This window comes from Capricornis sumatraensis, chromosome 3 (genome assembly GCF_032405125.1).
Source record: "Capricornis sumatraensis isolate serow.1 chromosome 3, serow.2, whole genome shotgun sequence".
Classification (NCBI taxonomy): Eukaryota; Metazoa; Chordata; class Mammalia; order Artiodactyla; family Bovidae; genus Capricornis; species Capricornis sumatraensis.
This window is the reverse complement of record NC_091071.1, coordinates 98,898,586-98,970,674: the sequence shown is the minus strand read 5'-3', so window position 1 is coordinate 98,970,674 and position 72,089 is coordinate 98,898,586. Positions and strand designations below refer to the sequence as shown.

General features: G+C 35.8%; 1 pseudogene; it reads right to left on the bottom strand.

The window, feature by feature from the left end:
• Positions 1 to 36,973: 36,973 nt before the first annotated feature.
• On the bottom strand, positions 36,974 to 37,279 carry LOC138075372 (non-histone chromosomal protein HMG-14 pseudogene; annotated as a pseudogene).
• Between the last annotated feature and the right edge of the window lie 34,810 nt (positions 37,280 to 72,089).

Below are 72,089 nucleotides of genomic sequence, written 5' to 3'. Positions count from 1 at the left end.
GTTGGCGATGGACAGGGAGGCCTGGCGTGCTGCAGTCCATGGGGTCACAAAGAGTCGGACATGACTGAGCGACTGAACTGAACTGAACCTCTCCCTCAAGGATTACATCCTGCTTTCTCATCTTATAAGCTTTCCCTGAAATCCCAGGTTTGTTTTGTACATCTCTTATATGTTCCTAAACTCTTCTTTTTCTCTTGTTATCTGTATTGTAAACATCTGTTCATTGTCTGTCTATCTCTATGGACAGAAGTTCCATGATGAGGAATGCTATGTTTTGTTCTTAATTATATGTCCAGGGACAATTATACAGTAACTGATTAGCATAATAAGAGATAAATGGAATAAATGAATGATTAACTACATTTTTAATGATAAGAAATCAAAAAAAGAATATGTTAGATAATAAAACATCATTAAGTATTTCTAGAAGAAGCCATCTTCAAACTACCTTTTCTCCTAGCTGATAGAATAAAAGATCATATAGATGAATTAATAAACAGGAACTGTTTAGTGACTATTGAACTCCATATAGAATTTATAAATATATTTCAAGCCTTTTGTGGATCAAAATTTATTGTTTCACACCATGACTTTTTCATTTAAAAACTCATGTTGTTTTGAGAACCATCTTCATTATTTTTCCTTTTTTGATTTCTCAATAGTTGTTTGAATTTGTCTATGCACTGTTGAATAGAAGTATGTGGTCAGCCTACAAATACAAAGGAATTCTCCTAGAATCAAAAATAATATGAAAAAGAAATGGAAAAGATTCACAAAGAAGTGGAGAATTCAGAATTGTGTAGTGCCATGACTCAATTAAAATGTTTTATGTCAGAACCAAAAAATCTCACATTGATATATTTTTTCATTTTGTAGTATAATTATTTGAACATCATCAGAGTATATAAAGCAGTGAAGGCTCTTCATTTGTTAAGTAATTATAGGTTAAGAATGACAAAGTAGATATGTACTAATAAAAGCTTATTTAAATACCAATGAAGTCAATTAAATGCTGCTTTGCTTTTTAAATTTTATTTTAAAAGTTAATCCTAGTAACTTCCTTTCAGGGTCTCTGAATTTTCTTTCTATGAAAAAAATGTCCAAGTATAAAATGAAGATTATAGATTCCCCTTGTTTGCTACACAGAAAGTTTTGTATATATGTACATATATACACTCATATAAAAAGTCTTTACTGTTTAATTTCAAGGAATACACTACTTACTTTACTCCAACTTGGGAAATATTTATAACATATCTTCCTTTCTATAGTCTGGAAATATTTGAAAACAAGTATTCCGTATTCCACTTTGCTTTCTACTCAGGTCTTCCTTTTTGTTTTCAACTAATTTTCTCCTCATCCCTGAAAGCAACAGTGCTAAGCATGAGTGGATTATAAATCAAGAGAATGCATATATGTGGATAGAAAAGTGCTTGTTATCTATATATTTATGATTAGCTGACTAAAAATGTTACCATTCATTGGTTAAACCTTAAAATAGAAGAAAGGAATTCATTGGTATAGAAAAGCTCTCAGATGATCCGTATTTTCTCACTATCTCATTTAATGTTTTAGGATGAAATGGCAATGATAATAGTAGAAGGGAAAAAATGTAGTCTAGGGTGACAGGATAATCAGTATGCTGTACATCAGGAAGTCTGCTTCAGAGAATAACTTTCATAATGTTGAGGAAGGCATACATAATTAGAGTCATGTGAACATCTAAAAATACCAAACCCACGACAATAGGCACACATTAAGTCTATCCAGATATCCGTAGAATTAGTAGACAGGAGAAAATAGTACTGATTTAGTTAGTTTAGTCAGAGAAAAGCAATCGCACCCCACTCCAGTACTCTTGCCTGGAAAATCCCACGGACAGACAAGCCTGGTAGGCTGCAGTCCATGGGGTCGCTAAGAGTCGGACACGACTGAGCGACTTCACTTTCACTTTTCACTTTCATACGTTGGAGAAGGTAATGGCAACCCATTCCAGTGTTCTTGCCTGGAGACTCCCAGGGACAGGGGAGCCTGGTGGGCTGCCGTCTATGGGGTTGCACAGAGTCGGACATGACTGAAGTGACTTAGCAGCAGCAGTTAATTTAATCTCTTATTATCCCTTAGAGAATTTTTTCATATATTGAAATGGTAAAATGCAGATTTAGATAATTATTTTCTAGAACCACAGATAAATCATCATGTTCCATACACCTGTGGTACAGGAATGTACCATAGCATGGGAGGATTGGAGGAATGACTGGTTAGAGAGGCTTCAGAGGGAACAAAAATGGTGCTCTGGCAAGCAAAGGAAAAGACAATGAAACCGATGGTAAAGATAAAAATAAGAAAGCAAATAAAAAAGTAATTCACAAAATAGAAAATAAATATTTGCATGCAATTAGGGGGTAAGGGTTTTTCTTAGTAGCATGTAACTGATGTTTTAGAATAACCTAAGAAACCAAGCACATGGCTAAGAGTGTGATAAGATTATCCTCCACAGACACAGCCAACTCCTAGAAAGGTAATCCAGACAGTCAAATCTCTCACACTCCAAAGGAAATAAGTGAATACTATACCATGTATTTGCATGAAGGTGGCAATTTAAGCATAATTTCCTGTTAATTAACATTATACTTAGATTTTGTTTTGATCAAAGGAGGGTTTGTCCATATTTTATGAAATGACATGCATACTGGAAAAGACTGTTTTAGGGCAAAATATCCAGTTCTTTTCTGGGTGATATCTATAATTAACCCTGTTGATCATAGAAGATAGTGTATTTCTCAAAACAGCATGATCTGGAAAAAGTAGTTGGAAGAAGATTCCAAGAAATTTTAGTTTGCTTTAGACAATCTAGTTGATGATGGTCAGGGAAGCCTGGTGTGCAGTTGATTGGTTCGCAAAGAGTTTGGACACGACTCAACAACTGAACTGAACTGATAGGCAATATATCATGACTTGAGAGAACCCATTAGATGAGTTCTCTGTTTATGTTTTACCTTCTGGGCAGGAGCCAGAGTTTATGCTACACTGACTCCATACCATGTAGGGCATTTATTAATCTCTGTAGTGATTAATTTGAATCCTTCACTTACCAGACTTGAGTTGAAGCAGATACTGCACATCCCTCTCCCTTGATAGAAGAGTTGATGGGGATTGCAACAGAGATTTCTCCAAAAATACCTTCTTGCATTATCTCTTTCCCCTTTCACTTGAATTGTCTTGAAAGTGAAAGTGAAAGCATTAGTCGCTTAGCTGTGTCTGAGTCTTTGTGACTCCATGGACTGTACCCCACCAGGTCCTCTGTCCATGGGATTCTCCAGGCAAGAATGCTGGAGTGGGTAGGCATTTCCTTCTTTGGGTGATCTTCCTGACTCAGGGATCAAACCCAGGCTTCCCACATTGCAGGCAGATTCTTTACCCTCTGAGCCACCAGGGAAGGCAACAGGGGTTCACCAACTGTGGAACTAATTTTTTTCATTTCCTTGGTAAGCAACATTTCTTTTGAATTTAATGAGATTTCCATAAAAATTTGCAATTAAACAGTTTGGCTGTGTATAGAATTACCAGATTTAAAATAATAATCATTGAGAATTAATATCCTCCATATATTCTTGAGAATTAATAATTCTTGAGAAAGTTAAAGCAATTGTTTTCTTTTCTTTTTATCAAACATCCAGTCTTACCATTAGTCCCTTCACACATTCCAGGGCTAGTGGAATTGTTATTTTTTATTTACCTTTTATTTATCATCCTATAAGCTTATAAACTTACAGCTCCATAGTTTTTTTAACTAAATATTTTGTTTTTTGGTATGTGTAATGTTTCTCTTTTTACTTTAAATTTTGGGAATTTAATTATGAAACTTTATTTATCACTTTCTGCTTTACATTTACTTTTCTTTTTGGAAAAACTACTAATTTAATGTTAAGACTTAAAAATCAATGCTCTAATTTTCTATTTTCCATGTTCTTGTCTTTTGTTTCAATTTCTAGATTACATCTTCAAACTTATCTTCACATCTTTTAAGCTTTAAATGTTTGTTTTTTTTTATTTCAAAATACTTTGGTTTCTGAATATTCTTCTTTTTTAAAAATGGATTCACATTGCTTTTCTTCACAAATATTTCTTTGACATTTTCATCCTCTGCACTTTTTGTCTGCTAACTTTTTTTTTTTTATTAGTTCTGAGTATTGTTTTTCACATTAAAAACTTTTCTCAACTCTTAGGCCACTATTGGATATTAATTCATATTTGAGAGGGAGACACAAAATTTTCTTTAGAAATCCCATCCTTTTGGTGGAGTTTATATGTTAGTCTTTTCCCCTGTAGGATGACAGAATTTTTTGAAGAAAATTCAAATCTTAATATCTGAAATATCTAAAATTCTACCGGAGGGCCAGAATGGAATATGCCCAACTAATTATCTAGGAGCCAAGACGATAAAAAGTGCTAGACTCTTACTACTCAAGAGTATAGATTTTTCATGTAATTTTCCTCCTTTTAGCGTTATTCCTAAATATCCTTTGTATCTAATTCTTGGGCATCTTCTGGTCACTTTCTTCAGAGTAATCCTCTCATGTCTTGTCTGTCTGTGCCAGGTGGAAGAAGGGATCTAGACCAGGAAGTGGATTAGGGATAATTTGTGTTCTCAAAACACCATATGTATCTAGGAGAATGCATCTGTATTAGATTTCCTGGGCTGTCATAAGAGAACATCACAGAGTGGGTGGCATAAGCAACATAAATTTATTTCCTCATAGTCGAGAAGGGTAGATGTCCAAGACTAAAGTGTCGTTAGGTTGGTTTCTTCCCAGGCATCATTCCTTGACTTGCAAAAGACTATCTTCCCTCCCTGTGTTTTCACATGGTCTTTCCTTTGTGTGTGTCTGTGACCTAATATTCTCTTCTTTTAATCATTTATATTTGATTAGGGCCAATCTTAATGGCATCATTTCACCTTAATCCCTTTTAAAGATCCTGTCTCCAAACACATTCACCTTCTGAGGGGTTAGGGGCTAGGACTTCAATCTGTGAATTTTGGGGAACAAAATTCAGCCAACAACACCATCTGTTGGAATTAAGGATGATCCAAAAACTGAAGTCAAGAGACTATTACCAGAATATGAATGACCTTTGGCAGCAGGACCAATACACAAAAGGGAATAGAGAGGTCAATACAGTCAGGTTGGACAGAGCTGCAGAAAAAATATGACCCACGGGGACAGGTTGTTTATAAATAATCTTATGTATGTTTAAGTCATGCCACTAAAAATTCTTCAGAACAAAAAATTAGCCAGAGAGATCTGATAGCCAAGGACCATAAACAAAAATGTGGTTTTTCACTACCAATAGATGTGGATAAAGAATGCCCCAAAGTATTCATTTACAGATGTATAAATGAGGATCACTATCTGTACTGAAGAACAAAGAGCAAGAGGACTTCATTTTGTCATGGAGGATTTGTATTATAGCTGCTTACATTTTCAACAACCAACAAAACTGAGTCTATAAGAGATTTTTTTAGAGACTATAAAGTTTAGAAGGGCATGGAAGAATATAAGTTATCCTAAGTAGATGATGTTATAAAATACTAATTATATTAGGCTTGCATTGGTGGCTCTCTATATAAATTTAGTTTAAGGGGTAACATATTGAATCTTCTTAACTATACTATGCTACTGCAGCCCTAACTTTTTTTGGAATATTTTTTCTGTCTCTTGGCTTCTCTCCAATTGATGAATCATATCACTGTTTATCCCAGGAGAACAAATGTTCCATGTCTGCGGTAAGTCATAATCTATTTCTGTAGCACCATCAGCTCTATATGCCTTGCAGTCATTAAAATGATGCTTAGCCAATAAAGTCTAAACTGTAATTCCATTATTCTATTTTTCTAACACGAGGACTAACAATACAGAATACACACTTTATATTTGCTACCATCTGCATTCTCTTACCTCATGTTAGGGGGGAAAAAGAAAGGCTTAGTGAAATGGACTAAAGAATCTAATAGCAGTGAAACACTTATGTGAATATCAGAGTTGACAAGTAAGTGTAGTAAAAGGAGCCAAAATTCAGAGTTACAATTACTTATGAAAAATTTGATTGTTTGGCTATGAATAAACCTGGAAAAATGTACAAAGTGCGTTAGGAGACATAGTTCTGGCCCTTCCATTAATCAGAAGATTGCCCAGGTTTAAATATTGACTGGTGATTTGCTTTCCTCTCTTGGAGGATCTCAGAGGAATGGCTCTATAAAGAAAGCAATCCAGATTCACAAAATCTGGATCTTGGAGTAAACATGAAATAAGAAAGCAATCCTTACTGAGTACTAAAAATCCATCCTTGTGCTAAAAGTGAAATATCTGTCTCCTATATTAGAAAAACAAGACACAGATTTAGCTTTTCACACATTTACCATTAATTACACTTTTAAGTGATATATATGCTCTGAAATCCTCAAATTTAGAATTTGAGTGAAATAAGTCAGAAAGAAAAACACCAATACAATATATTAACGCATATGTATGGAATTTAGAAAGATGGTAACGATGACCCTATATGTGAGACAATAAAATAGACAGATGTAAAGAATAGTCTTTTGGACTCTGTGGGAGAAGGCAAGGGCTGGATAATTTGAGAGAATAGCATTGAAACATGTATATTATCATATGTGAAATAGATCACCAGTCCAGGTTCATTGCATGAGATAAGAGTGCTCAGCGCTGGTGCACTGGGATGACCCTGAGGGATGGGATGGGGAGGGAGGTGGGGGGGGAGCGGTTGAGGATGGGGAACACATTTACACCCATGGCTGATTCATGTCAATGTATGGCAAAACCACTACAATATTGTGAAGTAATTAGCCTCCAATTAAAATAAATCAATTAATTAAAAAATAAATTGGTACTTATCAAGATTAAATCAATTCTGGTGATATTTTTCCATAAATATGTTTGTGCATATTCCATAACTTTAAACTATATAAATACTTTTCTTAGGTATCCTCAAGTAATATTCCAAATGAAAATATATTTGAAGGGTTTAACTCTTCTGTGCACATAAAAATTTATATAATAAATTATAAACACTTACCAAATATGTATTAATTGGAAAATCTACCATTTGGTAGATTTCAGTAGTGAACTATTCACACTTTTCATTCAAAACTTAAAGTGTTATTGAAAAGTTGTATTCCTTTTAACTTTTTTAATACATCTTTTTCTCAAGCACAATATCATTTTCTTTTCTTATTAAATATTCATTGATATTTCTGGAATAGGTTATACAACTTGCTGTGCATTGTCAATCAAATCTCTTAGATATTATCAAATGTCTTACATATTATTGCTCTAAAGTGTTTATTGATATTAAATGAATTTTACTCTTATTTTGCTTATTTCACTCATATCTATTTTACAAATAAATACTCTTTTATATAAAAGTGGATGAAAGTAAGATATTTTAAATAAGATATCTTAAGTGAGGTTTTGAATTTAAAACTATTTCAGGCTATTAGAATAGCCTGAGAAAATTCATCTAGAAAGCACTTTTAAACTAGGAGCAAAAGGACAGGGAGGCACCCTATCTTATCCATTCTCACATGTAAGCAAAATTTTAAAATTTGTTTCTTTTTTTTTTAATATGTATTTTTCTTTGAAGGATAATTATTTTATAGAATTTTGTTGCGTTCTATCAAACCTCAACATGAATCAGCAATATGTATACATATATCCCCTCCTTTTTGAACCTCTCATCTCCCTCCCCATCCCACCCCTGTAGGTTGATACAGAGCCCATGTTTGAGTTTCCTGAGCCATACAGCAAATTACCATTGGCTATCTCTTTTTAATAAGGTAATGTAAGTTTCCAAGGAGTAAGCGTCTTTTAATTTTATGGCTGCTGGTACCATCTGCAGTGATTTGGAACCCCAGAAAATAAAGTCTGACACTGTGTTTACTGTTTCCCCATCTGTTTCCCATGAAATGATGGGACCAGATGCCATGATCTTCATTTTCTGAATGTTGAGCTTTAAGCCAACTTTTTCACTCTTCACTTTCACTTTCATCAAGAGGCTTTTAGTTCCTCCTCATTTTCTGCCATAAGGGTGATGTCATCTGCATTTCTGAGGTTACTGATATTTCTCTTGGCAATCTTGATTCCAGCTTGTGTTCTTCCAGCCCAGCGTTTCTCATGATGTACTCTGCATATAAGTTAAATAAGCAGGGTGACAATATACAGCCTTGACGTACTCCTTTTCCTATTTGGAACCAGTCTGTTGTTCAAAGTCCAGTTCTAACTGTTACTGCAGCCATGAAATTAAAAGATTTATGCAGTAAGGTATAACAATGATGGCCACATTTTGTCCGCATCTCCATTATGAGAAGCAGAATTCAGTAATCAGAAAACAGATCCCAATATTTGGAGGACAGAATCTTTTTGATTCACCCTGGCTCTCTAAAGTTATGTGCAAACTGCTCTTGGAATGCACACCAGCTGAAATGTGTGCCATGGGACTCTCAGTAGCAGTTGGGTAGCTGCTCCTGTGCTGAGATCTGAAATTGGATGAAATTAACTACTGTTTAACATATGATCCTTTCTTGGAAAGTAGCAAACCTTCAATAGACTTCAGAGTCCCAAAGCAGTTATGTCAAGATAGATTCTACCAGTGCAAATGTTGTCTAGATGGAAGACAGATTACTGGTACTTTCTACTGTGCCCTCTTCCCTGTTGCACATATTTTTAAGTTCATTTTTATTTCAATTAGATCAAGCCCTATTGTAACATTTGTGAATAACCCACTTTACATGTCCTATAAAAAATTGTTACAATTTATTTATTCACATATTGTTACCCAGGAAAACTGTTACCTTCTTCATTGTTGTGACCTTAGCTAATATGTCTTTATAATACCAGCATCTCTCATGAAGTAGGTGCCAGACAAAAGGATGTTTATCTGAATTTAATGGAAATGAAGAGACAATGTGTATCATTTACTGCATGACCAACTCCTCGCATTCTAAAATCATATTCTTAAGAAAAAATACCTGTGAACTGATGAACAAAACGATTTTAAGTAGAAAAAAAGGACAGATTTTTTAGACTAATTAATTTGGCCAATCTAATTGATCTGCTTTATCTAAATAGCTTATGTGCACTTTCAATTTCCTGAATCATTCTTTGAGCTCAACTCTCATTCTCCATCATTTAGACTATCTTTTCAATGCACTTATGCAGATTAGTAAATACATTCTCTATAGGGAAAAGAAAGATGAAGGTAAATTACACCAAAATCAAATAAATAAAACGATGCACAAAAATGCTGCAAAAATTTAAGGCAAAGGTGCAGAGTCATACTAACATATCTCAGTCTGTTCAGAAATGTGGACTAATAAACAGATAATCCAACTATCAGATACAACGAGAATCTATTCCTGGAGTCAGACCAAATGTGCCACATTTGAGGCATCCACCCAAGCATACAAGCGCATACAATTCTTTACTCTGGTGCTACTGCCATTAAATCCACTATGACATCCAGCCTGTGCTAGTAGTTGACCTCAATACTGGCAATCATTCTGCCCCTGTTTTGAAAGCAAAACACAGATAATCTCTGTTATACTATGTGGAAGAGAGGCTAAGAAACCTAAATTACAGTTATGTGTGTGCTTGGTCACTTTAGTTCTGTCCAACACTTTGCAACCCTATAGCCTGCCAGGCACCTCTGTTCATGGGATTTTTCCCTGCCAAAAATATTGGAGTGGGTTGCCATTTCCTCCTCCAGGAGATCCTCCCAACCCAGGGATCAGACCTGCATCTCCTGCATTTCAGGAGGGTTCTTATTGTAGACCACCTGAGGAGTCCAAATTACAGTTGATTTACTCTAATTTGAGAAATTTATACAATGTTAGTAACTTCAGTTCAGTTCAGTTCAGTTCAGTCAGTTCAGTTCAGTCTCTCAGTCATGTCCAACTCTTTGTGACCCCATGAATCGCAGCACGCCAGGCCTCCCTGTCCATCACCAACTCCTGGAGTCCACTCAGACTCACGTCCATTGAGTCCGTGATGCCATCCGGCCATCTTATCCTGGGTCGTCCCCTTCTCCTCCTGCCCCCAGTCTCTCCCAGCATCAGAGTCTTTTCCAATGAGTCAACTTTTCTCATGAGGTGGCCAAAGTACTGGAGCTTCAGCTTTAGCATCATTCCTTCCAAAGAAATCCCAGGGCTGATCTCCTTCAGAATGGACTGGTTGGATCTCCTTGCAGTCCAAGGGACCCTCAAGAGTCTTTTCCAACTCCACAGTTCAAACGCATCAATTCTTCGGTGCTCAGCCTTCTTCACAGTCCAACTCTCACATCCATACAGGACCACAGGAAAAACCATAGCCTTGACTAGACGGACCTTAGTTGGCAAAGTAATGTCTCTGCTTTTGAATATGATATCTAGGTTGGTCATAGCTTTTCTTCCAAGGAGTAAGCGTCTTTTAATTTCATGGCTTCAGTCACCATCTACAGTGATTTTGGAGCCCCAAAAATAAAGTCTGACACTGTTTCTACTGTTTCCCCATCTATTTCCCATGAAGTGATGGGACCAGATGCCATGATCTTCGTTTTCTGAATGTTGAGCTTTAAGCCAACTTTTTCACTCTCCTCTTTCACTTTCATCAAGAGGCTTTTTAGCTCCTCTTCACTTTCTGCCATAAGGGTCGTGTCATCTGCATATCTGAGGTTATTGATATTTCTCCCGGCAGTCTTGATTCCAGCTTGTGTTTCTTCCATTCCAGCGTTTCTCATGATGTTACAAAATCTAATTATTAATATATCTGGAGGAATGGGATGGGAAGGGAGGTGGAAGGGAGGTTCAGGATGGTGGAGACATGAACACCTGTAGCTGTTTCATGTCAATGTAAGGTAAAAACCACCACAATATTGTAAAGTAATTAGCCTCCAATTAAAATAAATTAATTAATTTAAAAATATATATATATATATATATATTTCAAAAATATTTGCAGAGGAAATGGGAATAGGAATTGTAATCGGAAAAGGGGCTTAAATTTGTTGAAACCAAATAAGAAAATAGATATTAGAACTTTAAAAAAGTTTGCCAAGACTTGTCTGGACTCTAGGATACTACCTTGCTGGGTTTACTATTCAAACTGAAGAACCCATGCTTGAGCTAAGTGCTTATTCATCTGCTGCACCTCAATTGGCTTTTCTCTTAATTGAGTTCAGCATGAGGTAAGACTATACAAGCAATGTGTATACTGCCCTTTTTTAACTTTGACTTTTATAATACCTATTCCCCTGGAATCATTTTCCTGACCCTAGTTGTTGAGCAGGAATCAAAGAATTAAATAAACCAGTGCTCTAGGAAAACAAACAGAAAACAAACAATAAAGAACTTCTTAAGTGAACATTTCTTCCTTTCTTAGCTTGCTAGGTTGCAATATACTGAAAAGGTGGCAAACTTCAGTGGATAGTGCTTCCGATTATAATTAAAAAGGAGCAAGGTCACTTTTATTGGGGAGCAGTTACTCCTTCAAATTTCTAAAAAATAAATAAATAAACAAACAAACAAACAAAAATACTAGTATTCATATTGGTACAACCCGAGACAGTCCTGAAAGGAACACACTTTCTGCTTTGACTGTATTTTAAGGTGAACCATTTTAACAGAGTTTGAACAAAGTTTGAACTGAGTGCCAGTTCTTACTCTGTTACAATTACAGTTCTATTGAGCTAGAACTGTGATTTAGGGGAAAAAGGCTTTTCTCTTATGGCTAATACAATTATAAATAAATGCTAATATAGTTTTAAAATCTAAGCCCCCTTCTCTTTCATTTAACTTGCGTTTGTTTCCTACACCTGGGAAGCTTATTGTCAAAATCCTCAGTTAAAATTCTCTCAATTTCTGAAAAGCTAATCCAACCCTATGAGTTATTTAAAGATACCTGACATATCTTTTAGTATGAAGACAGTTGGTAAGAATTTTAAAATAATTAACTTTTAATCATTCATTATAATGTGACTTTTTAAAATCAATGTGATAGAAAAAATGTGGATTTCACATATCTTAGAGAACTGGTAGAAGTATTGAGAAATCTCTTGTGCTATTCGATTCAGAAATCAATAAATGCTAAGAGCAGCTCTGAGAAAAATAGGATTTTAATATGTAAATATGGTTAAATCTGAAAGTATGAGAAAATCTTCATGATATATGTTATTTTCCTTCACATGGATAATCAAGAGTGATATTACAACTTATTATTACATTCATTACAGTTTTTAAAGAGGTACTTAAATGAACCCTTCATTTGTGAAATGAAATTAGATGAGGTGTAACTGTTCAGCCTGTCTTTTCAATTGGTAGATTCACATACACATGAACGGTGACTTTTTTAACACAAAATTATATGACTGACTTTTTCTGACCACTTCATTATTCAGTGATGCTAGCCCTAGCTTTAGAACTAAAATCAACCCATTTAATGAAATGCTTACTTAAATAGCAGAACCATTATTACATATGGAACAGTTTGGAAATACTACATTACTCTTGGAAAATGCCCAGCACCAGTGAATCAATTTTCTATCTGCTTTGTAAAAACAACTTCTGCTTTATTGCTTTTTGGAAACAGAATTGAAGCAATACTTCACAAAAACCATTAAACAGAACTTGTGACACAAATATAAGACATCTAACCAAGCTACATAATTTCTCAATTTCTTTTGAACACCTAATGGCATAATGAAAACTGAGTAGACTATTCATGTGTTCACATTTTTCGCTATGATGTATGATAGCCTCAAATTAAAAAGTTGATTTGTAAGATGAAACCGTGGTACAACTGAACAATCAACCTTATAAACAGTCTTTTGCTGAATAATTCAAAAATTTAATTTAGCACTAGAAAATATAGAAAATTATCTATAATTAGGATCATTAACTCTGATGCTGGGAAAGATTGAGGGCAGGAGGAGAAGGGGATGACAGAGGATGAGATGGTTGGATGGAATCACCGACTCAATGGACATGAGTTTGAGTAAACTCTGGGAGTTGTGATGGACAGGGAGGCATGGTGTGTTGTGGTTCATGGGGTCACAAAGAGTCGGAAACGACTGAGTGACTGAACTGAACTGAAGAATCATTAACACAAAGATGATTCTTCTACAGCAGCAACACATTAAATATTTAATTATGGGGAAAGAAAACAATTTCAAACTATTGAATGAAGGGAAAATTCTTTGGGGAGCTCTTTACCATTTCCTTTTTTTAAAAAAATAGTTCCTTTGGGACATAGTTGGAAATTTCATATTGTTAATATTGCAAAAGTTATACCAGGGAAGAAAATGAGCACAGCCTTTGATTTTATCCCTTTCTAAAAGAGCAACATAGATACTGGGAAAGTATAGGTTTGTTAAAGATACATTAGTTTTATTACTTTGACTAATATTCATTGTGGTTGAAATAAATATAATCAGAAAGAGATGTATTATGTTTAAATTACATTTTATCACATATTGTATTTTCTAAAACCTTTCAAATATAATCAAGACTGATGATTTCTTTCATTGCCACTGGAGCAGAGGCAGAAAGATTCCAAATAAATCAGCTATGTGGGTCTGTGGAGCATGTTAAGCATAGACATACTGCAAGTATTAGAATTAGTGTCAGTCTTATATAAGCTTCCTTGTTCATCTTTGCAACTCCAGATTGTTGCCCAAGGTTAAATCATGAATTTTCTCTACACTACTGTGAAGTAGCTAAAGGAGAAGTAGAGAAATAATGACAAAAGGTAGGGGGCTTTAATTGAAATGCTATACTAATATACATGTAAATTAAATTAAGGAGAAATAATTATACAAATGAAAATTTTTTTTCCCTGTGATAGCTAACAGGATAAAGGCCAGTTCCAGAACAAAAAAATTGGTCCAAAAAGTTGTTTAAAGAAAAATCCATCCATTCTTGGATTTTTTTTTTTTCTAAATAGGGGGAAATAGAGATCCATAATTTAATACCAACTAGGATAAGAGTCTGACACGACTGAAGCGACTTAGCAGCAGCAGCAGCAGGATTGGGACTCATGTACACCCATGGCAGATTCATGTTGATGTATGGCAAAACCAATACAGTATTGTAAAGTAAAATAAAGTAAAATTAAAAAAAAAAAAGATAATTTGGGATCTGACTAGGAAAATGGCTTCAATAATTTGGAACAAATCAATGCAACGTGAAGAATCAGTTATACTTAAACATTGAACAGGTTCAGGATTGGGAACTCATGTACACCCATGGTGGATTCATGTTGATGTATGGCGAAATCAATACAGTATTGTAAAGTAAAATAAAGTAAAATTTAAAAAAAAATACTAAAAAAAAAAAAAAAAGAAGAGATGACCTTGAGATAATCCATAAGTCAACATCAGAAAGACATGGCCACTATAAGGCTGCAGATAAATTGGAAACTGACAAAAGCTGAGACCCACCCCCCCACCTCCAGTTTGTCTATGAGAAATGAAACAAAGGAATACACAGAGCCCTTATCATAATAAGCAGAGAAAGAGGAGGGCAATATTTTAACTCCTTCTTTCTTCCCACCTTCTAACCTTCTGCTGCTGCTGCTAAGTCGCTTCAGTCATGTCCGACTCTGTGCGACCCCATAGATGGCAGCCCACCAGGCTCCCCCATCCCCTGGGATCCTCCAGGCAAGAATACTGAAGTGGGTTGCCATTTCCTTCTCCAATGCATGAAAGTGAAAGTGAAAGTGAAAGTGAAGTTCCTCAGTCGCTTGTCCAACTCCTAGCGACCCCATGGACTGCAGCCTACCAGGCTCCTCTGTCCATGGGATTCTCCAGGCAAGAGTACTGGAGTGGGGTGCCATTGCCTTCTCCGAACCTCCTGCTAAAGCTTCTAAAACTCATCCAGAGATTAGCTATTATAGGAACAGCCTTTAGGATTAAGCCCACTTTTAAAACTGAAGAGTGATGGAAAGAGTGAGAGGTAATCTGAGGGCAAATATAAACTCAATTGGCATCTCCTTCCATGATACATCATCAAGATGAACTATGTTAATGATGTCTGACAACTTAAAACTATATTACTACAGGGGAAAAACTTCTCTAGTGGCTCAGATGGCTGTAATGTGGGAGATCCAGATTTGATCCCTAGGTGGAGAAGATGCCCTGGAAAAAGGAATGGCAATCCACTCCAGTATTCTTGCCTCGTAAATTCCATGAACAGAATAGCTACAGTGCATAGAGTCACAAAGAGTTGGACACAACTGAGCGACTAACACACACACGCACATGTGCGGGGGCGGGGGGGGGGGAATGCCATAAATTCTACGTCTTCATATGGAGAAATAAAGATCTCAATAAAGATAAATGCATGGACAATCATAAAATAAAACAAAAAGCTAAATCACTTTTTGTTTTCTACATGATTTAAGAAATTAATACATTTAAATAAGGGAAAATAATTTTTAGTATAAAAGGTAATATTGCTGTGGCTTTAGTTTTTAAGTACAAGTATTATTTTTTACACAACGTAGAAGACTAATGCATTGTAAATAATTATTAGTTTTATAGAGGGAACACAACATATAAAAATGTCATTCTGTGACATCCAACGACCAAAAAGGGGTAAGAATGGAGCTGTTCTTTTGCAGTTTGTTTTATGTTCAGTTTACATGTTATTGAAGTTAAACTGGTATAAATTCAAACTAGAATTTAGGCTGTTATTTAAATGTAATTGATGTGGTAATCAAAAAGAAAATAGCTACAGAAGGTATATCAAAGGAAAAGATAAAGAAATATAAACATTTCACTACAAAAAATTCAAATAAACACAAAAATTAGCAACTAAAGGAGTGAGGAGGAATTTACAAGGTGTCTCAAGTAGTATAATGACAGAATTTCTTCCTTATCAATAATTATTTTAAATGTAAATGGATTAAGCTCTCCAATCAAAAGACAGAAATTGGCAGAATGGATAAAATCACCTGATCCAACAGTACAAGCAACTCCTTTGAGATCAAATGATACAAAAAGATTGAAAGTGAAAGGGTAGAGAAAGATACTCCCTGTCAATAATAACTGAAAAAGAGCAGAAATGGCTATACTAATATTCAACAAGCAGACTTTAACAAAAAAGGGTTATATGAGACAAAGAAAGGCCTCATATATTGATAAAGTTTCAATAGAGCAAGAAGATACAACAACTGTAAACACTTAAGCAGTAATTAAAGATGAACATAATACTTAATGGGGAAAGACTGAAAGATTTCCATCTAAGATCAGGAACAAGGCAAGGATGTCTGTTTCTACCTCTTCTATTTGACATGGCACTTGAAGTTCTATCTAGAGAAGTTAGGTAAGACAAAAGAAATAAAATATATCCAACTGGAAATGAAAATTTGAAATTATCTGTTTGCAGATGATATATTTAGAAAATCTTGAGAATCTGATTAACAATGTAAGCTCTAATAAATGAATTTAGTAAAACAACAAGATACAAAATGAACACAGAAAAATCAATGACATTTCTACATGAAAAAACAAGAAACAATTTGAAAAGAGAATCACAAAGGAGTTCCATTAACAATAGAATCAAAAAGAATAAAATACTTAGGAATTAACCAGAAGGTGAAAGTCATAAAATAAAAGCAACAAAACTTTGCTGAAAGAAATTAAAGAAGACATAAATAAATGAAAACACAAATAATGTTTATATAATAGAAGACTTAATATTGTTAAAATTTTCATATTATCCAAAGCAATTTATAGATTCAAAATCTTTCAAATCTCCAAAGATGAAACTGAATAGCCAAAACAATCTTGAAAAAAACAAAAAAGAACATAACTGAAAGACTCATGTTCCCTTATTTCAAAATCTACTACAAAGCTACAGTAATCAAAATAGTGGTACTGGCGTAATGTAGGTAAATAGAGCAAAGGAATATTACAAAGTTCACAAGTAAATCCTTGGTCAAATGATTTTTGACAAGGGTGTTAAAACCACTCAATGGGAAAAGGATGGTCTTTTCAATATGTGATACTGGGAAAAATTGGATATCCATATGCAAAAGAGTGAATTTGAACTCTTACCTAATACCATATATAAAAATTAACTGGATATGGCTCAAGGACCTAAATGTCAAACCAAAGACACACACACAAAAAAACTCTAAAAAGAAAACAAAGGCCAAAATCTTCATGACTCTGAAATTGGCCTGGACACCAAGGAACAGACAACAAATGTTAAAAAAAAAAAATAAAAAAAGAGAGAGAGAGAGAGAGAGAGAGACCAAATGGACTTCATAACTTTTTTTTTTTGATGTACATCAGTAGACACTGTCAGCAGAATAAAATGGCAACCCACAGAATGGGGCAAATCATATATCTGATGAAGGACTAATACCCAGAATGTATGAAGAACTCCTAAAACTCAATAACAATAAAATAAAAAAAAGTGGCAAAAGTCTTGGATAGGTATGTCTATCTATACAAGATATATAAGCGACCAAAAAGTGCTTGAAAAATGCTCAACGTCACTAACCATTAGGGAAATGTAAATCAAAACTACAATGAAGTAATGTCTCATAACCATTAGGATAACTAATACTGAAATAAAACAAAAGTGTGGGTGAGTCTACGGAGAAATTAGGACTCTGTTCACTATTGGTAGGGATGTAAAATGGTACAGCTGCTGTGAAAAATAATATGGCAATTTCTCAAAGAATTAAAAATAGAATTATTATCAATTCAATTCAGTCAGTCGTGTCTGACTCTTTGCAAGCCCATGGACTGCAGCACGCCAGGCTTCCCTGTCCATCACCAACTCCCGGAGCTTACTCAAACTCATGTCCACCAAGTCAGTGATGCCATCCAACCATCAGATCCTCTGTCGTCCCCTTCTCTGTCTCTCTTCAATCTTTCCCAGCATCAGGTTCACATAGGCCACAGACTTGTCCAACTCAATGAATCTATGAGCCATGCTGTGTAGGGCCACCCAAGACAGATGGGTCATGGTGGAGAGTTCTGACAAAACGTGGAGGGAATGGCAAACCACTTCAGTATTCTTGCCTTGAGAACCCCATGAATCCTATGAAAAATAATTACTGTATTATCTAGCTATTTCATTTATGCCTATATACTCAAAACAACTGAAAGCAGGACCTCAAAGAGATAGTTTTGCCATGTTAATAGCAGCATTATTAACAACAGTCAAAAAATGTAAGCAATTCAAGTACTTATCGACAGATAAATGCGTGAACAAAATATTGTGTATACAGAAAATGGAATATTATTCAACCTTAAAAAGGAAAGAAGTTCTGTAATATGTTACCTCATGGATGAAGCTTAAGGACATTATACTAAGTGAAATAAGCCAATCGTAACAAGACTAACAGTAAGAGTATATGGTGGATTCCACGGACTGGGGTGGGGGAAGAAAATAATGGAAAGTTATTATTTAATAGATATAGAGTTTCAGTTTTACAAGATGAAAAGATGATGATGATGGTTGCAAAACAATGTGAATGAATTTAATTAATTGCATTGAACTGAACACTTGAAAATGGTTTAAATGGTCTATGTTATTCTGTGTATTTTACTACAGTAAAAACAATCACAATGAGATCCCACTACATGCTCACTATAATGACTATTTAAAAAAAGATGAGAACTTATCAAGTGTTAGTGAGGATGTGGAGACATGCTAATCCTCATATACTGCTGATGGAAATATAAAATGGTCTCAACTCTGTGACAAGAAGATTGACAATTTCTTTTTAACTTTTTAGTTATACTGGAGTGGGTAGCTGTTCCCTTCTCCAGGGGATCTTCCCAACCCAGGAATCGCACCCAGGTCTCCTACATTACAGGCAGATTCTTTACCAATTGAGCTAGCAGGGAAGCCCGAATCATTCTTACTGCATCTATCACAGGTATCAAACCAAGAGAAACCAAAACATATGCCCACATTATGACATGTCCACAAATATTCAGACACTAGTAATATAATAACAGCCTAAAATTGAAATTGTGAAGAATCCAAATACTCACCAAGTGGTAAATATTACAAAATATGGTATACATTATCAACAAACTACTACTGGTAATTAAATTGGAATATTTCTTCAAAGAAGGCATATCAAAGCCAACAGATACATTAAAAAATGCTCATCAAATCACTAATCATCAGAGAAATGCAAATCAAAACCACAATGAGATATCATCTCATACTTCTCAGGGTGGTTATTATCCAAAAAAGATGAGTGTTGGTAAGGATGTGAAGAAATCAGAACCCTTGTGCACTATTGGTGGGAAAGCAAAATGAAGCAATGTTATGGAAAATAGTATGGAATTTACACCCAAAATGAAAAAAAGAACTTACAATATGACTCAGCAATCTTGCTTATGGGTACTCATAGAAAAGAATCAAAATTATGACCTAAAACACACCTAAACCACAACAGCCAAAACAGAGAAACAAACAAAATGTCCATTAATGGATAATGGATGAAGAAAATACTATGTCTACACACAATGGAATATTTTTCTGTCTTAGATAAGAAGGAAATATCTGAAAGCATGTGACAACATTGATGAAATCTTGAGGACCTTATGATAAGTGAGTTAAGCCAGTCACATTAAGAACAAACACAGTATGATGCCACTTTTATGACATATATAATGTAGTCAAATTCACAGAGGCAAAGAGTAGAATGGGGATTGACAGGTGCTGGGGGAGGGACCAATGGAGAGCTGCTAAACAATAAAGTTTTAGCTCTATGAGAATATTAACCTCTAGAAATATGCTAAACAACATTTTAGCTAAATTATATTCTACACTTAAGATCTATTAAAAAGCTAGAGCTAGTGTTTTATTTTCAATTAGAAAAAAAAACTTTAAAGGATCGAAGTACTGCTGCTGCTGCTGCTAAGCCGCTTCAGTCGTGTCTGACTCTGTGCGACCCCAGAGACGGCAGCCCACCAGGCTCCCCCGTCCCCGGGATTCTCCAGGCAAGAACACTGGAGTGGGTTGCCATTTCCTTCTCCAATGCGTGAAAGTGAAAAGTGAAAGTGAAGTCGCTTAGTCGTGTCCGACTTTTCGCGACCCCATGGGCTGCAGCCTTCCAGGATCCTCCGTCCATGGGATTTGCCAGGCAAAACCCACTGCAGTGGGTTGCCATTGCCTTCTCTGGCAAAGTACTGCTAATATTACTATTATTAACAGTAATGTGTTAATATTACTTTTCTATTTAAAACACATCACTGCTAATTTAGTGGTTTAAAACAATAGAAATTTACCGTCCTACAGTTTACAGAGGTGAGAAATCTGAAATGGGTCACACTAGGTTAAAACTCACAGAAGTATTATGTTCCTTTCTGAATGTTATGAGGGAGAATCTGTCTTCTTATCTTTGCCAGCATCTGGAGATGGCTCACCTCCCTTGATTTGTGATCCCCTTCCATATTCAAAGCCAGCCATGGACAGTGAAATTTTTTTCACATCTCTTCACTGACTCATCTGCCTCTCTTTTCCACATTTAAGCTCCCTTGTGACTAATCTTAGAACCATTAGATAATCCAGGATATTCTTTTTGTTTTAAGGATAGTTGATTAGTAAACTTAATTCCATGTGCTACCTTTTTTTCCATGTAATATAAAATGACCACATTTTTAGGGATTAGGATATGGACATTTTTGTGAGGCAATTATTCTGCTTACCACAATGCTACAACATGGATGAACTGAGTATCATGTTAAGTGAAAGAAACCATACGCAGAATACTAGTTATTGTACTATACCATTTATATGAACTATCTAGCAAAAGTAATTTTAGAGGCTGAAAGTAGACCACTGGTTTCCTAAGGATAGAAATATGAGAGGAGATGAACCAAAAATAGGTATGAGGGAATACTTTTAAGTTATGAAAATGTTCTAAAACTGCACAGTTCTAATAACTTGCCAAACCAACCTGACTAGCAATTGGTATATTTTGTTATCTGTAACTTATACCTCAACTGAGAGGTTACAGAATTGAGGTACATATGGCAGAGGGCAGAAGTTTGTTTTAAGGCAGTAAATAATAGACCTTACCTATAAGATGGCCCATTTAAATAAGCCTTCTCTTTAAGAAAGTTATTTGTTAGAAGTGTGAAACAAAAATGTATATTAGAAGTCAAATATATCTCAAGGTATAGTTCTAATATTAAATATAAAATAAAGCTCATTGTTATTTATAAATCTACATTTTTGGTTGTTTATAAATATTGAGAGGAAGATTCTCTTATTGAATCATAGTGAAAGAGGAATCTCTTCTCCTAGCTCTGAAATCATTTAATAAAGCAGAAAAGATTGCCTGAGAATACATTATGCCAAAGATTTCTACTTGCAGGAAATAATGATGATGACATTTAATCTTTGAAATATTTATGTTGAAATTTCTTTCTAGTATTTGAAGGAATTTGCTTCTGAAATTCTTCAATATGGAATAAAAAGGAGTAGGCAGATGGGAAACTGTGGACATAGTGATCAGAGTAAACAAATGAATATAACGTAAGGGAATGTTTTTATTCATACATAGTTTACTGTACTTAGAATCATGTAAAGCAAATCCCAATTCGGTAATCTAGATTTAAGTTTTAAAAATCAACTTTTATGGTACTTTTTTTTTTTTTAGCGTATGTATGGGGGATATGTGTTGCCACCATCCTTTCAACAAAACATAAATCCCCAGGGAATTTCTTTAGCCCTTTTTAATTTATAACCATACAAAAGCCTTCAGAGTTGCAATCCTCTGTTCTAAGAGGTTACTCCAGTCATGGCCACTGGCAGTTCTCCAAGACATCTAGGCTAGCACAGAGCAGAAGGCTAGCTCTCCAAGGACCTGAAAACTCTATGTAAGAACTGAATGTGTTGGCTGCACAGTTATTATCTGTAAAGTTCAGAGAGCCCCTGTTGTCCTCCTGAGATTTCACTCTCAGTCATCACTTATAGGACTCAAACACATCCCACAGGCAAGGCAGTCAATACACCAGTAATCCAGCAACTATTAACAGCAAAGTGAATGAGGCCATGAAGTGTGGACAGTCACTGTTTTAAATCTTGCTTCTTTTTTCCCATAACATTTAGGAATCTGTGACAAATCCACACTCTTACTACATGTGTAGAACATATACATATATCTCAGTGTATCAAGGGTAATATTTTGAAATTTTAACAGTATCATCAATGTGTGTTTACCAAGGCATGCGTTTTTTCTCTTACCAGAGAACATTTACCTTGAAAGTGACCTGTGGCAGCAATAATTAATCATTTGGAGGAGAATATAAAGCACAATAATGAATTTAATCGTAGATACTTCAAACTGGTTCAGTTTCAAATTACACTATAAAAAAAATCTGAACGATTTCTTTTAGTCTCTTCTTTTTTAAAAAAAAAATAGGGGAATGTGTTTTATACTTTAATAAACACTGCTAGCATTTTCCACTTTTTACAGAAATGCATAAGGTTAAGAAACTCATTGTTCTTACACTATTGAAATACAAAAATAAATAAATAAAATTATTCAAACTCATAGCTAATTTCAAAATGATTGCAAACTGAATGCCAAAATAAGGAGGTAACTCTTCACATAAAAAGGCTAATCATGGTTAATTGTTTTCCTATTCCTTTTGATGATAATAGCCATTATAAACTCATTTGAAGTATGTAGATGTAATATGCAATTACCGTAAGACTCAGCATTCCAAAACTCAAACAAGAAGAGTAAGATAGCATTGAGCACTGTTTATTGGTGAGGCTGCCAACCAGTTTCATTTTCATAGGAAAAATAAGTGGGGAGCTATAGTCCAATCTTGTTTACATGCACATATTTTCTCTTTATGTGTGCTGATATAATGACTATATCTAAATCAAGCTGTTCACTGTTGCACAAAGCAGTAGGTGGCTCTCACTATTGTCTTGAAATTTCTGAAGTAATGGTACTCAACTCACAAAGCATTTAATTCAGATCTTTTTACTTTTTTCTGGAAGGTGAAAAATGTGATTTCCTGGACATTATAAAGTGCACACAGTCTTCTCAAGATCAAGACTGGGGAGACATGTTGTACATTAAACTTGTAGTAGGAATATGTGCTTGGCTTTTTATACAAGAAGTTGAGAATCCTTCTGTATAAGATATTAAATGAAGCTATTGAGTTAACTTCTCACTTTCATCTAGGATGGTCCAAAAAAAGAGCTTGTCTCAACACTTTTAATCTATAGATTCTGTAGCCTTCAAGTTTATATTGGGAAGATAAGTGATTATAGAATTCTATGAAAGGGAGTGTCAACTCTCCCACAGAGTAGTCATCTTTTCATTAAGGCTTTTCTTGAAAATTACAGGACAAGTCTATGCTACTGTCTCATTATGTTGAAGAACATGTTATTCAAACCTATTCCCTCTCTCCTTTGTCACTTTTACTGTGCAACCTGGACTCCTTGGCCAGTTATTTCAGTGATCCTCTTAGCACACAAAATCCTCACTACAGAAAACATGCTCTGCTCTCCCTTTTAACACAACAGTTTCCCTTGACCTAATTCCTTCTGAAAGGTCTTCTCTAATTCACTACCACACTTCTTGAATGGGTAATCTTCAACTGTCTCCTCAATGAAGTTTAATCCCAGTCTCTTTTGACTTTAACATGTATTTCATCTCTTCTGGAGAGCACTATCTTTGGTTTCTCTGGAGCTACAGCAACTAATTGACACCAAAATTCAGCTTGTCTCATTCTCAAGTTCCTTCACCCAGTATAATTACACACACACTCTGTGTGATGGAGCCTTAGATTAAACACCAAGAGAACTGCAGAGGCTTTTTTTCCTGACAATCTTAAAGTGCAGAACCAACACCAAGAACTCTCTACATTAATGTAGCTAAAAGACAGTTTTGTCTCAATTACTGCAGTTTAATGCCAGTTACGAGTAATTGAACAAAATCACAAACTGCTACATTACCCAAATTAAAAATCATTCTGAGAAAACAACAACAACAACAACAACAACTTGTTTAACACAAGGCAGTACAGTATGAAAATAATAGAGGGTATACCCTGTTTTACAAAATACTTACTTTACATATATTGAGTTCTGTGATAGCAAATTGGAAATACAAATGGAGAATAAATCCTTTCTAAAAGGATGATTTTTGCATGGTTTTGATGCCATCTAAAAAAACTTGCTCAAACTACCACACAATTGCACTCATCTCACACGCTAGTAAAGAAATGCTCAAAATTCTCCAAGCCAGGCTTTAGCAATACGTGAACCGTGAACTTCCTAATGTTCAAGTTGGTTTTAGAAATGGCAGAGGAACCAGAGATCAAATTGCCAACATCCGCTGGATCATGGAAAAAGCAAGAGAGTTCCAGAAAAACATCTATTTCTGCTTTATTGACTATGTCAAAGCCTTTGACTGTGTGGATCACAATAAACTGTGGAAAATCCTGAAAGAGATGTGAATACCAGACCACCTGACGTGCCTCTTGAAAAACCTATATGCAGGTCAGGAAGCAACAGTTAGAACTGGAGGTGGAACAACAGACTGGTTCCAAATAGGAAAAGAGTAAGTCAAGGCTGTATATTGTCACCCTGCTTATTTAACTTATATGGAGAGCACATCATGAGAAACCCTGGGCTGGAAGAAGCACAGGCTGGAAACAAGATTGCTGGGAGAAATATCAATAACCTCAGATATGCAGATGACACCACCATTATGGCAGAAAGTGAAGAAGAACTAAAGAGCCTCTTAATGAAAGTGAAAGAGGAGAGTGAAAAAGTTGGCTTAAAGCTCAACATTCAGAAAACAAAGATCATGGCATCTGGTCCTGTCACTTTATGGGAAATAGATGGGGAAACAGTGGAAACAGTGATAGACTTCATTTTTTTGTGCTCCAAAACCACTGCAGATGGTGACTGCAGCCATGAAATTAAAAGATGTTTACTCCTTGGAAAGAAAGTTATGACCAACCTAGATAGCATATTCAAAAGCAGAGACATTACTTTGCCAACAAAGGTCCGTCTAGTCAAGGCTATGGTTTTCCCAGTGGTCATGTATGGATGTGAGAGTTGGACTGTGAAGAAAGCTGAGCACCAAAGAATTGATGCTTTTGAACTGTGGTGTTGGAGAAGACTCTTGAGAGTCCCCTGGACTGCAAGGAGATCCAACCAGTCCATTCTAAAGGAGATCAGCCCTGGGTGTCCTTTGGAAGGATTGATGCTGAAGCTGAAACTCCAATACTTTGGCCAACTTATGTAAAGATATAGCTCATTGGAAAAGGCTCTAATGCTGGGAGCGATTGGGGGCAGGAGGAGAAGGGGACGACAGAGGATGTGATGGCTGGATAGCATCCCCAGCTCGATAGACATGAGTCTGAGTGAACTCTGGGAGTTACTGGTGGACAGGGAGGCCTGGCGTGCTGCAATTCAAGGGGTCGCAAAGAGTCGGACACGACTGAGCGATTGAACTGAACTGAACTGAAAAAAAAACTTAGATTCTTTGTTGACACATTAGAATTATTCAAGCATTTGCTCTCTATTGGGAAACATTTTGAGTGAATGGAATATTTTTCATAAAAATTACTAAATATTTCAAGTCAATTAAATTTAATCTTAATAGAAACCTAAACATGAAATAACCCTCATCCAGATATGAAGTCTAAATATATGATTACATTGTTTCAATTTTCAAAACTGGTGCTAATTACTTCTCTCCTTGAAGAGAAGCATTGCAAAAATTAGTGAGATACACACCCTATATGTAACAGATTCTTAGAATTTACAAGGATAATGCTGTCTCCTTCTCCAATTATGCCATTTTGTCTTTGTGTCTTTTGTTGGTTAGTGTTTGTCTTTGAAATCAATAAGAACGTTAACCCATATACTAAACTGCAGTATTTTCAGCTTTGGTTTTTTGGTGCAAGTATGCTGTTCTCTACAACTATTACTCTTACACTTTTACCCTTGGCTACATGGGTTCATGAAGGTTGTATCTCTCACCTCAAGTTGTACAAACCCAGGTTTATATAACAAATGCTCTCATCTATAGATTTACTTGCTAGTTTTACATTCTTATATTTGTTGGTTCACAACTTTGGGGGTACCCTGGACGAAATTCAAAACTGGCCCCAGGGAGAGACAGAACACTTTGGATTGGTATGTAGCAGGTTTAATAAGCAAGGGAATTTATGAATTAAGCCTGTCTTAGGTGATCTGAACAGAAGCAGATCTCTGCACATTAGAATCTGAAAAGTTTACAGAGACCTTAATTGGAATTTGTCATGTATTCAGTACAGAGTGTCTCAACAACACATTACTCACTTAAGGCTGTGTCCTTAAAAGATATGCTAGTGTGGGAACAGTGGATAGAACACACACTCCGAGGACTGGGGAGGAAGGAAGGTGTCACTAATTGTCCAGGTCCAGCTAGTAGGTTAACTAGTGGTCACATTTCTCAATGATCTCCTCCAATAATGTTCTTTTGACTTTGCCAACACAGCAACAAGCATCTGATCTCCAGAATATTAATATTGCAACTTCAGATTGTCTTGGCTTTTGTGGCATCTTCAATAAATGGAGAGAGAGAGAGATTTAATGTTTATCAGATTAGCCTGTACACTATTTACCCTAGCCTGATCAAGGAAATAAATCCACAGTGGCTTGTATGGCTTAGGTATCATATAATCACTGAGGTTAAACAGTATATGACATGGTCCAAGACTCCTTTTATTGACAAACCAAGCTTCTTCTGGTTGTACTCCTTTAAGAATGGCACCGGTGATGGTTTAGTCACTAAGTTGTGTCTGACTCTTGTGATCCCATAGACTGTAGCCTGTCAGTCTCCTCAGTCCATGGGATATCACAGGCAAGAATACTGCAGTGAGTTGCCATTTCCTTCTCAAAGAATCTCCCTTACCCAGGGGTCCAACCCACAGATTCTTTACTGCTGAACCACCAGGGAAGCCTATAAACTTAACAGTCCTACAATATTTTGAATCTGAGACAGGTTTGCTTACAAGAGGGATTATTAGACAATAGGATCAGTTAGTAAATATTTTAGACTTTGTGGGTCATGTAGTCACAGTAGCAACTTAACTCTGCCACTATAGCAAGAGAATAGCCAAAGACAATATATATAAATGAGTAGAATGTCTGTATTTTAATAAATAAAAAAGATGTTGGTTCAATTTGACTGATGGACTGTGGTTTTGCAGAGCTCTGGCTTAAAAGAAGTTACTGACACGATACTTCTGAACTCAGAAATTTCCTCCTTATCTGAGCATTAGAATTATTTAAATTTCCTGTGATGATTGTCAGTTCATTTATTTTGACATTTTTCCTAATAAGTCAAGATGGTTTATTTATATATTTACTAAAAATAGGTATTGTATTGTTCATTTAGCAATTAAGCCTTATTTTATTTTTAAAATTTATACTAAACATTTTTAATATTATAAAACAATCAATAAGAACTTTCTGGTCCAAAATCTTTATATTATCAAGCATCATTAGGCCACCCTCCACCTCTTCTCTGAATTAAATATGAGGCTATTTTGATAGAAGTCTCAGTTAAGAAGTAAAAATATAAACTTTTTATCTTAAACAGTTCACAATATGTATTTTGGTAGATTTCAATAAGAAAGTATCTAGAGCCCTATGGTAGGGCCCAAAGTCAGCAGAGCAATCTGGTTAAAGTAATAGGGTAAATGATTTCTATGCTAATGAGTAGGAAGTGACAGAGTAGGTATACATCCCAGGACGGCATTGATAATGATCTCTGTCTTTCCTATCATTTTCTCTAGAATAGTAATCAATTGCATAAGGTAAATTCATTTAAAAAATCAAATAAAAGTATATACATCACAGAGCAAAGAAGGGTCAAAATATTGTTCATCTGAGTAGTTTCCCTGTCTTTATAGAACACAACTCTAAGGTAGATATACAGAAGATCACAAGAAACCTTTCATGCTTATAAGCATCATTTGCAAAATTTGCTTCACCTAAACCCTGAGTAAATTACTGAAGTTTCACAGGTAAGAAACGAGACCAATGGGAGACCATTAACTGGTTAACACTTATAGTCTATATGGTCAAATTCATTCCATTTATAAGAAGAATAGAATTTTGATAATATATGTTGATAAAGACTGTATTTTGATAATGTATTTTGACAATTAAAAACAGAAAAGATGTTTCTGATGGTCCAGTCATTGAGAATCTGCCTGCCAATGCAAGGGGTTCAGGTTCGATCCCTGGTCCAGAAAGATCCCACATGCCACAGAGCATCCCATGCACCACAACTACTGAGGCTGTGCACCTAGAGCCCGTGCTCCGCGAAGAGAAGCCACTGCAGTGAGAAGCCGGTGCACCGCAACTAGAGTAGCACCTGCTTGTTGCAACTAAAGAAAGCCTGCATACAACACAAGGATCCAGTGCAGCCAAAAATAAATATATTTAAGGAATAAGTCATAGTGTTAAAATGTAAAATAAAAGTGAATTGTATAATACAGCAAGTTAAGAATGAAATGAAAATATTCAGTAAAGGTTGTGGTTATTTGGGTCATGTTCTCCTTTGGATCAAAGATAATGATTCTTATATGACTTACCAACAACTTTTCTAAATTAATAATGATAATAAGTACATTGGTAAGATTATCACATTTGAAAATGGTAAAAAAAATCATGGTTGTTTTATAGTAAAGCTAGAAATATGTTCATGAGATAGTCTGAAGAAATGATCAGCATATTTTAAGGTGTATTTGGATTTATTTGGGGGTAATTAAATTGGTAGAAGGTGTAAAGCCTTCCTTCTAACAAAAATGGGTAGAAAACTTCCAGCCTTGACAAATACAAATATCACATCAATAAGGCTACAGTATGATAAAATATATTAATTTTGTTACAGGTAACAAATCTTTTTCAAAGGCAAAAATAAGCATTCACATATTCAGAGAATCCAATGATGCATAAACAACAATATCAAACATTTTATGGAACACAAAAAAAGCAGTTGGACTTTAAGTTGAGTTGGAAGGATGATCCTCAAAACTTCTGGATCGTTCTCTATCTGCAGTGGCTGCACTGTTTTAACATATTTGTTTTCTCTATATTGAAGAAATAACAGCATTTTAATAATCTACTCAACATTTATTCTTTTTCTCATTTGTTAACAATCCTGATTTCATGATGTATATGTTCTGTTTTGCATGCCCAAGAATATTAGGAGAAATGCTCTATTCTCAACTCTAGTAAGTTAATTCTGATTGGCCTTCAGCCAACTATGATGGCATTAATTCCTTTGACAGTCATTAATTTAGGCATGGGATGATTATATATTCTAGACAATGTGATAAAAATTGGCTGGGTCATTCTAAAAAGTTTTCCTTATCTTTAAAACTAAATACATAGGAGAAAATGATTTCTTTCTGCTTCTGAAGAGCATAGTTCCTGAGTAAGTTGCCCTGAACCAGCACAGCCAATTTATGGCAAGCTCAGAGCAGAAGTCAACATCAAGGGTAAAAGAATGGAAATGATTGTGAAGATTTCATTGAGTTGGTGCTTTAATATATCTTAGGGTTGCATTATGTCATAATAATGAATTTTTATTTTTATTTAAATTCTCTTAATTTTCTATTATTTTCAGTGAAACTTTCCTAAATAACATTGAGAAACACACTGCCATTGATAGATCTCAAGGTAAAACTTTTGTCACTGAAGAAATACCAATGACAGAATGCTTGGTGTCAAGTTCAAAAGTCCAGGGTAAGAGCTCTAGTTAATCATAAGGAAAAATCCTGGGCCAATCCTTTGTGGTTTTCTTGAGTAGAATCAAGTGAGAACATGGCATTATTTGAGGGAAACAAATATGTGAAGCTGGAAGAAAAGAAATTCCCAGACAGACATGATATATCTTGATGAAGAAAATAATAAATTTCTACTCTACAAGGTAAAAACAGTAGTGTGTTTTTAATAGAAAGACAACATGTTCAGAAAGCAAGACAATTATACAGCAAAAGTGAGAAGCATAAGTGTTAGGTATGTGTCAACCTGTCAGTTCAGTTCAGTTCAGTAGCTCAGTCGTGTGTGACTCTTTGTGACCCCTTGGACTGCAGCATGCCAGGCTTCCCTGTCCATCACCAACTCCCAGAGCTTACTCAAACTCATGTCCATTGATTCGGTGATGCCATCCAACCATCTCATCCTCTGTTGTCCCCTTCTCCTCCTGCCTTCAATCTTTCCCAGCATCAGGATCTTTTCAAATGAGTCAGTTCTTTGCATCAGGTGGCCAAAGTATTGGAGTTTTAGCTTCAACATCAGTCCTTCCAATATTCAGGACTGATTTCCTTTAAGATAGACTAGTTGGATCTCCTTGTAGTCCAAGGGACTCTCAAGAGTCTTCTTCAACACCACAATTCAAAAGCATCATTCTTTGGCACTCAGCTTTCTTTATAGTCCAACTCTCACATCCATACATGACTACTAGAAAAAAAAAACATAGCTTTGACTATATGGAACTTTGTTGGCAAAGTAATATATCTGCTTTTAAATATGCTATCTAGGTTGGTCATAACTTTTTTTCCAAGGAGTAAGTGTCTTTTAATTTCATGGCTGCAGTCACCATCTGCAGTGATTTTGGAGTCCAAAAAAATAAAATCTGTCTCCATTGTTTCCCCATCTATTTGCCATGAAGTGGTGTGACCAGATGCCATGATCTTAGTTTTCTGAATGTTGAGTTTTAAGCCAGCTTTTTCATTCTCATCTTTCACTTTCATCAAGAGGCTTTTTAGTTCCTCTTACTTTCTGCCATAAGGGTGGTGTCTTCTGTGTATCTGAGGTTATTGGTATTTCTCCTGGTAATCTTGATTCCAGCTTGTGCTTCATCCAGCCTGGCATTTCTCATGATGTACACTGCATATAAGTTAAATAAGCAGAGTGACAATATACAGACTTGATGTACTCCTTTCCCACTTTAGAACCAGTCTGTTGTTTCATGTTCAGTTCTAACTGTTGCTTCTTGACCTACATACAAATTTCTCAGGAGGCAGGTCAGGTGGTCTGGCTTTCCCATCTCTTGAAGAATTTTCCAGTTTGTTGTGATCCACACAGTCAAAGGCTTTGGTGTAGTCATAAAAGCAGAAGTAGAAACACTTAAATTGTAGAAATACATAAATTGAATTAGTGAATTTTGGGCAAAAGTTTAGAGATTGAGACTTCATGGAAAATAAGTATTAATTAGAAAACAACCACACAAATAATGGGAGAAAAGCACATATTATTCCTTTTATAGAAGAAGTTTGAAAGTTTCTTTTAAGTTTGACTACTCATTACCCAAGTAATTAAACTTCCATATTACACTAATGGATTATTTTTTAAAGTGTAAATTAAACAGTAATTAGTGAAAGAACTGCAGGATTCTAATCACTCCCTCCTTGGGAAAGAACTGCAATGAAGTTTTGAAGGGTTGCTACCTCAGAATAAGGATGATGTTATGAAGGTAATAATTCGAACATAATGTAAGGGGTGAGCCTTTGTTTGGGAGAGAACTTCTGAGTCTGCTGAGCTGCTCCTTCTCCTCTGGCCTCTGTGAAGATAATTATGTATTGAATTTTGTCCCCCATAAAAGATAAGTTGAATTCCTAACCCAGTAATTCAGAATATGACCTTATTTGGAAATATGGTATTGAAAAGCAAGTTAAATGTTGTTATTAGGGTGGGCCCTAATTGAGTATATTTAGTATAAGTAATTGAGTATATTGAGTGTAAGTAATCTTATTATAAGGGGAGGTTTGGACACAGAAGCAGACAAGCATACAGGGAAAATGCCATGTGAACATGAAGACAGAAACAGCATACTGCATCGGAAGCCAAAGAACATCAAAGATAGTCAGCAAACTGTCATAAGCTACAACTGAGGCATGAACAGATTCTCCCTTATAGTCATCAGAAGAAAGCGACGCTGCTAACACCTGGACTTTGAATTTCTAGCCTCCAGCACTCCAAGTCAATACATTTCTGTTACTTCAGCCACCTAGTTTGTGGTGGGCTTCCCTGGCAGCTTAGCTGGTAAAGAATCTGCCTGCAGTGCAGGAGACCCCAGTTTGATTCCTGGCTCAGGAAGATCTGCTGGAGAAGGGATAGGCTACCTACTCCAGTGTTCTGAGGTTTCCTCAGTGTCTCAGCTGGTAAAGAATCCATTTGTGGTATTATGGCTCAGCTGACAAGAAAATACCAGTTTGTGGTATTATTGCTAAAGCCCTAGTAATCTAACAAGTAGTTACATAATAAGAGTGTTATCTTGCCTCTTTGTTCATTAACATCACTGTGGGAAGCATCCATGGGCTGGGAGAAGGCGGATGCTCACTTTGTTGATACTCCTATTTTGGCTTTGATTGAAGAATGTTCTGTCTTTCACCTCATGGGTACAATAGGAAGTCATTATATTTTTGATCTCAGCCTTAATTCTTACTAGATCTTTAAAACTGACTAAATTCTTTAAACTTTTGGATACTGGTTTTCCTTTTATAAATTATAAACTAGATAGATTAGAAATATTCACATAGTGAGCATGTCATGTTAATCTCGGTCACATTTAAAATATACCTGTGCTTGGACCTCAGGTCTCATGAACGTAATTCAATAGTGGGAATCTAGACAGTCATATTCTAAAAGGATCTAGAGTTAAATCTAATGTCAAATCTTCAATGATGACAAAAGTTTTGACATTAAAAATTGTTCTGATCTTTGATTTCATTCATTCTATAATTACGGTACTCTAGCTTCTATGTTATGAGTAACATGGGCAGTAATAAGAGCCAAAATGGATCAGAAAATCACTGCTTGGAATTCCCTGGTTATCCAGAGGTTAGTACTCTGTGCTTTCACTGCTGAGAGTGTGGGTTCAATTCCTGGTCAGGGAACTAAGATCTCACAAGCCACATGGTATGGCAAAAATTGAAAACAACACCACCAAAATCACTTTTTTACAATAAATATTTAAATAAGTAGGAATTGTAAGCATCCCTAAACAGAAGAGCATAAATTTGGTACAATGACCTGGAATATTATTCTAAGTTTGCAGCAGTAGCTAAATTTGTAATTCTTACATTTTATAATATTTTTCTACCTTAATCTACCAGCAAGAGGTTATTTGTTACTTTATGACAGTGGCCATTTAATATAGCATTTGTATTATCTTCTAATTATACAAATTTCTTTTGTACAATCATATATTAAAAGCAGCAAGTTTATAAAAATCTTAGCTTGACAAATATCTTATAAATTCTTTCTTTAAATGCTGAGAGCTACAAAATAGAATTTAGTACATATGAGCTTCTAGGAGCTATTTACCACTTTAACATTTAACAAGCCATACATTAACATTTAAAAAGTCATAAAAATTTACATCTATAAGCGATTTTACTTAATAGGTTAGCAATATACATTCTGTGCAATAGAACAGGAACAGCACTAATAAAATAGATACTGAACTCAGTAAAAGTAATTTATACAACTAGTGCTCAGTTGATGATGAGGGCACGTTATAGGTTATGCATAATGGTTTCATCTGTCCCTAACAAATGATTCTTGCTACAGTGCCCCCAGTACTTAGGAATGACACTCTGCTTGGAGACAAAGGCATGCACACAGTGGTCTTTCAAAATCCCTCTGGGAAAACCGTGGTAAATTTCAGAAAAAATATCTAGTAAATGGCAGAGTAAGACATAGATTTGAGTGGAAACCATTTCAAATTGAATTAATCAGGGCGTAGTTCTTAAAATAAAATGCTTTGCATATCATCTTGGAATATAAGATGAGCAAATCAACAGTTACTTGGTGACAATAGTACGTAGAGAAAATAAAAATCTCTGAATAAGCAAGTTTGTGAGAATAAAACAAATCAGTCCTGTACAATTTACATCTTTTTTCCTCTTTGAAATTAAGATGTATTCTGGTAAGTTATAGAAAAGTAGAATAATATTCAACTGCAAATTTCATCACATAGAATTCTAGTATACAAATTTTACTTTCAATGTGAGAATTTTTGTGGTAGTTGATTAATAAAAGAAAAAAATAGAATCTAAAATGGAGATAAAGCAAGTGGCAATAAATTAGTATATATTTTTTGTAAGAAAAGTTTAGGAAAGAAGAAAAAGGATAAGAGAAAATATTCTGAAGTTTACCTATGCTGCCTGATGCTAAAAGAAGAAAAGTTGGAAGGCAAAATAAACAATGGAGTCATCTCACAATGAAAAAGTCATTAAATCTATGTTAAGAAACAGACTCAGAGAAAACAGTTTTTTACAATGTTTATGATGATAATATACATTTCTAAATATTTCCTTGATATAGAGGTGGACTGAGTATCAGACATAAGCTACTGAGATAAATTTAAAAAAAAATCTAATAAGATAATTTAAGATGTAAAAATTGCCCTAATATGGTCTTTGTTGAGCTATTATTTTATTTTAGCACATCTAACACATATTGTTAATGGCCTTTATATATTTACTCTCAACTTCAGACCCCGAAGGTTTTTTTTTTTTTCCTGTAGAAATACTTAATCAACTAAAAAGAAATAGTTTTATTGTACTATCTGATGATAAAAAAAGTATTTTTTTGTAAGACATTCAGGAATAAACAATAACTCTCATATATTGCTAATGGCAATTCAAATGGAATAGTTACTCTGAAAGAATTTTGCAGTTTTTATTTAAAGCTAAATATATCCTTACCTTATGATCCAGACATTCTACTCCTAGGTATTTGCCGAAGAGAAATAAATATATGCCTATAAAATACTCTGTATATTACTGTATATAGCAGTTTTATTTATAAGAGCTTCAAATTGGAAACAACCCAATGTCCATCCATTATTCAAAATATAAACAAGTTGTGTTTATAAGCCATACAATGAAATATTATGCAGCAACAAAATGGAATAAACTACGTATGCATGTGAAAATATAAGTGAATCTCAAAAACATTATGCTAAGTGAAAGTAAACAAATGTAAAGGCTACATTTGCTATAATTTCATTTATGTGAAATTCAGGGGAAAAATACGTAAGTGGGGTCATATTCTGTATCGTAGTTTGTAATTTTTTTTTTAATTAAAAATATATAGTACACATCTATTGATGCTTCCCAGGGAGTGCTAGTGGTAAAGAATCACTAGACAATGCAAGAGATGGAAGAAATATGGGTTCAATCATTGGTTCAGGAAGATGCCTTGGAGCAGGCAATAGCAACCCACTCTAGTATTTTTGCCTGGGAAATCCCATGGACAGAAGATCCTGGCAGGCTGCAATCCACAGAGTCTCAAAAAATCAGATACAACTGTGCAACTGAGGACACACATAGTACATATCTATGGTAATAAAATCAAAAGCATTTTGACAGCATATTATTTTATAGATGTGTCATAATTTATTTAAATAATCCATTAACATATTTAATTTGATTGTAAATGTTCTAACCATGAATGAATATTCTCATATACACAATATCTGTATGCACCATATACAGTTGTCTGACAGTTTTCTTTCCTTTTCTCCTTTGCATTTCGCTTCTCTTCTTTTCACAGCTATTTGGAAGGCCTCCTCAGACAGTCATTTTGCTCTTTTGCATTTCTTTATCTTGGGCATGGTCTTGATACCTGTCTCCTGTACAATGTCATGAACCTCCATCCATAGTTCATCAGGCACTCTGTCTATCAGATCTAGTCCCTTAAATCTATTTCTCACTTCCACTGTATAGTCATAAGGGATTTGATTTAGGTCATACCTGAATGGTCTAGTGGTTTTCCCTACTTTCTTCAATTTAACTCTGATTTTGGCAATAAGGAGTTCATGATCTGAGCCACAGTCAGCTCCCAGTCTTGTTTTTGGTGACTGTATAGAGCTTCTCCATCATTGGCTGCAAAGAATATAATCAATTTGATTTTGGTGTCAACCATCTGGTGATGTCCATGTGTAGAGTTTTCTCTTGTGTTGTTGGAAGAGGGTATTTACTATGACCAGTGTGTTCTCTTGGCAAAACCCTATTAGCCTTTGCTCTGATTCATTCTGTACTCCAAAGGCAAATTTGCCTATTACTCCAGGTATTTCTTTTTTTTTTTTTCTTTTATAACTGAGATGTTATTGGTTGTTTTGAGGATCACTACACAGACATTTCAATTTGTACACAATTCTTCACATACGTACCAGAAATCTAAAATATCATGTAGTTGTGATTCTTAACAGTTATTCCAGTGACTTTCCAGCTTAAAATTTGGAGCAAACTTTCCTTAACAGGATATCAAGTACCAATATCTTCAAATATTGATATGTTGTTACATCTTAAGTCCCACTGATTCACAATTTAATATCATATACACTACATACCCAAACTGTCAATCGTTCACAGCACATTAACCAAGTTACTAGGAAAACTGGACTACCACGACCAAAGATGTTATAGTATAGTGCACAAAATTCTGACCAGGAGAGCCAAGATCAAAAAGTGGTTTTCTGTAGGAAATAATTCTACCAAAACAATATGGGAAGAGAAGTAATTTAAAGTATTCAAGACATTAACTGCACAACTGACTCCAAACTGCCATTTAGTATGCTTTTGCATTATAGGATATAAAAGCTACCCCCATCTATGGAATCTTAAGCTGACACCCAAGACAATCAAAGCCTCCCGTATCCAATATCCCACTATTTTCTGGTTGTACCAAAAAATAAACAACCAGCAAATGATTTCACCTCTTAAAAAAAAGCATTTACACTTAAAAAATGGGATGAGGTGGGATTCCTTCCTTTTTAAAAATGTTTCTAGAGCTACTAAAAAACTTGCATTTACAAAATAGTTGATAAAAATATTCCTCTGGATTGTACAAGAAGGGAAACAGGGACCACTGACAGGACTCGGTGTGTGGTTATTAATCAGACTTGGCTTCTTTCTCTTCTGCTTCATCAGAGGCTGGGCTCTCCTCGTTTTCAGTCTCTCCATTTTCTGCAGGAAAGTCTTCTTTAGTCTCCTGGTTGGCCACTTCCGCCTGTTTTCCCTTCGCTCCTCTTTTCCCTTTTGTTTGCACTTTTTTGTCTGAAGATTTATCCTTTCCCGCCGCCTTTTTGGGCTTCGTTTCCACTTTCGCAGGAGCCGGTTTAGCTGACAACCTCGCCGATCTCCTCTTGGGCTCCTCCTTCACCGCCCCCTCAGCGGAGCTGACCTTCCTCTTGGGCATCGTGGCGACGGGGCGGGCGAAAGCCGTGTGCCTGAGGGCCGCGGCGCGCCGAGAGCCTTCGTGAAGCTGAGTAGCCTGACCGCAGCCGCTCCTCCCGCCACCGGAGCTGCTGGGACCCCCAGGTATTTCTTGATGTCTTACTTTTGCATTCCAGTCCCTTATAATAGAAAGGACATCTTTTTGTGGTGTTAGTTCTAAAAGGTCTTGTAGGTCTTCATAGAACCATTCACTTTCAGCTTCTTTAGCATTACTGGTCAGGGCATAGACTTGGGTCACCATTATATTGAATGGTTTGCCTTGGAAACGAACAGAGATCATTCTACTGTTTTTGAGATTGCATACCAGTACAGCATTTCAGACTCTTTCGTTGACTATGATGGCTACTCCATTTCTTCTGAGGGGTTCCTGCCCACAGTAGTAGATGTAATGGTCATCTGAGTTAAATTCACCCATTCCGGTCCATTTTAGTTCACTGATTCTTAGCATGTTGACATTCACTCTACCATCTCCTGTTTGACCACTTCCAATTTGCCTTCATTCATGGACCTAACATTCAGGTTCCCATGCAATATTGCTCTTTACAGCATCAGACTTTGCTTCTATCACCAGTCACATCCAAACTGGGTGTTGTTTTTGTTTTGGCTCCGTCCCTTCATTCTTTATGGAGTTACTGCTCCACTGATCTCCAGCAACATATTGGGCACCTACCAAGCTGGGGAGTTCATCTTTCAGTGTCTTATCTTTTTGCCTTTTCATACTGTTCATGGGGTTCTCAAGGCAAGAGCACTGAAGTGGTTTGCCATTCCCTTCTCCAGTGGACCACATTTTGTCAGAACTCTCCACCTTGACCTGTTCAACTTGGGTGGACATACGCAGCATGGCTTAGTTTCACTGAGTTAAACAAGGCTGTGGTCCGTGTTAACAGATTGGCTAGTTGTTTGTGGCTTCAGTCTGTCTGCACTCTGATGCCTTCTTTCAGCGTCTACTGTCTTACTGGGGTTTCTCTTACCTTGGATTTGGGGTATCTCCTCTCAGCTGCTTGCTGCTCCAGCACCACACAGCTGCTGCTCGCAGAGTTCCAAAGAATAGCAAGGAGGGATGAGAAAGACTTCCTCAGTGATGAGTGAAAAGAAATAGAGGAAAATAATAGAGTGGGAAAGACTAGAGATCTCTTCAAGAAAATTAGAGATACCAAGGGAACATTTCATGGAAAGATGGGCTCAAAAAAGACAGAAATGGTATGGACCTAACAGAAGCAGAAGATATTAAGAAGAGGTGGCAAGAATACATGGAAGAACTGTACAAAAAAGATCTTCACAACCCAGATAATCATGATGGTGTGATCACTCAACTAGAGTCAACAACTTAGAATGTGAAGTCAAGTGTGCATTAGGAAGCATCACTACGAACAAAGTAGGTGAAGGTGATGGAATTCCATTTGGTTACTTCAAATCCTAAAAGATAATGCTGTGAAAGTGCTGCACTCAATATGTCAGCAAACTTGGAAAACTCAGCAGTGGCCACAAGACTGGAAAAAGTTAGTTTTCATTCCAATCCCAAACAAAGACAATGCCAAAGAGTGCTCAAAGGACTGCATAACTGCACTCATCTCACACACTAGCCAAGTAATGATTGAAATTCTCCAAGCCTGGCTTCAGATATACATGAACCATGAACTTCCAGATGTTCAAGCTGGTTTTAGTAAAGGCAGAGGAACCAGAGACCAAATTGCCAACATCCCTTGGATCTCTGAAAAAGCAAAGTTTCATAAAAACATCTATTTTTAGTTTATTGACTATGCCAAAGTCTTTGACTGTGTGGATCACAACAAACTGGAAAATTCTGAAAGAGATCAGAATACCAGACCACCTGACCTGCTTCTTGAGAAACCTATATGCAAGTCAGGAAGCAACAGTAAAACGGGACATGGAACAAAAGACTGGTTCCAAATAGGAAAAGGAGTATGTCAAGGTTGTATATTTTCACCCTGCTTATTTAATTTATATGCAGAGTACATCATGAGAAACACTGGACAGGATGAAGCAGAAGCTGGAATGAAGGTTGCTTGGAGAAATATCAGTTACCTCAGATATGCAGATGACACCACCCTTATGGCAGAATGTGAAGAAGCACTAAAGAGCCTCTTGATGAAAGAGAAAGAGGAGAGTGAAAAAGTTGGCTTAAAGCTCAACATTCAGAAAACTAAGATCATGGCATCCTGTCCCATCACTTCATGGCAAATAGAGGGGGAAACAGTGGCTGACTTTATTTTTGCGGGCTCCAGAATCACTTCAGATGGTGATTGCAGCCATGAAATTAAAAGATGCTTGCTCCTTAGAAGGAAAGTTATGACCAATGTAGACAGCATATTAAAAAGCAGAGACATTACTTTGCCAATTAAAGTTCATCTATTCTAGGCTATGGTTTTTCCAGTGGTCATGTATAGATGTGAGAGTTGGACTGTGACGAAAGCTGAGTGCAGAATTGATGCTTTCAAACTGTGGTGTTGGAGAAGACTCTTGAGAGCTCCTTGGACTGCAAGGAGATCCAATCAGTCCATCCTAAAGGAGATCGGTCCTGGGTATTCATTGGAAAAACTGATTTGAAGCTGAAACTCCAATACTTTGGCCATCTCATCTGAAGAGCTGACTCATTTAAAAGACCCTGATGCTGGGAAAGATTAAGGGCAGGAAGAGAAGGGAGCAACAGAGGATGAGAGGGTTGGATGGCATCACTGACTCAACGGACATGAGTTTGGTAGACTCCAGGAGTTGATGATGGACAGTGAGGCTGGTGTGTTGCAGTCCATGGGGTCACAAAGAGTCGGACATGACTGAGTGACTAAACTGAACTTAATTGACAATTTCCTTAGTATAAATTCCTACACATTAATTTTCAGATTGTAGGTCTAGATACATTTAATTTTTGATACTTATGCCAAATTTTTCTTCACAAAAATTGAACAAAATATACACTTCTACCAACAATACTGAAGGTATTAATTTCTATACCTCCCTCAGAGAACATTGGTTATTACCATTTAGAACAACTTTGAAAAGAGTAAGATCCCCAAACAGTAGTTTTACATTTATGAACAATAACCTGCTTGTGCAAAAGCCCATTACTGAAATGACTGAAGAGCTCACTATTTAATAAAAAGTAACATTATTCATTTCACATCTGGAATCCAATGATTAACTTCTTTTGAACAGCTTTCCTATGCTTTTTAATGGATATATTTATATATGTAAATGATTTGAGATCTTTCCTTCACTGTTCTGAACCAGTTATTCCCTCAGATTCATTTTCTAGTCTCTTGGCATTGACCTCTATGATTCCTTACTTGAGCTCCCTGCCCCTCTGGATCTCTAGATGGGATTGAGTAATGGTAGACATAATTGCCCTAAGAGCAGAAACGGGAGATCAGGATAATTGTACTCTCAACTGTTTTGCGCCAGCTCCCAGTTTAATCAACAGATATTTTCCCAATCATCAGCACTGATACTTTTCTCCAGGGCTATAGTTTTGCTAGTTCTGGCTACACCATCCTCTTCATTCAAACATGTCTTAACAAATATTAATCATTGTTAGCCTCTGGGGCTTTGCCATTCTTCTTGGGCCTCTTAACCCTGTTCACGTTCTTGAAAAGCCTTTTTTTTTTTTTTTTTTTAATTATCTTCCTTTCCTGAATTGTTTTATCTTTTTTTCCTCTGCTGGGACTCTAAGTTATACAAGAATCAAATACAGGGTGATAAGATAGCCAGCAAATATTTAGTTCTAAGCTAGGCCATAAACAAATTGGAGAGTATTTAGTCAAGGAAATAATCAGACCAATAGTCAGCATTTTTCTTTCCCATTTTTTTTTTTTTTTCCCCAGAGCTCTAGTCCTTGGAATGATTTATGCAATAGTAAGCACACAAACCAAAGGGGAAATTTTAGGTAGGAAACTAAATCTAACAGAATTACACAAAACTGGATACAATAAAGATTAATGAAGAATAAAGAAAAATTATGTACTGTGATCATATTGGGACAAAAATTCTTAATCAATAGTACTCTCTTCATAGGGTTATCACACTTAGCAAATAAAAATACAGGATGTCCAGTTGTATTTGAATTTCAAATAGTTCAGTTCAGTTCAGTCGCTCAGTTGTGTCCGACTCTTTGCTACCCCATGAAATGCAGCACTCCAAACCTCCCTATCCATCACCTTCTCCCAGAGTCCACCCAAACCCATGTCCATTGATTCGGTGATGCCATCCAACCATCTCATCCTCTATCGTCCCCTATCCTTCTGCCCTCAATCTTCCCCAGCATCAGGGTCTTTTCAAATGAGTCATCTCTTCGCATCAGGTAGCCAAATTATTGAGCTTCAGCTTCAACATCAATCTTTCCAAGGAATACTCAGGACTGATCTCCCTTAGGATGGACTGGTTGGATCTCCTTGCAGTCCAAGGGACTCCCAAGAGTCTTCTCCAACACCACAGTTTAAAAGCATCAATTCTTCGGCACTCAGCCTTCTTTATAGTCCAACTCTCACATACATAATGACCACTGGAAAAACCATAGCCTTGACTAGACGGACCTTTGTTGACCTAGTAATGTCTTTGCTTTTTAATATGCTGTCTAGGTTGATCATTACTTCCAAGGAGTAAATGTTTTTTAACTTCATGGCTGCAATGAGTATCTGCAGTGATTTTGGAGCCCAGAAAAATAAAGTCAGCCACTGTTTCCACTGTTTCCCCATCTATTTGCCATGAAGTGATGGAACAAGATGCCATGATCTTCGTTTTCTGAATGATGAGCTTTAAACCAATTTTTCACTCTCCTTTTTCACTTTCATCAAGAGGCTCTTTGTTTTAGATAAGCAGTGAATTATTTTTAGTATGTTTATCTGAAAAGCAAATTTAACTGAGCATTCTATATTTCATCTATCAACCTGATCCTTGTGCATAATTCATTAACACATCTATCATTTGACAAAATCTCTTGTGCATTATCTATTGCATAATCAACAACCTGTGAATGACCAAGTGACAGAGGAAGTCAAATAGATCAAGAGCTAGTGTCCAGGAGACAAGAGTCTAGATGAAATGGTGGAAGGTATTAAGTCCCCTAAACAAAATGTTACAGTCAGAGTTATCTATTACTTGTTGGAGAGATAATTTGTGCATATAAGAGCCACTAATATGAATTCTGATGATAAGGATAGTAAGAGTGCTTTTTCATTTTAGTGTAAACTTTAATCAACAACAACAAAAATGTTTGATAGTTAATTATCTGTGTCAGGAAAACCAGATCATGGAAACTATAGTCTGAGAATACAAATAAGTATGAAATAGATAATTTCACAATTTGTATGGAAATACAAAAAACCTCAAAAAGCCAAAGCAATCTTGAGAATGAAGAATGGAACTGGAGGAATCAACTGGCCTGACTTCAGGCTCTACTACAAAGCCACAGTCATAAAGACAGTATGGTACTGGCACAAAGACAGAAATGTAGATCAATGGAACAAAATAGAAAGTCCAGAGATAAAACCACACACCTATGGACACCTCATCTTTGACAAAGGAGGCAAGAATATACAATGAATTAAAGACAATCTCTTTAACAAGTGGTGCTGGGAAAACTGGTCAACCACTTGTAAAAGAGTGAAACTAGAACACTTTCTAACACCATACACAAAAATAAACTCAAAATGGGTTAAAGATCTAAACATAAGACCAGAAACTATAAAACTCCTAAAGGAGAACATAGGCAAAACAATTTCCAACATAAATCACAGCAGGATCCTCTATGACCTACCTTCCAGAATATTGGAAATAAAAGCAAAAATTAACAAATGGGACTTAATTAAAATTAAAGCTTCTACAAAACAAAAGAAACTATAAGCAAGGTGAAAAGACAGCCTTTAAAATGGGAGAAAATAATAGCAAATGAAGCAACTGACAAACAACTAATCTCAAAAATATACAAGGAACTCCTGCAGCTCAACTCCAGTAAAATAAGCAATCCAATCAAAATACGGGCCAAAGAACTAAATAGACATTTCTCCAAAGAAAACATACAGATGGCTAACAAACACATGAAAAGATGCTCAACATCATTCATTATCAGAGAAATGCAAATCAAAACCACAAAGAGGTACCATTTCATGCCAGTCAGAATGGTTGCTATCCAAAAGTCTACAAGCAATAAATGCTGGAGAGGGTGTGGGGAAAAGGGAACCCTCTTACACTGTTGGTGGGAATGCAAACCAGTACAGCCACTATGGAGAACAGTGTGGAGATTCCTTAAAAAATTGCAAAAAAAAACCCAACAACAACAAAAAAAAAACAACTGGAAATACTCATTTTCACTATATTGATTCTTCCGATCCATGAAGATGGTATGTTTCTCCATCTATTAGTGTCCTCTTTGATTTCTTTCATCAGTGTTTTATAGTTTTCTAAATATAGGTCTTTAGTTTCTTTAGATAGATATATTCCTAAGTATTTTATTCTTTCTGTTGCAATGGTGAATGGAATTGTTTCCTTAATTTCTTTTTCTACTTTCTCATTATTAGTGTACAGGAATGAAAGGGATTTCTGTGTGTTGATTTTATATCCTGCAACTTTACTATATTCATTGATTAGCTCTAGTAATTTTCTGGTGGAGTCTTTAGGGTTTTCTATGTAGAGGATCATGTCATCTGCAAATCCAAAAGTCTGCAAGCAATAAATGCTGGAGAGGGTGTGGAGTAAAGGGAACACTCTTGCGCTATTGGTGGGAATGCAAACTAGTACAGCCACTATGGAGAATAGTGTGGAGATTCCTTAAAAAATTGCAAACAGAACTGCCTTATGACCCAGCAATCCCACTGCTGGGCATACACACCAAGGAAACCAGAATTGAAAGAGACACATGTACCCCAGTGTTCATCGCAGCACTGTTTATAATAGCCAGGACATGGAAACATCTTAGATGTCCATCAGCAGATGAATGGATAAGAAAGCTTTGGTACATATACAAAATGGAGTATTACTCAGCCATTAAAAAGAATTCACTGGAATCAGTTTTAATGAGATGGATGAAATTGGAGCCTATTATACAGAGTGAAGTAAGCCAGAAAGAAAAACACCAATACAGTATACTAACACATATATATGGAATTTAGAAAGATGGTAATGATGACCCTGTATGTGAGACAGCAAAAGAGACACAGATGTGTAGAGTGGACTTTTGGACTCAGAGGGAGAGGGAGGGATGATTTGGGAGAATGGCATTGAAACATGTTTACTATCATGTAAGAAATGAATCGCCAGTATATGTCCAATGCAGGATACAGGATGCTTGGGGCTGGTGCACAGGGATGATCCAGAGAGATGATATGGGGTGAGAGGTGGGAGGGGGGTTCATGTTTGGGAACTCATGTACACCTGTGGTGGATTCATGTCAATTTATGGCAAAACCAATACAGTATTGTAAAGTAAAATAAAATAAAAATTAAAAAAAAAAAAAAACTGAAAAGAAAATAAAGTTTTTCTATAAAAAAAAAAAAAAAAAGGAAATAGAACTGCCTTGTGACCCAGCAATCCCACTGCTGGGCATACACACTGAGGAAACCAGAATTGAAAGAGACACGTGTACCCAAATGTTCATTGCAGCACTGTTTGTAATAGCCAGGACATGGAAGCAACCTAGATGTCCATCAGCAGATGAATGGATAAGAAAGCTGTGGTACATATACACAGTGGGGTATTACTCAGCCATTAAAAAAAATACATTTGAATCAGTTCTAATGGGGTGGATGAAACTGGAGATGATTATACAGAGTGAAGTAAGCCAGAAAGAAAAACACCAATACAGTATACTAACGCATATATATGGAATTTAGAAAGATGGTAATGATAACCCTGTATGCAAGACAGCAAAAGAGACACAGATGTATAGAACAGTCTTTTGGACTCTATGGGACAGGAGGGTGGGATGATTTGGGAGAATGGCACTGAAACACATATAATATCATATAAGAAATGAATCACCAATCCAGGTTTGATGCAAGATACAGGATGCCTGGGGCTGGTATACTGGGATGACCCAGACAGATTGTATGGGGAGGGTGGTGGGAGGGGGGCTCAGGGTTGGGAACACGTGTACACCTGTGGTGGATTCATGTCGATGTATGGCAAAACCAATACAATATTGTAAAGTAAATAAATAAAAACATAAATAAAAACTACCTTCAAATACTCAAAAAAAAAAGGAAAAAAAAAAAAATAAAGAAAATCTAGACCAGTTTAGAATAAGGTCACAAAAAGAAGTATCTGTAAATATGTAAGAAACAAGTTTAAAATGTGTAATGAAATCCATATTTTCCTGATAGTAAGGACAGCTTATTTTTTATTTTTTTCCTAGCCTGGCCTTGAAGAAGACTTGATCTTCCCAGGATCCAATATTTTAGCTCCAAAATGAATATTTAGATATATAAATATTATATTAAACTATATACACATTATTAACTAAATTATAGCCCTAAAAAACAGTGTTCTATAATCCAAGATTTTAAACAATGAGAGAAGTTTATTCGGACAATAAAACCATGCTGTTTTATCACAATCACGTATAAGAGGACAGGTTCCAACAACACTAAATCAGATAGATGTCAGATGTTGATTATTGGAACAGAGCTCATGGGTGTCTGCTTTTTGCCTCTTTTATGAGGGCTCTTCCAAGTGTGGGCAGACCACCAAAGGAAGGTTTTCCTTCTCTGTGCAATAAGACACACTACTGCAAGTGTGCCAGGTTGGTAATTGTGGCACAAGTAGATAAATAAGTCAGATGAAGGAACTGTATTAATTCACATACAGAAGAGAAAACTAGGAAACACTAACATATAATATAGTTGTTAAAATATTAAATACTTTTATGATAAAAAATCCTGAAGAAGACTAGATGCATTGTCAGATTAGAAGAAAAATAAAGTGTCTTCATTCTCTGTGTCTTTGTTCCTGATATGACATTATGCTTTGAATGAGACTTGAAAGGCTGTAAAAAGGAGGCTTGAATTATACCCCAAATAGTTGGGAAATGTGAATAAAGAAAATGTGAGCAAATGTCTCAGGATATTACAAGAACTATTCCAATATGATGAAAGTGAAAAGCCATAACAAAAATGTACCCCAATTTCTTCACACAAACAAAGAAATTCATTGACTTATCCCATTAAAAAATAAAGAAAGGTAAGGAGAGATCCCAGAATGTCACAATGACAAAAAGGAAGATGGAACTATAACAGTATATTTAATGGAACTTTCCATTAAGAGGCCAAGAAGATAAGACAATATATTCCAAAGTGACATATAGTAATGTGATATAAAATTTTAAAGAAATTATTTCCAAACTGTTAAACTGTTTACTGAAACCAATAATGCAAAAGGATCAGGAGTAGGAAATAGGTCAGAGAAAGATTTTTTAAATGAAATTTTTGGAAGCAGCTTTTCAATAAATTTCATCTTCCTCAAGAAAGAATAATGGGGGAATCCTTTTATCATTAGCTCAAGAAAGCAAATTCTTAGAGACAATAACAACAATTCTAAGATCTTAATATGTCTCCTGTGGAGTTTGGGGTAGCCAGCAGACCATTATTTGCTTTGTATCAAAATCTAAAAGACAAGAGATTGAAGGAAAAATTTTGTTGCTACCAAGAAAAGGACATTTTTTTTTTTTAACGTATCAAACTTTAAAAGTAGTAAGTTGATAGACTGTTCAAGTGGTTTCTATGTTCCAGATTTCAGTCACAACTAGAGAGATAAGTTATGGATTTTTTTTTTTACATACAATTAAAGAAAGACAATTAAAATAGGTTAATTAAAAGATGAGAGAAAAAGGCTGGAACTATTGCTAGAGGTCCAGAGATTACATGAAGAGGTGCAAACTATAAGCCAAAAGAGAAAGCATAACCCTCATCAAGAGAACCACAGGTAAGAGATCCCTAAAACACAGGTTGGATACTGTGAAGAAACTCAAAGCAACCCATAAAAGTGCGATTAAGTTTTAAATAGCTGATATAACAAGAAAAAGGATAAATGAACTCATGACAGCATTAGAAAAGTAAAAACCTCCATAAGGCTATTTCTTCCTTTACCTCTTTGTCCTACAAGTATGAAAGGGATAGAAACTAAGTATTGAAAGACAAAGAGGAGTCAATATATCTGAAGAAAGAAAAGGTAGCTAACCAAACTCCATTCCTAGACTCTAGACTTGCCACGTATAAGGAAATAAACTTGGGAGAGGGCTAGCGCATCTTCAACATAAAATCAAATTTGAAAATCTGAAGTAACAGTACTTCCCATTTATTGCTGCAATGAGATGATTTGCAACTTCAAATAAGGTTTTATTTTTAAATCTTAGAGTGGCCACAAATGTCATGGAGCCCACCCAAGTTTCCATCCTGATAAGAGAACTAGCCCTTCAGAGTACATTTCAAAGACAATCAGAAAACAAAAACAGAGTTGCTTTATACATCTCATAAGTCATTTAAGTCAAACTACCAGTTACATTAGATTAAAAATAAACTTACTTCTGAATAAGCAATCAAATTATTATTTTTATAGTATCACTACTTCAGTTAGGATCTTGTTATCTCTCGAGATAGTACACTCAAGGGTTAATTGAAAAAAGTTTAATGGAGAGCTTATTTATACTTCTGGTTTCTTGTTCTGCATATAAGGAACCTGAAAGTATGCACTCTGTCCTAACAACAAAGATAAGGCTGTTGACTAAAAAATTAACAACTCTTCTAGGATTTGTAAGAGAGGAGAGGACACAAGACAGTCCACAGCTCCCAACATTTTTGAGACACAAACAGGCAAATACAGGGAAGTATGGTTTCCCTGAGTAGAGATCACAAGCAGAACCTGCTGTGGGAACCAGTGCTGGGGTAGCAAAACCTGAGCTGTAATTGACAAACTCCTGGAGGCTCAGCGTGCATAAGCCTGAGAGTTAAAAACTCCAGGGGTACCAAGTCATAGTGGGACCCTGCAATGTTGGGAGATTTACCTCCGGGAGCCCAACCAGGTTCCTGTAATAAATAAAGGAGAAAAATCCACTTCAGCTTGCATCACAGAAAGGGGAAAAGGAACTATTTTGAAATATGCCAAAGCATTCTGTTTTTCTTAGCAAGGCCTACCCTCAAGAGAATCTAGTTAAATATAGTTAAACCTAGTTAAATGTATCAGGGTTATTATTAAAGCCTAACTGACCAGGGGAAGAGAAATATCCAACTTCAGCTTGCTCTATCCTTCCATGTGGGAGAGGGAAATAGCCAAATCCAGCCTACTCTAGCCATCTTATCCCTTTTAAGTGGGGAAATAGAAAAATGAATTACACATGTGAAGTTCATGGTCCAGAGGTATAGGCTCACCAAAAAACTGTGACCTAAACCATAGAACTATAAAATGCTTTCCCTCCCTCTACACTTTACCATCACATTACATATAATGTGTAATGATATATGTGTATATAATAAAGATTTATTTGTAGCAGTTGCTCTTGCTGAGTCTATTATGTCCAGCTATCAAGAAAAGTTACAATGCATACCAAAAGACCAAAAACAAAATTTGAAGAAATAGAGCAAGTGTCAGAACCAGACATAATAGGGATGTTGGAATTATCAGGCCAGGAATTTCTTTTTTAAACTATAATTATTATGCCAAGTGGCTTTAATGGATAAAGTAGATGGTATACAGATGGGCAATGCAAATGGAATTTCTAAGAAAGAACAAAAAAATAAATGTTAGAGATTAAAAAGTACTGTGAGAGAAATGAAGAATGTCCTCGATGGGCTAGCTAATAGACAGGACATGGCTGAGGGGAGACTCTCCAAGCTAGATGGTATAGCAATAGAATCCTTAATAACCAAAAGGCAAAGAGAACAAAAAGAAACAAAAAGAACAGAATATCCAAAGAGTCTAGGATAACGACAAAAGTTTTAACAAGTAGAATAGGAATACCAGTAGTAAAAAATGAGAGAAAGGAACAGAAGAAACATTTAAAACAATAATGACTGATAATTTCCTCAAATTAATGTTGATGCAATTTAATTTTAATTAATCATTAATGTAAACTAATGTGAATTCTTTAAAATTAAGCATACATACAAGAAATTCAGAGAATATCAAGCAGGATAAATGCCCCCAATTTTTCACCTCAGTAGATTATTTTCAAACTACAGAAAGTCAGAAAAAAAAAAAAATCCTGAAAGAAGCTGGGGACCGGGGAGTAGGGGTAGAGAGAATCTTACCAGTAGAACAATGATAAGTATTATATCTGACTTGTCCTCCGAAATCAAGAAATATTTGAATTACTGGAAGAAAAAAACACCAACTAAAAGTCTGTATCCAGTAAGTGAAGGAGAAATAAAGGCTCTCAGATAAACAAAAAATGAGAGAATTTGTTGCCTGCAGAACTGCCTTGAAAGAAATGTGAAAGGAAGTTCTACAAAGAGTAGGAAAGTAAAATAGGTCAGAAATTCAGATCTTCATAAAGAAAGGAAGAACATAAAAGAGTGAATTTAAATCAATTATTTTCATTCTTTCATCTAACAGATTATTAAAAGTCAAAATAGCAACAGTGTATCAGGTGTAATTTATGGGTGAGAGGAATGAAAGTACTATTTTAAGGAATGAGAGGGAAGAATTGAGAACACAGTCTTATGAAGTAGGAACACTACCTATGCAACATATAAAGTTATTTGAAAGGGAACTTGGGTTATTTGTAAAAATATGTTGTTTACTGGTGTGCTTCAGTCCACGGGGTCACAAGGAGTTGGACACCACTGAGCGACTGAACTGAACTGAGACATATGTTGTAAACTCTAAGGACAACCACTAAAGTATTTTAAACAGTAGTATAATTGATATTATAAGAGAGGAGAGAAAATGTAATCATATAAACTGTTAAAACCAGGAAAGGCAGAAAAAGAATGAAAGATAAAACAAATATAAAAATGATATAAAATAAAAAAGAAACAAAAAGCAAGGGCAAAAAAATAGGATATAGGTATAAAGAGTTGACTCACTCAAAGACTTGCACATGAATGTTCATAGCAATTTTAGTCATAGTGGTCAAAACTGAAAACAACCAAAATCTCTATCAATAGAAGAATGGAAAACAAGTTGTATATTTATAACATAGAGTACTACTCAGCAGTGAAAATGAACAGGCCACTAAAAAACTTGGATAAATCTCAAAAGCTTTATTTTGACAGCAAAAGACAGGCAAAATAAAGCGTACCATATAGTTCCATTTATAGAAAAGCTGATAAAACTAATCAAGCCAAAACAAAAAATTTAACATTTTTAGCTTCTTGGATGATTGTCTAGAACGCATCATTAAATTACTTCTGTAAGAATAACATATCTTGATGGTGATGTAGTGAAAGTGTTAGTTTCTCAGTTATGTCTGACTCTTTGTGACCCCATGGACTATACATAGCCTGCCCGGCTCCTCTGTCCATGGAATTCTCCAGGCAAGAATACCAGGGTAGGTTACCCTACTCTGGGCATGGCAATATGTAGATATCAAAATTTATGGAAAGTATGATTAATATTTATGCAATATGCTTACATAAATTTACCTCAAAGGAGAAAATGGAACTGGAAACAAATATTGAAATCTGGTTAGTAGGTTTCTGGAAAAGAGTTTAATTGGCTCATTGTATTGACAGTATCTTTAGTAGAATTTATTTTAGGGAAGGTTTCATACAGAATGAATACAATTTTATGAATAGCCTGATGTATTTGTCTTTCCATAGCAACATTCTCTGGTTTTAACTCTTTATTCTCAGTTCTCTTGGGGCAGTCCACTTGCAATACCAAGTTTCCCCTTTTTCTCTGTTTTTTCTTTTTTTTTTTGCACCAAAGTGAATACATTGACTTGAGACCTTATACTTTTATGCTGAAAGGGAAAAGGAAAAGAGAAGCTTCTGTTTCATGAAAGTCCCAGGAAATATTATTCTGCATTTCTTTGGGTCCCATCTGCTATGCTTACATTTGGAGATGGGAGTAGGGTCACTAACAATAAATAAAAGTAAGGGTAGGGAAATCTCCAGGTGGCGCTAGTAGCTATAAAGAACCTGCCTGCCAAGGACAAGATATAAGACATATGGGTTCGATCCCTAGGCTGGGAAGATCCTGTGGAGGAGGTCATGGCAACCCACTCCAGTATTCTTGCCTGTGAAATCCCATGGAAAGAGGAGGCTGGCAAACTACAGTTCATAGGGTCTCAAAGAGTTCAACATGGCTGAAGTGATTTAGCACCCTGGGAAAGCCCACAAAGAAAATCAAAGCTCTAATATCAGAAGGGTGGGGAGTGAGTGTTAACAAGAGAAATGTTCCTGTTGAAGGAAATTAATTTAGTGCCTTTCACCCTAAACTCAGAACATTGGTTTTAAATTTTAACAAGTCTAGCATTTGAATAAGCATTTGAATGTTACTAAGATGCAACTTAAAATTCAAGTAACATTGTGACCCAATTAGGTACTAAATGTTAGGCTCACTTTAGACTCACAAAGCAGGTGGTTAGAAAACAAGAAACTATTAAATTACCTTAATTACTCTATATGTTGGCAATGGATTAATATCATGATGATTATTAGGTCAGGTCAGAATCATTTTTCATTTTCCAAAATAGGAACAATATAATACTTAAGGTAATTGGGAAAGATTAAATGAGATCAAAGTTGAAGTGAATTCCTGACTGTAAAAATCTCTGTTATTTATGAATTGATTTCATCATGAGAGCTATGAAACCAATGCAGAATCCTATCATTTTAGTATCATAGTTTCTCTTCCTATATATTCAAGCTATATCTACATAACCAAATTATACTATGATTTATTCTATGAACAGTAGATCCAGAAAATTTGATTAAAATTTTTTGCTGTAACTTCCATCAGCATGGGCTGCCCTTGTGGCTCAGATGGTAAAGCGTCTGCCTACAATGCGGGAAACTCGGGTTCGATCCCTGGGTTGGGAAGTTCCCCTGGATAAGAAAGTGGCAACCCACTCCAGTATTCTTGCCTGGAAAATCCCACGGGCGGAGGAGCCCTGTAGGCTACAGTCCATAGGGTCGCAAAGAGTCGGACACGACTGAGAGAGTTCACTTCACTTCACACTTCCATCAGCATAAGCAGTATGTCATTACAACTTTCCCTGGGATGTTAAGGAGAATATTGAAATAATTATCTATTCTTATTATGATGTCAGACAAGAGCTTTGAAATAGCAAATTCCAGTTAGAATTTTCTATGACAGAATTTTGATTTCATTGTATTCCATACTATAGTAAAGGATCACATAATTTCTAAATCAAATGATGGGCTTAAAATGTAGTAGAGGTAAAGTGCTTGGAACAGTTTAGTGGCTAACAGAATAAAGTAATATTTTTCAGAAACGAAGTTGTTTAACAATAAAAGACATCAAAATTTCTTTGATAGAAAGAAAAGGAACTACAAGACCATAATCAAATGTTTTATAGTATGATGCTAATTTCCTGGTTAATTTTCAAGTCAAGAAATTAGTTTTTAAGAAACATACTAAGTGGCCTCAAAATGACTATAAATTATTTGCAATTTCCTGTCATCATCTATGCTAATATAAGCTAAATGTAACTCAATGTTCTTAGGAAAAAAAATGATAGAATGTAGAAATGTAGAAAAACAGTCTCATAACTGTTAAACTCTGTTCAGCCCTCTGTACTATTTGAATTCCTTAGTGGGAACATATGCAAATGGCAGCATTGATTACTTTTGCATCTTCTTTCAAGTTCTCCTGACTCTGCATTTATATTATTTGCCATGATTTTGAAATCAGTTTTTATAATTTGATAGCACTGCCATCTAGACATTTTGGAGTATAACTCTAAAGCTACTTGCTTTAAAGTCTCAACTTTGTCTGTTACTACTTAGGATGTCAGTTTTCCCACCATAAAATGGGATAATAATAAGACCAAACTCAGAGGACTTATTGTAGTTGCTGCATCAATTTACATTAGATTGGGAGAGTGTCTTAATCCCTTCAGACTTCTATAACAAAATACTACAGACTGGATTGCTCATTAACAACAGAAATTTATTTCTTACAGTTTTGGAGGCTGGAAGGCCCAGATCATGGTGTTTATTGGCCTTTGACCTGGTTGCAGGTGATTAAATCTTCACCTTACAGAAGAAACTAGAGGGCTCTATGGGATTTCTTTTATTAGAGTATTAGCCCCATTCTAGAGGGCACCACCCTCTTGACCTACTCTCTCCCAAAGCCCGGTTTTTAATACAATCAAATTTGGATGTTAGAAATTCAATATATGATCTTGGGAGGACACAAACATTCAGACCATAGCATAAAGCTCTACAAGTTTCTGACAGACAACATGAAACTGAAAGAGGAAGTTTTGATTATTGTAAAAACCTTAAGAAATAAAGAAAGTGACACTAAGTCTTGGATATATCAAATTAAGATTAACAGGAGACCGCAGCTACTCCTGGGCTGTGAAAGTGCATGAACCAATCATAATCCCTCCTCTCGCTTTCTTTGAGCTGCACCAGTCTGAGTCAGATTTTCGACTACTTTTGACTAAATACTCAGATACCAAGATTTTCATAAATAAATATTTATAGTTCATTTTTGTCTGTTCTATTAGGGACCGTTTTTAATCACAAAAATTTCAGTGTTCTGGAATTGATGTTTAATTGAACTCTTCATGGTTAGGAATGAATGTTTTTGTGCAGGTTGTTTAACTGTCTTGTTAAAATTATGCTAGTTGAAAACAAAGAATGTTAGAGGTGGTAGGAGTTGTATGAATAATTCCATTCAAATCCATCTTTATACTGCTTAGAGAAGTGGTAAGTGAGTTATGTGAGATCCCTTAGCAACAGAATCAGTGCACTATTTACCCTGAGTCAATGTGAAGTCCCTCCTCCAAGCTGCAAACCTGTGTTCATAACCTAGATCCTTATCGTAATTGTTAATTGTCATGTGTGTGCATGCTAAGATGCTTTAGTAGTATCCTACTTTTTGCGATCCCATGAATTGTAGCCCACAAGGCTCTTTGGTCCATGGGATTGTGCAGACAAGAATACTAGCGTGGATTGCCATGCCCTCCTCCAGGGGACCTTCTCAAATCAGGGATGGAATCTGCATCTCTTATGTTGCCTGTAGTGGTACGCAGGTTCTTTACCACCAGTGCCACATATTCCCTATTAAAAAATAATGCATTTCCAGTGGTGTCCTCATACTTCCTTGGAACATACAATCAGCACTATTATTTCTTCTTTTTAAAAAATAGCCAATTTTGTTTTCCTGTTATAATTGGCCTATTCTTTAATTCCTCATAACCACGTTATCAAAGTACTTTAAAAGTGAAGATATTACACATCTGAGACTATAAACAAATTACCTAATGTCATACGTTTAATAAGTTGCAAAATATAAAATTTATACCATGTTTGTTTGTTTACATAACTTCATGTTATTCAGTTATATTTAGTATAAAATTTAGAAATATTATTTGTAGAATTATATTTAAAGCACCTTAAACATTAATACATCAAGTATTTTCAAGGAGGATTAATTTGCTTTGGTGAGAAATGTGTGTAAGTTGATGTTATTTTAAAATGTTAATCCTCTTTTTAAAAAATGAAATCTGCTTTGATTTTATGTTAAACATTGGTAGGAAATATCCCCTAAAACTTTGATCTGACAATATAATTCTAATTATGCCCAAGAAAACCTAGGATGTTCAAAGGTGTGGAAATTGGAATATTAAGTGGCAGTTCAAGGACTTCAAAAATAGTCAACGACAAAAAAGAAACAAAAACATTCCTGTACTTGATTTACCCCTCCTCCCTTCTTGTGGGCTTGGACACACTGCAGATTAAACTGTTATTTGTGCAGTTCATTGAGCATGGGCTGAACTAAAACCCCCACTAGTTCACACAGTTTTGCTTTCAAGTTATCTTGTCAGGAAAGCTGACAGTCTCAATGATGCTACTTTATAGACTCCTTGGCAAAAATAGGATGCTGAAAATCTACCCATCAAAAACTAAACTCACAGAAGTGTGCTGTCCTTGGGTCAAAGAATATAAAATGCACTTGATCTCATATTGTTTGAGATGTGACTGTGTGTATCAACTTTTCACAGACAGTAAATTAGATGCAATAGGCAATGAAAAAAGAGCCAGTTATTCTAGCTCAAAGCTTTACACAAAAAACAGGCTGGCATGCAAAACCTTTCACCTAAACATGGTGGTTACATCTTTCATATAGTTTGTCTTTTATATAGTTCACTTACTTAACAACCTTGTTAAACACTGGCCTGTTTGATTTAGATATGCTTAATAAGAAAATAAAGAAAAATAAAATACCACCCCTCAAGTTATATACAAATTTCCTAATATTGGATTGCCTTTCAGAAGACAATATTGCAGATATATAAATGTGTTTGTGTATAGGAACTATGACATTCATCCCAGTTGAAAAGGAAAATTATCATTAACAATTGTGTATTGGTTGCTTCCGACCTTTATTCATCTAGTGCTCATGTTGCCCAATTTGTATTTGGTGGGATCTTATTCTTTACACATTTTAAATTATTAATCACATTTTAAATTTAGCACTGGGTTATTCATGCACATTGCTGAAAGCTGATTGCAGCATTGTGATGGGAGATACAATTAGTGCTGTAATAATCAGTACCACCGTCTTCCATTCTATTTTTTCACAAGTAAATTAAAACAGTGTTTAATTATGATATTTTTCAGTATTCATTTTCTGGTTTAATAAGGTTTCCTGATAGATAACTGCACTGATTATGTGTGCATGATAAATGTTTAATAGCAGAAAAATGAACTCAGTTATGAGCACATTCTGATTTTTATATTTTCAATATAAAACAAATGCATATTTTTTCTTATTACTTTCCTCTTTGTTTTATTTATGTATGGGGACAAAAATATGTGAGGCTGCTTAGAAAAATAGATATGACTATATTCGTTTAGATGCTGAAAAGTGCATAGTCATTCTTTGTGTACAAATTGTTAATGTTATTTCTAAATGCAAAGAAATCCTTGTATATCCTTTCCAAACTTTTAATAAACATTCGATGTGTTGGGAGACAGTCATAGTGATGCAGCGTTAAGGGCAGTTGAACTCTAGTCCAGGTTTCTTTTGGAAACGTGAATAAGCCTGTGATTATCAACTTAGCAGTAAGACTCTTCCCAGAAGAGTCTTCAGACAAAAGTAGTTAAAAGGTGTGTGAACAGCAATTAATCATGCTGCTACTACTTGCTCTGAACAGAATTTAATTAAATACAGTTCATACCTTTATATCTACTTTTATCACGTCTTCTGACTTTTCAAACTTCTTGAGTTGTCAACTTGCCAAAGAGGAAAAGCAAATGGGTTTCTCATTAAAATTGAGACAAAGAGGACTTCCCTAAAGGTGCAGTGGATAGCAATCTGCCGGCCAATGCAGAGGACATGGATTTGATTCCTGGTCCAGGAACTAAAATCTCACATGCCGTCGAGCAACTCAGCCTGCAACTAAATGCACCACAACTTCTGAGCATGCTCCAGAGCCCATGAGCCACAACTACTGAAGTCCTTATGCCTAGAGCCTGCACTCCACAACAAGAGATGCCACAACAATTAGAAGTCCATGCACCGCAACCAGGAGTAGCTCCTGCTGGTGGCAGCAAGAGGAAGCCTGGATATAGCAAGGAAGACCAGTGCAACAAAAAATAAATTAATTAATTAAAAAAAAATTGAGACAAAGAACCAGTGGAAGGAGCCAGGTCATATAAGTATTCTTAACACTAAGCAGTGGCACCCCACTCCAGTACTCTTTCCTGGAAAATCCCATGGATGGAGGAGCCTGGAAGGCTGCAGTCCATGGGGTCTCTGAGGGTCGGACATGACTGAGCGACTTCACTTTCACTTTTCACTTTCATGCATTGGAGAAGGAAATGGCAACCCACTCCAGTATTCTTGCCTGGAGAATCCCAAGGATGGGGGAGCCTGGTAGGCTGCCATCTATGGGGTCATACAGAGTCGAACACGACTGAAGCGACTTAGCAGTGGCACCAACACTAAGCAAGCTTGCTGTTCTGTCACTTCAGTTGCATCTGACTCTTTGCATCCCTATGGGCTGTAGCCTGTCAGGCTTTTCTGTCCACAGGATTTTCCTGGCGGAAATAATGGAATGGGTTGCCATTTCCTCCTTCAGGGGATCTCCCCAACCCAGGGACTGAACCTGCATTCCGGGAATGCAAGCAGACTCTTGACCACTGGGCAAACAAGGAAGCCCATAAGCAAGCTTAAAACACTTTAAATGGCCTCTCTGTAGAAACATAGTAGTGGAGTCTCCTCAGAAAATTAATACTGTTTATAATGATTTTTAAAGGAAATCATGCAACTCAGTATCTTGAACGCAGTGTCTAAGGAATCTTAAGAAGGTGAAGAAAAATAGTTACTGGGTATATGAAGTCTGACTTTATATACTATCTGAGGCAAAAATTCCCACAGTTCTTAACAAATATCACGCCTACAAATATACATCATTAAAACTGCTAGGCCTTTCTCTAGCTAAGCCCTGTGATGAGATAATGTTAACAGTCTTGCATTAAAAAACTTTCTCTCAGTAAAGTAACTGAATATTTTTTTTAATATGTGAATTCTAAGAACTATAAAGACTTTTTTATTTTTATGCTTCCAATATTTTTCATGAATAAGCCATATCTATTGTTTTCAGATTCAATGACAGTAAAGAAGGATTTAGAGACATAAGAAATACACATTTCTATCTATTCATGTTATCCATTTCACCATGAATCATTCCTCCTGACAACCTTTTTCTTAAAGAAAAGTCTAAGCTTATGTCATAGGCATTCTAAAACACTTTGGTCTAAATATATTCAATATGTCTTTGGAACTGCTATTTAATTTATTTAATTCAATATATTCACTGAGCAAGAACTCTTTCTTCAATGTTGTGTTGGCTTCTGGAGGAGATGCAAAGAATGTAGAGACTTCAAATGGGAACCCACTCCAGTATTCTTGCCTAGAGAATCCCATGGGCGGAGGAGCCTGGTAGGCTACAGTCCACAGGGTCGCAGAGTTGGACACGACTGAGCGACTTCACTTCACTTCACTTCTTCTGTTCTTAAATGGGGAAGACAATGTTAGGAAAGTCCATAAAACAAGTACGTAGTACATAAAGCACATGAATGATAAGAATTCAGAAAAGGAAAAGCTTAATATGGTATAAATTTTTCAAAGAAGATGAAGAGACAGAGATAATCAAACCTTATTGATGGGAGCAATAACAGACTAAAGTCTAGCATTTGTGAGCAGAATCATGGTAATCATTTATGGCAAATGTATCTTTGAGAAATGCTTGGAGTTCTACAGCACAAGACTATGATGGAATGTAACCCACGCATCCATTTCTACCTTTCCTTTCATCAGCCTTCACTTTCCACAGGCGTATAACAGAAGGCAAACATTTTTTATTTCAGACTATTTTTTAGCATCATGTTCTTCTCCATCTCATTCAGCTGGCCATGTACTCCTATTCACTTTCCTGGAATAGCTGAACACAGTCATTTGCATATGACCTGTGCTTTTTCAATGGGGCATATAAAGTGGACTATCATTTCTCTTTATTGATTTTCACATTCATTCCACAATACCACTCCAAAGGTTGTGCATGTATATTTTAATTTCTTTCAACATTTAATTTCCTAACATAATTCTATATGATTTATCAAAATTTTCAACAAATTTGTACCAAATATATGACTTTTTCTATGTCCATAAAAACTAACTAAGACATTCAGCTATCTGTAAGGGGGTCCCTTTATGAGTATCTTTGCTGTCGGATACTTTATTCTCTTTCTCAATGTACCTCCTTCTCACAATCTCCACTATGAGAATTGTCACTCATTTTTCAAAAATTCAGGGCATTCACCCACATGACAGATTTGAATTTTTAGTCTAGAACAATTACATTCCGGAATATGCATGTATATATGAGATGGGGAAGATGGAAAGATTAGGAGAGAACCTTAGAAATAAAGTAGAAAATAGAAATAAAAATAAATAAATAAAATAGCAATAAAGAGGAGAGCCTTAGCATGATATTGAGCAGTTTCTGTTGAAATTCTTAGTTGTGTTGGCTGGATCTCCTTCAATCTCTCTCTCTCATTCTGAATTGGAGGAGGTCAGGGACATTTGTTTTTTTTCAGTCGTTCAGTGTAGACTCTGGAAATCAATTGTGTGTATGTGCACACATACTCAAACATGCACTCTCCTAGAGAAAAAAATACTAATTCTCAAAAATATTACAGTCAAAGCTCTGAAAAAGAAGTGGATGTTCTTTGTCTATTAGTTTTCTAGGCATTTATCTGCAACAGAAAAGTAACCATTTGTATGCATAAAATATACACACAGTTCAGTTCAGTCACTCAGTTGTGTCTGACACTTTGTCTGACTGCAGCATGCCAGGCCTCCCTGTCCATCACCAACTCCTGGAGTCCACCCAAACCCATGTCCATTGTGTCGGCGATACCATCCAAACATCTCATCCTCTATTGTCCCCTTCTCCTTGTACCCTCAATCTTTCCCAGCATCAGGATCTTTTCAAATGAGTCAGCTTTCCACATCAGGTGGCCAAAGTATTGGAGTTTTAGCTTCAACATCAGTCCATCCAATGAAAACCTAGGACCGATCTCCATTAGGATGGACTGGTTGGATCTCCTTGCAGTCCAAGAGACTCTCAAGAGTCTTCTCCAACACCACAGTTCAAAAGCATCAATTCTTCGGCACTCAGCTTTCTTCACAGTCCAACTCTCACATCCATACATGAGTACTGGAAAAACCATAGTCTTCACTAGATGGAACTTTGTTGGCAAAGTAATGTTTCTGCTTTTTAATATGCTGTCTAGGTTGGTCATAACTTTCCCTCCAAGGAGCAAGCGTCTTTTAATTTCATGTCTGCAATCTCCATCCGCAGTGATTTTGGAGCCAAGAAAAATAAAGTCAGCCACTGTTTCCACTGTTTCCCCATCTATTTGCCATTAAGTGATGGGACCAGATGCCATGATCTTAGTTTTCTGAATGTTGAGCTTTAAGCCAGCTTTTTCACTCTCCTCTTTCACTTTCACCAAGAGGCTCTTCTTCTTCACTTTTAGCCATAAGGGTGGTGTCATCTGCATATCTGAGGTTATTGATATTTCTCCTGGCAATCTTGATTCCAGCTTGTGCTTCCTCCAGCCCAGCGTTTCTCATGATGTACTCTGCATATAAGTTAAATAAGCAGGGTGCAGCCTTGACATACTCCTTTTCCTATTTGGAACCAGTCTGTTGTACCATGTCCAGTTCTAACTGTCACTTCCTGAGCTGCATACAGATTTCTTAAGAGACAGGTCAGGTGGTCTGGTATTCCTATCTCTTGAAGAATTTTCCATAGTTTATTGTGATAAACACAGTCAAAAGCCTTTACATAGTCAATAAAGCAAAATAGATGTTTTTCTGGAACTCTCTTGTTTTTTTGATGATCCAGCTGATGCTGGCAATTTGATCTTTGATTCCTCTGCATTTTCTAAAACCAGCTTGAACATCTGGAAGTTCACGGTTCACATATTGCTGAATCCTGGCTTGGAGAATTACTTTACTAGCATGTAAGATGAGTGCAATTGTGTGGTAGTTTGAACATTCTTTGGCATTACCTTTCTTTGGGATTGGAATGAAAACTGATCTTTTCCAGTCCTGTGGCCATTGCTGAGTTTTCCAAATTTGCTGACATATTGAGCTCAGCACTTTTAAAGCATCACCTTTTAGGATTTGAAATAGCTCAACTGGAATTCCATCATCTCCACTAGCTTTGTTCGTAGTGATGCTTCCTAAGGCCCACCTGACTTCACATTTTTTAATTAGGCAATTTTTACTTGAGTTAGGAAAGAGTGAGATGTTTGCTTCCATTTACAAGAATATCAACCTTCATGTTTCAGTCCTTTTTTTCCAATAAAGGTCTTAAATTTTGGACATTTTCCCCAAAATTTTACTCTCAGTTCAGTTCAGCTCAGTCAGTCAGTCATGTCCAACTCTTTGCAACCCCATGGACTACAGCATGCAAGTTTTCCCTGTTCATCACCAACTCCCAGCGCCTGCTCAGAGTCATGTCCATTGAGTCAGTGATGACACTCAACCATCTCATCCACTGTTGTCCCCTTCTTCTTCTGCCTTCAGTCTTTCCCAGCATCAGTGTCTTTTCAAATTAATCAGTTCTTTGCTTCAGGTGGCCAAAGTATTGGAGTTTCTGCTTCAACATCAGTCCTTCCAATGAACACCCAGGACTGATCTCCTTTAGGATGGACTGGTTGCATCTTCTTGCAGTCCAAGAGACTCTCAAGAGTCTTCTCCAACACCACAGTTAAAAAGCATCAATTCTTCAGCACTAAGCTTTCTTTATAGTCTGACTCTCACATCCATACATGACTACTGGAAAAACTATAGCTTTGCCTAGATGAAACTTTGTTGGCAAAGTGTCTCTGCTTTTTAATATGCTGTCTAGATTGGTCATAACTTTTCTTCCAAGGAGCAAGCGTCTTTTAATTTCATTGCTGCAGTCACCATCTGCAGTGATTTTGGAGCCCCCCAAAATAAAGTCAGCCACTGTTTGAACTGTATCCCCATCTATTTTCCATGAAGAGATGGGACCAGATGCTGTGATTGTAGTTTTCTGAATGTTGAGCTTTAAACCAACTTTTTCACTCTCCTCTTTCACTTTCACCAAGAGGCTCTTTAGTTCTTCTTCACTTTCTGCCATAAGGGTGGTCTCATCTGCATATCTGAGGTTATTTATATTTCTCTCCCAGTAATCTTGATTCCAGCTTGTGCTTAATCCAGTCCAGCATTTCTCATGATGTATTCTGCATATAAGTTAAATAAGCAGGGTGACAGTATACAGCCTTGACGTATTCCTTTCCAGTTTGAAAACCAGTCTGTTGTTCCAAGACCAGTTCTAACTGTTGAACTGCATACAGATTTCTCAGGAGGCAGGTAAGGTGGTCTGGTATTCCCATTTCTTGCAGAATTTTCCACAGTTTGTTGTGATCCACACTGTCAAAAGCTTTTCCATAGTCAATAAATCAGAAATAATTTTTTTTCCCCTGGAACTCTCTTGCTTTTTCGATGATCCAACAGATGTTGGCAGTTTGATATGGCAATTGGTTGTGGCAATTCAACCCATAATGCCATCAAAGAAAGCAGTTGCCATTTAGCTGCCATCTATCCTTTTTCATGCTAATATGTATGTCCAGTGTTGCCAGATTTGTGTTTCAAGAGAACCTAGAGATTCATCTTTACATTTAATGTATTCTGGTTCAAATATTAACTACCAAAACTTTAAAAGATATTGCCACAGCAAATATTTTCTTGGCCAATTAAATCACAGCTGCTGGCTAGGTTTAGTTTACAGGTTACTGATTTTCAACCTTTGCAACAATTTTCAACTGGTGACACAATTTGCTCCTGATTTCAGATAACAAATTTTCAGCTTTCCATCACTGAGTATGAGATTGGCTGTGTCATATATGGCCTTTATTATGCTGAGGTATGTTTCCTCTATACCCACTTTGTTGACAGTCTTTTTATTTTTTTTAATTTTTCAAAAGCTTTTTCTGTATCTAGAGGCCATCATGTGATTTGATCCTTTGTTTTGTTAACAAGATGTACCATGTTGATTGATTTGTGAATGTTAAACCATCCTTGCATCTCTGAAATGAACTCTACTTTATTATGGTGTATAATTCTTTTAATGTATTGTTGAATTAAGGTTCCTAATGACTTACTCAAGATCTTGCAGCTATGTTTATCAGGGATATTAATTTGAAACTTTCTTCTTTGTAATCTCTTGTATGCTTTTCTTTTCAATGTTGGCCTTATAGTTTGGAAGTGTTCTTTCCTTTTACTTTTATTTATTTATTTATTTATTTATTTATTTTGAATAATTTGAAAAGGATCTTCTTGAAACACTTGGTAGAATTCACTTGGGAAAGCCATCTGGACCTGGATTTATTTTGTTGGTACATACTATTTTTTCAATCAGTTTCCTTGAAAACAAACTCCTGTGGCAATCTTAATTTTCTCTCATGTAACAGAATATGTCCAATAATCTTACTTTTTAAGATATAGAGTCTCTTATTTAGATTAATCAAAAGGGATTTAAACTTCATAACAATGTTGTGGATTGTCCAAAGTGTTTGAAAGATTTGGAAGGTTGGCTGAGGGAGTAATGGAAGGATAATGTGATATACTCAAGGTTATTTAATATTTCATGAGTTTGCATAATTTTGTATTTCCTTGGATATGCTTTCCGTGATTTTTTTTTTTTTTCCCTTTACACATGGGTTTGTAACTATGGATATAAGAAACTATGGCAACAGTGTCTTACTCAAAGAAATTAATTTGAATATAGTAATCCCTCAGTCTCTTAGATAAACCAGTCCTATGTTGAGGTGTAAGCTGGGCCTTTGTCTCTACCATGTGTCATTATCTCTGTGACAGTGGTTTTTGTTGAACATATACCTCAGAAACATTTACACAATTGAGGAAGTTTTAGGAGTATTTTATAGAGGCCCATCTAATCTCAAATCAATAAAATGAATTGTAATTCATGTGATTTATATAATGGAGAAAGTACTAAGCCATCAGAGATTATTATTACTTATAAAACCTCACCTAGAGTAAATACAATGTCAAATTGTAAAATCGATTTTTCAAGAAAAATGTTATCGATTTCACAAAAGGGCAAAAAATGTCACCATTGTTTTCATAGACTGGCACAATGTCCTTCCCTATGTAAACTGTTTTTTTTTATTAGAGGGCAGTTACTGTGCTTTAGAATAAGAAAAAGCAGATGGTGAAAGATATTACAGGCAAGCCACACCCACTTGTGGATCTGCCCTCTTCTGATTCTTAATCATTTACTGCGTGGAGAAGGCGTTCCTAGGCAATAATTCAACGGAGAAGAAGTTTGTCTTTATTTCCTCTCTTGCTTCCCCTTTCTTTGCCATTTTTCCTTTTATACTCTACCACAGCTGTGGTCAGATAGTAATCATTCTATATTTAAATTAAGAATGAATCAAAAACATTCTTTAAAAAAATTCACACTGAATAATTTGTTTCTATATATGTATTTCTAAACCATTTGATCTGGAAGCTGTTACATTTATTACTTTTTAAAATTAAGTAACATTTAAACATTTTTAAAGTTACTTTCAATTTAAAGCAAGAGATGTTTCTTTTTCATATATGGAAGTGACATAAGTTTCTCATTGTAAATAAAATAAGGACATAATAGTGGAGGTGATACATAGGTGTGGTTACACTCATTAATGTAATATAAAGATATAACAAAAGGACAGGACCTGACAATTTTGAATGTCCCTTGAATTTTAATAGCCCAGGGATTTTAGAATGGGGGCATAATATAGGTAAGAGAACAATGGAACACATTTCCCATCTTGGACTCCTTATGTTAAAGGATAAGACCTTTGCTTAGCTCTATTCTCTCATAATGAGAATAATGATGAGTTAAGTCAGTGGTTCTTAAAATTCAATTTTAGAACCAACAGCAACAGCATCACCTGGGAGTTTGTTAAAAATGCAAATTCTCAGTTCCTACCTGGAAATTCAGATGCTACCTGGATTTGCTGATTTAGAGCTCTGGGAGTAGAGCCCAGCAATCACTGTTATAACAAGTCCTGTAGACAATTCTCACACCTGCTGAAGTTTAAAAACCACTAAATTAGGGAACCACATATGTAGCATGCTGCTGCTGCTGCTGCTGCTAAGTTGCTTCAGTTTTGTCCCAGGCTCCCCCATCCCTGGGATTCTCCAAGCAAGAACACTGGAGTGGGTTGCCATTGCCTTCTCTGATATGTAGCATAAATGACCACAAATTTTACTGGAAAGTTAGTCTTGAACCATTAACTCTAGTGAAAGTGATCTTTAGCCTAATGGATGACAGCAAATGCTTAGAAAAAGAGAATGAGAAAATTGTGCTTATAAATGAGTCCCTACAGCAAGAGGAAATCTTATCAGCTAAGAGCTAATTGTACCAATCACATTCAAATACTTTTGTTGGAGGAAGCAGCTACATGCAAAACCGACATAAAGAACATCCTGCAAATTACTTTTTCAGTGCAATAAAAATCTGGAGTCTATCTCTAAATGTTACAGACAAACCAGCAGTATCTGTAGTGATGCCTGGGCAGCTGATCCTCTTCTCTGAGACTCTCCTTATATACCCTTGCTGATGAGACAACTGGCTGACCCATAGAACTGATAATTAGACTTCGGGTGAACAGCTAAGCTAAACTGACTCAATAAGATATTTTCTGCACAGACTTTGAATCTGGCACAGACACTTTGTACTTGTAAAAGAATTAAGAGATCACAAAAGCTGAGGTGGAAGTGGTTATGTGTATTCAAAAGCATAAAATGAAGAACTTTTAGATAAAGAAGAATAAATGGAGTAAATGCACAGATACTAGTGTATCTGGCTATGGAAGCTATGGAATACAGGGAAGATATAGGAAGAGAAAATGAATAACACAGATTTTTATGTCTCTAATGGCTTTTAATTCCTGTTGCATTTCCTTTTCTTAGGTTTCCTGTAATAGCTCAATATCCATCCAATAAATTTCCAAGTTTATTTTTTTTTTAATAGGGGAGGCTAAAATAACTTTGTGACTTGAAACCTAATTCTTAAAATTACTATTTATCAATGAATATCAATATCCATTTAGATATGAATATGATTTTCTTCTTAGCAATTGATTGAAAGCAATGGCTAGGATTCAATGTTTGAACACAAAATTTCCTCTTCCAGAAACACACACCAGATATTACCAGGATGGCCACTAGTAGGAAAAGACATTTTCCTGGTCCCTGGAAGAAAACTTTTACAGCATGAAGAATAGAAAATGTTGCGCTGTGTGACAGTTAAATTGATTTCCCTTTATTAACTGAAGGGAAAGGAACATAAGAATTTAAATTTATAGACCAAACAAAAGAAACAGATGTAGATTAATCAAAGTGAAAAAGCCAAGGCAGTCTTTCAGTGGATGCATGCAATACACCAGGGCGGAGAGAACACTCTGACGGGTAGACTCTGGAGCAGGCAGCAGTGAAACAGAGGACCAGTGTCCTGAGGAGGTCTCCACACACAAGTACTAGAAGGGAGATCAAGGATCGATGCAACTCAAGTACAAAGCAGGCACTGGGACAAACATTTCTAAAACGTAAAACATTCTAGGACAACCCTGAGTGCAATGAAGTGGCAGGCAGAACGAGACATCAGGCTCTGACTGAGGTCCTCTTTTCCTGTAGTAAGCAATTGTACATCTGGTACTGAAATTCCCATGATAATTATAAGAGTGGAGAATTATGAAAGGCATTGGGGAATAGAAAGGAGAAGCTGAACCTTTTTTCTTAGCTTCCATTAGGTGATTATATACTTGTTTCCTCCTCATGTTCCATAGATGAATATGGAGAAATGGCAGTTTGAACTCTGAGGACCTGTTTCATTATTGTGAAGGAAGGACCTATCCAGTCAGTAGGTGTATTCTTCCCAATAAAGTACAACAATTCCAATAAAGCCATTTGTATGGGTTTGGAGAAATTATTAAATCACTGAAACTTTGTGGTTATTTCTCTAGAGTTTACTTATCTCTGCCCTAGTCTTCCTCATTATTAGCACTTGGGATAATAAATAAAAGCAACTGTCTGATGTTCATATATAATAGAAACACTGATTAAATAGCTTTAACATATTCATTAAGTGCACCATCATTGTATGGCAACCACAGAATCCTTAGGATTGCCATTATGGATTGACAAAATTAGAGATAATATATTTTGTTTCAAGTGACTTTTGAAAAGAGAAAAATATGAGTCCAAGCTTGAAAGGTCCCCTGCTACATCACTTGTACTACAAAGCTAAGAGAAGGAAAACTGAAAATTTTAATCATTTTCATGTCAAATGATGTATCCTTCAGAAAGCGAGCTGAATTAGTGACTCGGCTTCAGAGAAAGCCCAGATATACCTATGAAGTTCCTTTTGTCTTCAAGTGTCACACCTCTTAATCAATATCTAAAAATCTTTCCCAAGGCTATGCCAAGGTTATCATGACTCAGGGATTATAGCCCTGTTTCTGAGATGTAGTTGAACCCCCATTTCCAGGTTTTAGTCTGTGACTTTTAGGAACAGCTAGCAGGAGTCGAAGATCCTCAACATGTAATCTGTTTGTAAGCTCCTTTGAATTCTTACTGCCTTATTAATAAAATAGGCTCATACCCAAAGTAGGCAAAAACCTCTAGCAGTTCTTAGGCAGAACTGTCAGCTCCTCCCTGTTTCATTTCTTCTTCCTCGTTGCCTTTGAAGGTCATTTACACTCAGTTCACCTAAACAAAAATACAAGCATGAGCATGAGGTTAGCTGTTCAGCCAGTGAAACAATCTAGAGAAATTCAACTTCCTCAGTGGTGGAAGAGATGAAAAACTCCAAAAGTAGTAATGTAACCCAAAGGAAATCACAATCTTACTGATAAATCAACAAGAAATTTTGGTTTTGCTGACAATGTAGCAATTCCTATTCAGAGATTTTAACATCATAACAATTATCGTTTCACTATTTCTCTTTCTAAATAGGCAATTTCATGCATAGTATGGTAACATATATCTAATATCTTCTATTTTCTATAGTTTTGCTCAAATAAAAGCTACAACATTTTATTATCTTGATATATTAACTCTTGGCAAATTATAACCAAGCAGAGTCTTATATAATATCCTATGGGTTTTTCATTCTCATCTTGTTGGAATCAGTAGGATGAGGAGTTTAGGGAGATCTGTTTCAACAACTGCTCTGAGTTGAACAATGTACCTTTGAAAAACAAAGAAATGGAAGTCTGAATGGCAAAAAGAGAAAACTGTTATTTTTTACCACCCTGAAGCACAGAAGAAACTCTCCCTTTATGCAGTTACAGTATAGTAGTCCCCCCTTATCAATGGGGGATACATTCCAAGATGTGAGGTGGATGCCTGAAATCTCAGATGATACCAAACTTTATATGTACTATGTTTTTCCCATACAATCATAACTATAATTAAGTTTAATCTATACATTAGGCACAAAAAAGATCTTGATGCTGGGAAAGATTGAGGGCAAGAGGAGAAGGGGTGACAGAGGATGAGATGGTGGGATGGCATCAGTGACTCAATGGACAGGATTTTGAGCAAACTCCAGGAGATAGTGAAGGCTAGGGAAGCCAGGCATGCTACAGTCAATGGAATTGCAAAGAGTCAGACATGACTTGGAGACTGAACAACAACAACAAAGGCAAAGTAAGATAATATCCAAAGTGTGAACACCTCTACTCTTGTGCTTTGAAGTCATTATTAAGGAGAATAAGGATTACTTGAGGGACTTCCTTGGCAGTTCAGTGGTTAAGACTCCATGCTTCCAATGCAAGGGGCCCATAGTCAATCCCTGGTCAAGGAACTAAGATCCCACAGGCCACACGATAGAAAAATAAACAAATAAACAAGCATAGTAGATTACTCACATTATTTTTTTAAAAAAATGAGAAGAATCTTATTAAGAATATGAAAAATAAGTTGGAAAAAGTATAGCATCTATTAATACCAGGTGAAAAATGCTGTATTAAAGTCTCTTTACACTATAGAAATTATGTGAAAATTCTAGATATTTTAGGAATGATTTTCAACCATCATAGTTTATTAAAACTCTATCATGAACCTTTTGACCCAGTAGCAATGCACAAACTTTGTATTTGGATATTAATTTCTAAATATAATTTTACAATAAAAGGAATTAGAGTCCTTTTAAGAATATGTTGCAAATTTACCTGGTAGTTCAGTGCTTAAGACTCTGTGTTTCTTCTCCTGCTCAAGAGATCTACATTGCATATTACTGAAGAAATTTTCCAAGACTTCTATATTCTAATAATATATTTCTTTTGTTATCTTAAAACCAGTGATGTTTGTGCTTTATCATGTGTGATTCTTTGTGACCCTTTAGACTATAGCCTGCCAGGCTCCTCTGTCCATGGATTTTTCAGGCATGACTATTGGAATGTGTTGCCATTTTCTTCCTTAAGGAAACCTTTCTGGCCCGGGGATTGAATCCATGACTCCTGTATTTCCTGCATTGCAGGGGGATTCTTTCCCCACTGAGCCATGGGAGAAGCCCCAGTCATTCAATTTGTAAAGAATCTGCCTGTATGTGGGAGACCAGGGATCAATCTCTGGGTCAGGAAGATTTCCCTGGAGAAGGGAATGGCAACCCACTCCAGTATCCTTTCCTGAGGCATTTTGTGGACAGAGGAGCCTAGCAGGCAACAGTCCATGGGGTTGCAAAGAATCAGACACAGCTGAGCGACTAACACACACACTCTGTTATCTGTTATTGGCATCCAAAGTTACTTGACTTCCAAACACTATTTTTCTCCACCATATAGCTATTAACATCCAGTAAGAAAGTCACTGTCAGTTGAGCACCAAATTAGGAAACATCATTTTAACTAAAAATCCTCTCTTCTAAATGTTATTACTAGATAGTGAGTAACAGGATTTTAGTACCTTGTCTTTTTGCTTTCTTTGTTAATAACCTAGCAAAAGATCAAGACTATCTTCCCTTAAGCCACTGAAAACTGACAATGGAATTGTCCATATTAACTTCTAGTTTTCTTACGTATTCACCCACAAACCACAATATAACACATATTCACAATATTTATTTTTCCTTTCTTCCTTTTTTGCTGGCTGAACTGAAACATAGTTGAATTTTTTCTGACACCCATGATGTTGGCTGAAGGATTGCAGTTTTCCAATATCAGAAAAAACATGAAGTTAAACTATTAAAAAGAGTAAGGGTGACCTCTTTTATATGCTACTGTAATCTCATGTGGTCTGTTGCATTCATGTAGCATTGGTCCCTCATTCTCCTTTTCTTACTCTTGCATGCAGAATAGTTGTGCAAGGTTCTGATCTTTTTTGGCTTACTTTTCCATGCCTGAGTACTGGATTATACACTTTTCCTCTTTTATAAAATTAGATTCTTAACTTTATGTCTAAGATAATGTAGTTACTTTCTGAGAAATCAGTATTTTTCATATTACTTAGTTTATTAATTGGACAAGAGGTTATTGAAGAATAATGATTGTGATGTAATTCTATGGCATCAAATCCTACTCACTATGAAGTGTGGATCACATTAAAGCACTATCAGCAAACTATGTAATTAAAGCAGCAAAAAACAATCAAGAAAACCATATTTAACAAAATGGACTCAGAACTATCATTACGTGAAAAAAAAAATCAGAATAAAACTCTTCCATGGTAACAGACCTAGAGCTCATATGTAACATTACTTGAATAAGCAGCACTTACTAATCACCTACTATGTTAAACAATATCTTCATTATGGGCATACAAACTTGAAAATCTTATAGCTCTAGCCCTCAAAGATTGCATTCAAGTGACAAGACTATAATGCAAGGCTGAATTTAATATCATATAAATATGATAATAATGTTACCAGAAATTTGGGGAGCACAGAAAAAGATCATTTCACACAAAATAATTTAGCTAATTAGGTTTACTGGCCATAACAAAACGTTATTGTTTGGGTGACTTAAGTAACACAAAATTTATATCTCTCAAAGAGCTGTATACCGAAAACTATAAGACATTGATGAAAGAAATCAAAGATGACATAAACAAATGGAAGGATATTCCCTGTTCCTGGGATGGAAGAACAAATATTGTGAAAATGACTATACTGCCAAATATAATCTATAGATTAAATGCAATCCATGTCAAGTTCCAATTGCATTTTTCACAGAACTAGAGCAAAAATTTTCACAATTTGTATTGAAACACAAAAGACTCCAAATAGACAAAGCAACCTCAAGAAACAAGAGTGGAGCTGGAGGAATCAACCTTCCTGAATTCAGACTATACTACAAAGCTACAGTCATCAAGACAGTATGCTACTGGCAAAAAAACAGACACACAGACCAACAGAACAAAACAGAAAGCCCACAGAAAAACCCACACACCTATGGACACCTTATTTTTTAAAATGAGGCAAGGATATACAATGGGGAAAAGATAGTCTCTTCAATAAGTGATGCTGGAAGAACTGGACAGCTGCATGTAAAAGAAAGAAATTAGAACATCTTCTAACACCATATTGAAAGATAAACTCAAAACAGATTAAAGACCTAAATGTAAGGCCAGGAACTATAAAACTCTTAAGAGGAATACACAGGAAGAATGCTGTATGACATAAATCATAACAATATCCTCTATGACCCACCTCCTAGAGTAATGTAAACTAAAAAAAAAGTGGAACCTAATCAAATTTAACAAATTTTGCCCAGCAAAGGAAACTATAAACAAGGTGAAAAGACAACCCTAAGTGTCTTTTTCTCCTAAGTGGGAGAAAATAACAGCAAATGAAACAACTGACAAAGGATTAATGTTCAAAATGTACAAACAACTCATACAACTCAATACCAAAAAACAAAAAACTCAATCAAAAAGTGGGCAAAAGACATAGAGAGACATGTCTCCAGAGAAGGCAAACAGATGGCTAATAAACATATGAAAAGATTCTCAATATCACTCATTATTAAAGAAATGCAAATCAAAACTACAATGAAATATCACCTCACACCAGT